Source organism: Vigna angularis, chromosome 7, assembly GCF_016808095.1.
Source record: "Vigna angularis cultivar LongXiaoDou No.4 chromosome 7, ASM1680809v1, whole genome shotgun sequence".
Taxonomy (NCBI): Eukaryota; Viridiplantae; Streptophyta; class Magnoliopsida; order Fabales; family Fabaceae; genus Vigna; species Vigna angularis.
Genome location: NC_068976.1, coordinates 25,609,959 through 25,680,983, shown reverse-complemented (window position 1 = coordinate 25,680,983; position 71,025 = coordinate 25,609,959). Strand labels below are relative to the sequence as shown.

Here is a 71,025-nt window from a genome sequence, read left to right as displayed (position 1 = left end):
ATATATATATATATATTAAAAAATAGTAATAATTTTTAATATAATAATTATATGAGTAAATTCAAATTCAAATTACATATATTATATCAAAGTTGTTAATATAAAAAATTATAAATTATTATCATTGTAAAAAATATTATAATTTTATAAATTAGATACTTCTATAACCTATAAAGTATTTAAAGTATCGAAAACTAATACGTATTAAATATAAATAAATAAATATACGAATTGGTAAAGATGGAAGGTTTGAGAGGAATGGGAGACAAGGAAAAATTAAGTTTAAGGTATTAAAGTGGTGAAAGATAGTGACATTAATTGACCGTTACAAGTTACTTGACATACATACATCCCACGTAACTAACACTATAGGCACCCCAATAAAATCTCTACAAAGTAATCAACAATAACTCCTCTTATTACTGAAAAAGCGTTCTTTCTACGCATGATACGTCGCCATTACATTTATATTTCTACTATATTTTGAGAGAAGATTATTGACAAAATACAATATGAATAATATCAGTCCAACTCATATAAATAATTATTATTACTTTTAACTCAAAATACTTAAATATTTGAGGTAATTCTTTCCAAATTTACGTCTGGAAGTTGAGTTATTTGTTTAAGAAATTTGTAAAATATTTTTCAATGTACAAAGTCAATAACAACTTTCTATAATAGAATAGAATAGAAACTATATAACAGTATTAAAAATAAGTGATTACTTTTTATATATGTGCTTATGCACTTTTTACTTTTTATAAAAGAGTAATAAGTTTGTTAACTAATTAATATTTGAATAATCTTTTAATGCGTAAAGTTTCCCAAACTTAAAATTCGAGTACTTGTTTTAGGTAAATTTACGATTAGTTCTACATTTTTTAGGATGAATAAGGTCAAGTTTTTGCAGCTTTTATATAAATTTTTCAAACTGAAGTACTTTTTAGCTTAATACACTTGTTTGACTTTGTGTATAAACTAATATTTTTGTTTGACTAGTTTAGGTTGCAATTTTGTATTTAATTTTGGTGAAACATTTTCATCCAACCATATAGTCAATGTATAATAATGAACTTTGATTACTTTATTTTTCACTCATTTACCCGCATCAAAATATTTATGGTTTGATGGTTCTTGCTTACCCATAAACGTATTGAATATCTTAGATTCATTTATTTAGTCATTTACTTAGAACGATTTATGTATACACAAAATAATTATAATGTAATGTTGTAGTTGTTTATTGTTGTATAAGCTGACAAAAAAAATAAAGATCACGAACAAGGATTTTCTGAAACGGTGTAAATCATTATTTTTAAAGATTTATCCGTGGTGTATTGTGTAAGCTCTCAAGATGCAACAAGAATTTCTCAGAATTTTTGAAAATTTCAGAACTAATAAAGAACTCTAAAAAAAGTAAAAGAATAAACCCAGAATAAAAAAAAATAAGAAAAGAAAAAAAGAAAAATTAAGGAAAAGGCTTGTAAAATAAAGTTTCTTTTGGAAGAAAAAAAAAAGTTTTGGTTTTGTGTTTAAAAGCTCACTAAATGCTCTATATATATAGAGCTAAAAACAAAAAGGGAATGACCCACTAGTGCCATGACTTGCAAGATACACCTCGCATTACGGTTTCATTCAAGCCAAACTTCCTTAGGCTTGCGGTGCAATATCGCAACGTTAAACAAATATAACGTTCATCTGCAAAAGGGAAAAGATTTTGCAGTACTTCATCCTACGTGTACAACATTTATTTTAAGCAACTTAATTATAACACATAATATATAACTTTTGTTATGAGGTTTTGTAATAATTTATTTTGAATAACTTTTATATATATATATATATATATATATATATATATATATATATATATATATATATATATATATATATATATATATTATTCTTTTGAATAATTTTAATATAATATTATAGTAGTTTGCTTGAACAACTTAATTATACATATCGAATAGCTATGAATTAATATTTTACTTGTTTACTTTGAACAATCTAAATAAATTAATCAAATGTCTTTTCATTCAAAATTAAGATACTTGATTTTGGGTGACAATTTAATTAGTGAAAATCACTAATTTAGAAAAGAAAAATTAAATAGGTTAAAAAAAGTACTTTATACAAATTCTTGAATCATATAAAAATAGAAAATAAAATAATATATTAAATTTTTTATACCAATATTAGAATCAATATAAAAAAATATAACTTTTTATCCTAGTTAAGATCATAACAAATATCAATATCATTTTTTTATTTAAAGTTACGAGTCTTTATTTTCTAGATCTCATTTCACTTACTTATGAATACATACAAACATATAATTGAAGATAAAAGCTAAAAAGCTTCTAGATATAATTAAATTATTATTTATATTAAAATATATTTAAATTACTAAATTAACTAAACATATGTCCTTAATAAAAATATTATAAATTATTATATATTTTTACATAAGCTTAATACAAAAAAAAAACTAGACTCATAAATTAAATAATTGAACTAATTATCTTTACTAAACTTATGCATTTTGAAGTTTTTTTTTTTCATGTATTGCATTTGATTCAATCTCATATGACTCATTAAAATTAAAATCATGAATACCAAAATTATGCTCCAACAATAAAGTATAATTACACTTTTTCCATAATTTGTCCATAAGATAAGTTTTCATAATTATCGACACTTCATCACTATAACCACTAAGTCCAGCTTCACATCGCCTTTGTCTTATCAACGTCCTTGCCAAGCTCAATAAACACTAGTCGAACTTAACAAAGCAATCTAAAAACATGGTGGTTGACTTCTCGTTATTTCTATTTTTTCTTCTTCCATTGTATTGACACTTGAATTTTAATATAACACTGTTACAAATTTACAACACACAAACATAATATTAAAACTAGTTACACGTCTAGCTTATCCAATACCAAGTATGTTGGAATTTATTTTAACAATTAATTTCAACTCCTTTACATTGATCATGAAATCGGTTTTAGCTTGTACGTGAATTGATTCCTTATTTTAGAATTTTCTTCCTGCTATAATCTCCGACCAGAACTAGATGTCATGGCTTAACCTCATCACGTATCATCAAATTGAGAATAGTTAACCATAAACCATGCACCACACATACCTAATACAATAACTCACCTCAAAATCTCTTTTCCTTATAATTTTAGGAATCTCACACTGTTGAAAGCAACTAAAAGAACCAAAAGATGCATTCATAAACCATCAACCATCATCATGAATAAAGTCTGATATATAATATATAATAAAAATATAATTATATTTTCCATCTCTATTACTCTGAAAATTCTTGCTTCTTACTAATTCTTTCTTTATCTCGCTCTGAAATCCGCTAATCCTCATTTGAAAAAAGATCTTAAAATCTATACATCCTACTAATCCTCTTATTCTCTTCCTCTCATCCTTCTTTATCTCATCCCAAACAAACTCACTCTAAAGTTTCCATGAATCTTCAGCTACTTCCCACATTTTCTTCCTGACGCGTCCAAAACCTCAACTGACCACAGGGATTCAAATTGAATATATTGTTGTACAACCGATAATTAATGTTGTAAACGTCACAGTGACGTACAGAAACACAGAATCATAGGCCTTGCAAACGTACGTGTCTGTCTTTGTTTTTTCTCATGGAAGGATGTATCCACGTGTTGTCCTTAGCTGTTAAACTTTGCATGGTACAGGTAGAAATAAACACAAAGATAACGAACAAAAAGTTATATATGTTTAAGTGTTTTCACCATCATATATAATAATATTTTTGAACTTTTACTCATTTTATTATCATTATCATGTTAATTTCAATTTTTCACTGGAACAGGTAGACCTGGGAGGCTAAAAAGGTAAGTATTTGGCATAGGTTTTGGAAGGTGAAGAGTATCGTAATTATAGTAACTCAAAAACAGTGGTAGCCACCTTATTTTGACACAGACACGGCGGCGTCACAGTCTGTGCCGTAACTTTCTTCATATTTTTGACTTGGACATGCTTTATTGTTTTATAAGATGATTTGGGAAGAGTGACTGGACTTGAAAAAATTTGATTGGTAAACTTTTTTTCTTATTTATTTGAGTAGATTTGAAAGTAGATGAGAGTGATTTTGAAAGTAAAATTTATAAAAATTAGTGTAGAATTTAATTAATGTGATAGATAAAAAATATTTATTTAATTGGTAAAAATTAAAAATTACTAAAATATCTTTTGTGATAAAATTAATATAAAATTATATTTATTAATAATATATTTATTGATAAAAATATTATAAAGAGGAAAAAGATCAAAATTATTTTCTAAAATAAAAATATTGTATTCAAGTAAAATTAAATAATTATATCTAAAATATATTTTTTTAAGAATAAAGTATTATTTTATTCAATACTCATATTTGAAATATTCAACCGAATAAAATAATTAAAAATAAACCATTTTAAATTAAAAAATTATTTCAATTTAATGTATTTTAATTCCTCAATAAAAATGGAATAAACTGATGATAAATTATAAAGCAAAAAAGAACGAAGAGAACACTCCTCCCCCAGGTTCTCCACATCACCATGTTCATTCCAGGTCTACCACCAATCAGTTTATCATGTACCTTGTAAATGGATGGGGTAAAATAGATTTTCAAAAGTAATCAATGCAAATCCCTTTCCATCCACAGAGATAAAAAATGCAATGTATCCTGCAAATCTTCGCTCTTCCTTCTTCTCAAATTCATGAAAGTGAACATGAATTATTACTCAAATTCGTCTCTTTAAATTTGTTTAAACAGTAAAATCCATTGAAGTGAATAGAGCCTAAAGGTTTAATTTTCTTAGTTCGGTCAAAGTGATCAAAGTAATTTTAACATTTTTCACATGTTCATTGTTGTTTTATTTTTTGTAAAAATGTTTTAAATGAGTCTTTTTTGCTTATGACGTTAAAAATATTAACGGTACAATTACTCTGGCCAAAATCGAATGAGTGTTTAGTTATTGATTGTGTGACACATTACATAACAATGTTAAAAGTTTTTATTTTACCTTTTATATTTTTTTATTTCATTTTATTTTATTCTTAATAGATTCTCATCTTTTTCTCCGTTTGAGCCATCACCATCAATGCAACATCCATTATCTCCCTTGGACAACCACCATCAGTCATCGTGAAAGGTTCATCATTCCTCTTTCTCGTGCAACCACGAATCTGAAACAGCAAACATACCCAAATCACAACCACTTGTAATCTCATTCCAGAACCACCATCGTTAATTCTCTTCTCCTCAGGATCCGCAAGAACAAGAGAAACCTTCGTTCAAAGTTCCATGACCACGATTCAACTTGCAAGAAACCACTACAAAACCCCAAATTGAGAACGTGAAACCCTAATCGCGATCACCCTCTTCTCACGAACAACAACCAATCCACAACAGCGCCACCTAAAATCCTAAATCAAAAAACCTTAAAATCCCAAATTAGAAAACCCTAAAATCCTAAATAAAAAAACTCTAAAATCCCAAATCAGAAAACTCATAATATATGTTGAGATTGTTGATAGGGGGAGCTCAGGTTTAGCTTAACCCACAATCTCAATGATATTTGAGTTTTTGATGATGACAACATATAATTAATAACACATGTGTATTCTGTGTTACATGTTCTATGTTTACATGTTATATGTTTTTCCTTAATGTGTTAAATCTGTTAAAGCATATTTAAGAATATGTTTGTGTTGTTCATTGCATATCACTGTGTTAAATATATGATTTTATATGTGTATGCATGACATATGTTTTTAGAAAAGGAAAATCACAAGCACTATGGTTGAACTTTAAATGTGTGGCAAAACAATAGTTTTAAGTCGATTACATTATGGGGTGAATCGATTAAAACTCGTGTGTTTGCACAATCTTTTTTGAAGTGTGCTGTGAGATTTTTTAAAGAGAAAAATTTTTAAAACTGTGCAAAAAGATTTCACTTAATAGAACCATGCTCTCTGTATTCGAATAAGTTAGTTGATGTTTTGAAAATCTGTTAAATGCTTGTAACAACTAACATAACGGTCATATTTTAAAAATGTTGACCAAGCATTAAATGATAGTCGATTGCATTAATTGTACATGCAATCATTTGTTTGACTGCTGCTAAATTTGTTATAACTGATTGTTATATTTGATTACGTTAGTATCTCAATTGATTAAAATGTGTCTGATATGTGTTATACTATAAATTGTCACAGATTTGAATTCTCTAAGAACTTTTGTGTTTCTAATAATTTCATATCCTTTACAGAAAGCTGTGATCTTACAGAAAGAGAGGAAAAGCTCCAAGAAACAAGATTGATCGTGGTGATCAAGAACTTGTGATTTCTTGAAGAGCATGACTACTGGGTTGCAAAGACTAATCAATCTGCACATTTAGGTGTTACTGCGTAATCAGATTCTGCAATCTCTTGAAGATTGGTTTGAGTTCTCTATTGTGACTACAAGAAGACGAACATGTGTGTTCTTGACATTGAGGGTGCCTCAAAGGAGTTAGACGGCAGGAGAGGGGATTCTTGTTGTTGGTCTTGTTGTGTATTGCCTATATTTTGATTAAAGGGTTAGAGAGGTGTTTTACATTTTTGACGTGAGGTCTTCTGTAGAAACCTTGTTGTAAAAACCTTGATCATTATAGTGCATTTGCTTCCTGTGGTTGGAAGGACACTAGATGTAGGCAGGTTGGCCGAACTAGTATAAAAACGCAGTGTTTGAATTTTCTGATCTCTACTCTTTTTTATTCAATCGATTACTTTCTGTACTTATTCGATTAAGTTTTCGCTGCATTGAAAATCTTTTACCTTGCGATTCAAGAAAAGTATAAAGGCATCATTTTTTGTGGAAAAGATTTTAAAAGCTTTTGTTTTTTACACTTCACCAATTCACCCCCCCCCCCCCCCCCCCCCCCCCCCCCCCCCCCCCCCCCCCCCCCCCCCCCTCTTGGTGTGAGAAATTGAGTCATTCTATTTTAACAATATGCAAAAACCCAAATCACACTATCACTCCACCATGTTCGTATTCTACACCTCGAGACAGCCTGGTTCTTCACCGTGAGAAGCATAGGAGACTCAAAACTCTAACTCTCCTCAGCTTAAATTTAACTTTAATTTCTAATCTTGCCACAACAATTGTACCGATTATTTCCAGTATTACAAAACTACACAAGTCACTCAACATTGGTCAGAGGCCGTAAGCATAAAGGACTAACTTAAACCGTTTTTAAAAAATATATGACAACTATAAATATCTGGAAAAAAAAAAGTATGAGCACTCTAAACAAACCTACCAAATCTAATAGGAACCTACCAAATCTAGAGATCAAAATAGGTATTAAACCTTTATTTAATTATTAGATCTCCCAATACAAGAAACAATGTCACATAGAGAGGAATCGTGATGTATACCTTATAAGGGGAATCGATCTTCTTCTACCTAGCTTCACATGCATCATCAAATATATTGGTTTATATGTAACATCATTGTATGCATCACCGATCAAAACACATAAAAACAGAGGGTTAATTTAAAGGTTTAATCATTTCGGACATCCCTATTTGTGTAGGATCGTCTCAAATAGGTCCTTGTATTGTAAATATTCTCAATTAGGTCCCTTATTGTAAAAAATTGAATCAATTTAGACCTAGCCGTTAATTAGGCTGGACGACGTTAAAAGTTGTGGTGCGTGACTTGGTGACATGAGCAAATTTTACTGACGTCGCAGAGTTGGTCGCCTTAGGTGAATTTTTTTTATTTACAGTTTTAAATAAGTTTAATTTAATCAAAATACAACTTATTATCATACCCTTATTCCCTAAATACCCTTCTTCACTACCTCCAATACTTGAACTGGTCTGAATCACCCGAATGAATGGTTCTTCACATGACTCCAGGGCTCCACCGAGTTCTTCCATCTCCTCCGAGGTGGGACCCACCTTTGTACCAAATGGGTCACTGGGTGGGTCACTTCTTCGGTCACGTTGAACCGGTGGGATGGTGGTGGAGGTGGTGACGAGAACTGAGCGATTCGAACGAGAGGGTGTTGAAGGAGGGAAGAGGAAAGAAAAGTTCATCTTTTGTCTTCACTCTGTTTGACATTTTCACTTTCTCAAAAAATCCAAAATCTTCAAAAAATGAAGGTTTGGTCAAATAGTCTAACTTTAAAAAAGATCCACTAAACACTGATTCTCTAAAAAAGGGGCCACCACATACAAAAATATCAGAAGACTCAAAATATAAAAGCAGCAAGCTACTCCGACCATCTCCCCCACCCCTCCTTCTCCCACTCCACCGACCCCTTCGCCGTCGATGACCCATCGACGAGGTCGACTTCGTAGACGATACCCTAGACCCTCCTTCCCTCTACCTCAACCCTTCTACTCGTTACTACTTCGACCCCCTTACTACCTCCATTCCCTAGTCCTTCCTTTCCCTTCCCTCCCTTCGCCAATCGCACACCGACAACGACTTACCCCTTTGATCCTTCCCCGACCACGACCCCTCCAAGGCCGCCTTCGCCTCCGATGACGTCCCTGTCGATGACGCTGTCAGGAACATGGCCACCCGCATCACCATAATTGAGGACGCGCTGCTACTCAAAAACTCTCCCCTAAGGGACGATTGGGGTGACTGGTTCGACAAGAAAAGTGTGTTTCTCAGAAAAGATAGAATGTTCAAATCCAACTTCGATTTGTTGAACCCCCTGAACAACCCCTTGCTTCAGGATCCCGACGCTGTCGCCACCATCGGGCTCACCAGGGGCGATCGTACTATCCAAAAGTGGTGGATCCACGAGTTCAAGAAAGTCTCCTTCCCTAGTAACAAGAAAATTGGCACAAGCTAAATTTGAAAATGCCAAATTCCCCGTATTTTCGGCACATTATGCAGTCAGGAAATCATATCCCTGTATTTTCTGATCTCAAATACTGTTACTACAAGAGTTTCTTCTTCACATGGCTCCACACTCAAGCTCGAAATCTCCTAATAACATTTTCATCATAAGCATTATAGTTCAACCGTGCCTTCCAATTTTTCCTTATTTTCAATTTCACAATAAAACAAATAAAAATGAACACAATTGTTCTTCCCACACTATGAAGAAGTAAAAGTTACAGTGTTGTCTGAACGAACCATGGTAATGAAAGAATTGATGAAGGAAAAAAGAATAAGAAAAGAGAATGAGGATGAATGCGAGAAAGAAAGAGGATAGTTTTTTAAAATTTAAAATAATTAAATTCCACGTAACTCTAAAACATGTCTCAAGTCAGCATCCTACCTCACTACAATTTAACGTCGTTATGACAAAATTAACCAATTGACTCAATTTTACAGAAACATGAACCTAATTGAGATGAAAAAAATACAAGGACCTATTTGAGACGACCCTACACAAATAAAGATGTTCGAAATGATTAAACCTAATTTAAAAGTATACATTGCAAATTTCATCAAATAAATAAGGTTTAAACCCTCGGATGGTCCTCATATTTGTATGTGAATCTCAGTTGGGTCTTCATATTTGAAATTGTCTCAATCGGGTCATAATATTTGTAAAATTGAGCCAATTTTACCCTATCCGTTAAGTTGTTAGAGAAGACATTAAACTTTGATGACGTGTTTATGTTGATGTGCATTGTTTAGTTAGGTAGAATTTTTATTTAAATTAAAAAATTATGACATAGAAAATTAGGGTTTTTTATTCTGTAGAGGGAAGGAAAAGGTTGTGGGGAGCGCAAAGGAGATTGATTTCATGGCAGAAGGGTTCCCCTGCAAGTTCGGGTTTCTTGTTATTGTCATGGAGGAGGCTCGTAGAGATTTGCGAATCGCAGCGGTCATGAAGGCATTGCACGAAGAAGACGAACTGATGAAATTGATCTAGGGTTCCTGCTATTTCTGGTTTTTCTGTACCGTCCGCACCGTCCCAAATTCTCCGTCATCAACCTCCGCATTCTCAAGATGAACCTCACTTCTTCGGCCGACTCTCCCTCGCAACTCATAACGCTCTTCAACCTCACTCTCATCGCCAAAACCCCCAACAACCACCTCATTTTCTTTCCCTTGTACCAAACAATTAAATATTCAAACTTTTCTTTTCTTTTCAATTTCTTTCAACTGTACCAACACACAGGTTTAAGGAACACTGAACAAAAAGTTAAAGCAATGATTTGGAACAATACTCCCTTAAATCCCCAGCTAACCACTGAGGCATGATATGATATACAACCCAACTAAGATTTCACAAGCTGGATGAATTAACCAAAAACCTAAAGTCAAATAATATTTCTAGGTCGATTCCCCCATAATCTAAAAAAGCGTTCCTTTTTTGTAATTATTTTCTCTATATAAAAAACCATCAACACCATAATATTAATAGCAAGTACCTGTAAGAACACGAAGAGCAGAAATTGATATTGACAGTGTTGTCGAGACCCGCATTTGCAATACTGCTCGTGGTTTTCTAAGGAAACAAGAAAAGAAGAGACCCATTAATGGGACATTAAAAAAATGATAAAGATGGGATTTTCATGAAAAAGACCCCAAAAAGAGAACCCTCCGACAAAAACAACCATATGAGCCTCCGCCCGATGCTGTCCGGTTTGCAAGATCTGGACACTGATTCGGTTACTAACCTGAGATCGGGTCTGAAGATGAAGAATGGTTTCCCCATTGAGATACAGATGGATACCAAGGTGATGATGAAGATGGATTGGCTCAAGAGCAAGAAGGTGGGAGTTCGAGTAACGTGTGACGGAATCAGAGGAACGATTCCCGTCGGCAAGTATCCGGCAGTGGCTTCCGTGGTGGACTCCAACTGTAAGGTGGATCTTCGAATCAAGATCTGGAAGCTTTCGTGGTGGACTCCGCCTTCCTGCCGCCGCGCATTATGTTCTCCATGTCGCACCCCAAAACATCGCTTCTACTACTCCGATTCGCCACCATCCCCATCTCGTCTTCAAGATCTTCCGAGAGGGGCAGATGTTCCCGATGGGGAGAACATTCATCGCCGGCGAAGTAAATGCTTGATTTAAATTTCTTTTAAATTTTCTTCCTTTTAAATTTCTTTTAAATTTTCTTCCTTTTAAATTTCTTTTGGCAAAGTTATCTGATCCTTTTCAGTGTTGATGCTTGATTTTATTGAAGTAGGGTTCTCTTTTATTCTTCTGCCCTTTCGTTTCTGGTGATCTGTTTTGCATCTTTGTTTGTGATTTTTGGTCCAATTGATTTATAAATTTAATTTATAAGATTAAAATCGCAACTGCAAACGCGGGTTTAGATACAAATTCCGGTCGATGGCGGAATTCGACGGAGCCACCGCCCTAGGCCGGAATCCCAATCTGGAATTGACAGTGAAGGGTCATGAAAACGATGGAGGGTGATGAAGACGATGGAGGAATCCCAATCCCTTACCATTTCTAATTAAATTTTGTGTCATGTCATACTGTTCAACAAAAAGATTCCATGTAATATAATATTAATACGTCAGCATTTTAAGTGCGTATCATCTCATCAAAGTTAGAATAGAGTAAAATTGACTTCATTTTATATATCTGATTGAGAACATTTTAGATATGACGAATTAATTGAGATTTCCATACGAGATTTCCATATAAACATGAGAATCATCCTATTATTTAAACTCATAAATAAATTGATTTTTTAAAATTAAATTAAGTTTAAAATTTATTTTTTAATATAATATTAAAAAGTAAATATTTATCTTAACCAAATTTTATGAATATTAAGTTTATAACTTTATTTATTATTAAATTAATATTAAATCATCTACTAATATACACATAAACATAAAAAAAAACAATTAAAAAACTTACATTAATTAAAAACAATAAATATATATATATATATATATATATATAAATATATATAAAATAAAAGTTTCACCTAACAAAATCAATTCATTTTGAATTAAATTAGGTTTAAAATTTATTTTTTTAATAAATTGGTTTTTATGTAATATCTCTGTATCCATCACTTTCAAAACAAAAGAAAGCGTCATTTGTGAATTAATTTATAAGTCATCATTAATATTAGTTATTAAAATTTTGATTTGTAAAAAAAATTAATCATCAAATCAATTTTTATTTTTGGTTAGAGACCAAAAGCATATTAAATTATTAACATTGAAAGTAACTTCCAAATTTTAACGTATTCACAACCCGAGTTTAAAATATTTTAAAAATTGGTTCCATCAAAAAGTAAATTAATTAAATTTAGAAAAGAAATGATAATATTGTAATGGATTTTGGATGGTTTTGGGTAAAAAAGAGTGTAAATTGCAGTATTTATGTGGATTCAGAGCAGTTGTTCAGAGTGTAGGGAAGAACTGACAAATCCAGAGACCTAGCACGTCTGTGTCTGTATTAGGAGTCTTACAGTGAAAAAAAACTAAACAGACCTATCAATATAGCACTTTTATTAAATTATTTTTTACTTTATTCTTCTCTTTTTCTTTGGCTGCGTTCCTTTTATTCAATTTTCAAAAAAATAATTAGAGTTTAACAAAATTAAAAATATAATATTTTTATTAAATAATTTTTTTTACCTTTCTTTTTTCTCTCTCACTGCATCTCTTTATTTTTTTAATTAACATTCAAAAATCAATTAAAAGTTTAACAATTTTCAAAAATCGATTAAAATTTAAAATACATGTAAGAGATAAACAGTATTTTAAAGAAACATATTTTGAAATACATTTATTTTAAAAATACGTTTAAAAAAACATATTAAATTTAAAATAACAAAAAAATAAAATAAAATAACTTAAAAAATCAAAATAAAATAAACAAAACAGAAAAAAAAACATTAACAAAATTTAATAAAATATCAAATAAAAAATAACAACCAAATACTATTGTAATATTTTAAAAATAACTAATTAAATAAGATAAAATTAAATAAATAACAAAAATAAATATAATTTGAAACAAAAAAAATATTTTAATAACAATTATTAAATATTACAAATTTATTAAAACAAAAAAAAACATAAAATTAAATAACAAAAAACATGCAATTTAAAATAACAATAAAAAAATTTTATCGATTTTTTTATTTTGTTTATAATTTTTAATTTAATTTTACTTCACTTTTTAAATATTCAAATTTTATTTTATTGTTATTTTTTATTCAAAATTTTGTTACTTTTTGTTTTGTTTTTTGTTTTATTTTGATTTTTAAAAACTTATTATTTGTTATTTTAAATTTAATACGTTTTTTTTCTTAATTTGAAATATATTTAAAAATAAATGTATTATATATATAAAAAACAAAGTTAATTATAAAATGTAAGAAATAAGTTCAAAATAAAATAATTTTTTAAACAATATTATTGTTCAAATGTTGTTGGTGTATAAAATGGGATTAAAGATTCTTTAGTTTAAGTGATATAACCTCTGGTAAGAACTTAGGATAGAGTTAATAATAAACTCTATGAGAAAATATGCAGTGAAACCTGTAATAGATATGTGGTGGAACATATATAGTAGGAATGATAAATGGGTTGCGTTGGTTATAGGTAGTGTCTACTCGCAACTCAATTTGTTGGATGAAATTGCATTCGTTATTTGTCCTGTTATTTGCAGAATATTTACATAAAAGAACTTGTAAATTTTTTTCAATTCGTGATATCCGTTGGATACTCATTTTTAACCCACAAATATTTTAAAAATATATTTTATAAAATTTTGAGTAAGATTTAAATTAAACTATAAAAAATAAAAAATATTTAAAACATACATCAAAGTAAAATTTAATGATAAGTAAATAAACAAAATTTTAAATATAAATTCAAATTAATAGTATCTAAACTATATATCCAAGTACAAATAATTTTAAAAAAAATTGTTACAAAAGTAACACTCTAATATCTACGTTTCCTTTTCAGTATCTTCGTTTTGACCACTTTAATTTTTGAAACAAATAAAACACAAATAAAATGTTAGACATCCTAATAATAAAAAAGAAAAAATTCAAGTTGAAGTTGAAAAAATTCTCACCCATCAATTTAAACCCCTCCCACATGTGCATAAACCATATACAAGTTCGTGAACCATCTTGGAATCAAAGAAAGTTAATTGAGACCATGTGAGGCAGTGCTAATAGGTTATGAAATCAAAGAAAATTAATAGAGAATGATATGTAGTAAAATAATTATTGCATATAATTATTGCCTAAATTTTTTTTTCTTCTCTTTAGTTAGTTTTTTTTTTATCAAACATTTATAAGAGAATGATCTGTGATAAAATAAAACTACTGCAGCAAGAACTTATGTTTTAAAAGATAGAATATTCCCTAATTTTGATATAAAATGTATAGCAAAAGCAAAACATTCATGTTTTTTGTCTTATTGGTTTTAACAAATATGTATAATATATTTTATGTAAGGAACTAGTAATTAATGAACACAGGTAGGCAAAAACAAAAGAATTTCTTGCTGTAAGAGACATGTAAATGTTTTGTGGTTAAATGAAAGGTTACCTCACCTATCCTTCCTAATTATTTCCAAATAATCCTTTACAAGGTGTTCTTTAATTATTGCCTTGGGTTCTTCAATTCCTGTTTTCGGATGCCATTTAGTATAATATAGAAGATGAAGAAAATAGAGAAAAAGGTTTAATCACTTCTTGGATTCAAACACTACTCGTGAAAAAATTACATCTACCCACTCAAACACCAGGAAACTAGAGAACAAGAAGAAATTAGAGAATAAGAAAAGAGATAGTTAGAAGAAAAGTTAGATTACCATGTGCATATAGGATTTTGTAAATATGTCTTTCTCTGGTTCATCCAGTCGCATAAGAAGATAAAATACAAAGTTCACAAACTTAAACTTAATAAACCTAAAAATAATAAAGTAATTTCAATTTATTTACAGATAATAGATTTCTGCGAGTACGGATACTATGATACTTGAACTCGTTAATAAATGAGTATTAAATTACCTGTTATCCTGCTAGAGATATCTATTACCATATATATTAACTTTCCACGACACCTGCTCGCACGAATTTTTTTTGCCAATCTTAATAGAGAGAATGTAATTTATTACTCACTCACCGTTTGAGTGAGATAGAATAATCATAATAATATTTATCTTTTAAACAAGTATTATCTTATAAGAATCTACGTGATAATACGTAAGTAAAATATGATTTTTTATTAATATTTTTTTTCTATAAAATGTAATTTGTATCGTGAAAAGTTTACTAGATTTATAATAATTAGATCTATTTCATGATAATTCATCATAGTTTATATTTATCTGAAATTTAAGAAAACATTTTTTTAGATGAATTGAAAATAACATTTAAATTGGCCAATATACTTGAAGATATAAGATTCTAAACACTGAAAAAAAAAAGTAATAAGTTCGTTCAAATTAAAAACAAAACTTCATAGGAATAAAAAAAAAGGTAAAATTCTAAACTATATAAAACAAAAATCTCTAAAAATTAGAAGTTTTTTTTTGAAATATGAGATTTTTAAAGACATTTTCTGAAATGTAGGATAACAATTTTTTTAATATGATGAAAATTTTGTTTTTTTTTCTAATATATAAAATTCAAAGTATAAAAGATTTTCTTATCGTAATTTTTTTTTCAAAATAGATATTTAATTTTAGCTTTAATGTCTCTGCAGATCCCTATTTTCGTCCAGAATCTCAAATAGATTCTTTTCTTTTTCGGCGTCTCAATTGGGTCCTTATTTTTGTAAAATTGAATCAAATAGGGATTTTCCGTTAAATTGGACAAACGCCGTTTAAGTTTGGAGTACGTGGCATAGTCAATGTATTATTTTAAATGATGTGGCAGTTTATATATGATTAACGTGTATTTTATAATTTCTAAATTAAAAAATTAAGGGTAAATTGGGAAAACAAAATTAAAGGCAGTGACTCTTTCTGCAATTGAGGAATGAAATTAGGGTTCGTGAGAGAAAGTTGAAGGAGGCGGAGCCGACGGAGGAGTTGAAGTTCGCCTTGGAGGATCTTCCAGCAAGCTGGTTCTCGAGGTCAGCGAGTGTTATGAGATGTTGTTGCGGAAGAGCAGGATGAAGGAGGCGTGCTTGGAGGCGAGGAGGTTGAGGTAGAAGGTCTTGAGGAGTGTGTGGCAGGGGTCGGTGGTGCCCTGGAAGACGCAGACGTGGTAGCCGCTGGCGAAGGAGGTGGAAGGCATGAAACAACAATGTTACGCGGGTCGGGCATTGCAGCAAACACAACCCAACCACAGGAACGAATTGTCTCCCCTCTCAAGAGTAACGAAGCTCATCTCTAATCTCTCTTCCCACCGCCGCAAGCTCATATGATCTCCTCTGTCGAGTTCACGACGGCGAGGAAAAGGCAAGGCGTCTCACGCTGACGACGTTGACAATCCTATCCTTCCCCTTTGTTAGGTTTTCAGGTTTTCTTCCTTTAAGGTATGAGTTTTTTTCTTCTCTCAAGGGTTTTTAGATGATGAAATATTTATGGATCTGGTTCTGTGTTGTGCTAAAATTTTGTTATGGACGCCGCATCTCGTCCTCATCGCATTCATGCTCTGTTTGTCTGATAAAATGTTTTTCTTTCGAAAGAAGTAAAAAGTTGGGGTTTTGAATTTTTGTTGTGGTAGGTATAAGAGTTTAATTTTTGAGAAGTTGGTTGTTCTTCGTTTCAGATTCTGGAAAAGTTTTTGGAGATGGAAGGTTTTCATGCCTAGACAGTAGACAGTGAGTATTTAAAATATATATTTGTTGATCATCAAATCTTGAAGATAATAGAGAACTTTTATACTCCTTTTTTATTAGTTGAATGATTCTAAAAGCTGTTTTTTTTTTCTGCCATGGATGCTTGATTTGGTTATCGGAGAAGATGAAGGATACCATTCCAGAAATAATTTGGTTACCGGAGAAGATGAAGGATACTATTTCAGGAATAATGTTTGGTGTTGACAGTGTTTTTTTACCTTTCCATGTATTCTATGAAATAAGATGACCATTTTGTCCTCATTTAAATTTTATTTTCCCTCTTTCCACTATATTTTTTAATTAAAAAATTAAAAAAATACATTTCACATACATTTTTAATGCCACATCATTTAAAAAGACACAGTCAGCATGTCACGTAACGTCCTAATTAACGCCATCTTCTCAATTTAACGGAAAGTCCCTATTTCATTCAATTTTACAAAAATAAGGACCCAATTGAGACGCCGAAAAAGAAAAGGATCTATTTGAGATTCTGAACGAAAATAGGGATCTGCGGAGACATTAAACCTTAATTTTACTATATAAATTCATATTTTCTTTCCTTTTGTATTTTTAATAAAAAATTTATATAACACCAACATGAACTTATTTAAAAGTAATTTTTCTCAAAATCTTCACTCAATTAATGCTACTCAATCAATCTGTTCAGTAATAAGTTTAGTTGAAATGGGTTTAACATATAAAAAGAAAAGACAAAAATCCAACCTAATTCATCCTCATATTGTTTTAGTAGGTTAGATAATGAGTTTGCTTATTCTACTCAATCCAATTCAACTCGCGAAATATTATATATTTATAAGAAATCAATTATACATTTTTCTCAAACAAGGTAATTTAGGTGCTTAATCAACCAATAATAATAATAATAATGTAAGTATTAAAATTGATCTACTTATTTACATTATATTCACTTTAAATGGAAAAAGATTATATTTGTCACAGGTACAGAAATGATGAGTTAAAGAAAAAAATTCATAGCTAGCTACTTACTTTAAACGTAAATTTTATAATTAATTGTAAAAGAACCCTAATTGAAATGCTCATGATATAACCTCTCGCACGTAGGTTTTGATAGAATATGTTCAAGAACCGAGACTGAAGTTCAACTTGTTTTTTTCTGGGCCATGGGCTTACATGTGGGCCATTAAGTCATATTTTCCATATTTCTTACTATTAAAATCAAACAATAAAAGAAAATAATTAACGAAAAAAGAGTATATAATGCGTGTAAGTTATAGCCTTCTCGTGGCACATATTAAGCTTCGTTGGAAATTGCAGAGGCAAGTGACACATAATGTTTTAGTTTGGCCGTAAACGACACCAAAATTATAACCTTTTGGCTTTCGTGGCAAACATTCAGCTTCGTAGGAAATTGAAGACTCAAGTGTCCCACCCGCAATGTTTTTATTTTCCCCATTAATCACACCACACTAAACTTAATACCAAAACCAGACTCTATAATAAAACATTTTTGTCAACTTCTATTTTAAAAATAAATATATCATTAAAATTTTAGGTAACAATAAATTTTAATTTTACTTCAAATTTAAAATTACAAATACATTTAATACAAAAATAACATAGACAAAAAAAATCACATGCAAGAACCATACCATAGATGTTGTTTTGCATATTAGTTTTAAAATTTATCTTTTATTCATATTTTAATACAAGTATAGTCTTCGTAAATTAAAAAGTAATTTATTATTTTTGTAACTCAATCTTATTTAAGATATTTTTGTGTATCGTATGTTTGAATCATTATATCTTCCAACAGATTGCTAATTATCATGTAGCTTTTTAAAAGAACATTTGAAAGTGCAGAATATGCCAAAGAATGGTCTTACATAGCATATATTTAGGTTTAGGGTTGTATTATTGCATATATTATATTTTATTTTTGAGGTTGGTGGTGAAGGGTATGCCACTTCATGGCCTGCTTCAGTGTTTGGCACACTTATGAGTCATCATGTGATAAAACTATGTTCATTAATAAGCAGCAACAATAAAATATGTGGACTTTGATGGTTTCACTTATAAAAATCAACGAGTTCAAAGACATTTTATATATTCATCTTCTTTATAATGTCATAGACTTGTTGTTTGTTGAAGAGCGTGAATGAATGTTGAATAACAGCTGTATAGATATTCCTCCACGTTGATTGGACCACAAAATGACATGTGTTACAGGTGTCAGACATCCAACGACCGTGTTCAAAAAATAGTTAGTGTTCTTTCCGTAATTTGCATATAGACGGCGAAAACTAACATTAATTTGAAAGTTCTTGGGTGCTGTTAACAAAAGGGCAAAAGTATAATAGAAACTTACCTTGTAAATTAATAAATATATTAAAAAATTTAGAGAAGTATAAGTGCAGCAAAGGAAAATTGTTATTTTTGTCTATTCGTACTACTTGTTTCCAGACCGACATAAGCATTCGATTTAACCAAGACAAAAAGGTGTAGAGTTTTATCATTTGAACAATCCAAGTAATAGAGGATAATCTTTGTTTTTTTTTTTGCCAGAGTTTCCGCCTTAGTTGCTGATAACTGAGATAGTAGATCGGGGTCTTCTGCTCGATTGTGGTTGAACCGAGGAAATAGAAATGTTTTTCTTTTCTTTTTTTTTGTTTTTTTTTCAGTCTTTTTGTCTCGATTGTGACAATACATGATGTCATAGAAGGCTTTATGCTTCGGTTGTGGTTACAACCGAGGTGTATTCTACTGTTTTTTTTAAAATAGGTCTATTTCTGCAATAATCCCAAATACAGAAACATACTTACATATTTTAAAATTGTCCAGATCAATCCAGAAGCATATGTTTCAATGAAAATTATAATAAATCATAAATCAATTCAATGTACATAGAATTATAATCGTAAATTAACTTAAAAGCATTAATCAAACCAATGTACAAAGTTAACCTAATCATAAATATGCTAATGTAGAACTTACTATATACTAATATTTACATACTTTTATAGAGTTGAATTACATATTTTGTAAATTCTTTTCTTATGGATTTAAGGGACTTGTCTGGAATTGAAGTAGTAAAATTGAATCTTTGCATAAGGCACAATGATTTCAATTAATGTATATGAATTCTAAACTATACAGAAGAAAAAAATCAATAAAACCAAATATTACCATTTCTAATCAACTTATAACATGGGCACGAATAGTGATTATCATCCAATACATGACGTAGTAACCATACTCATATAACCAACTTTGTCTATTACACTACAATATATCATCATAATTATAAAATGTTAAGGAACATCATTGGAATGATACAAAATATAACAAAGTATGGACTGAAAGACCAAACCTTAAGAGTCAACCATGCAAGTTTTTTAGCTTTAGCAGTTGATCTCCCGGACAATATCATGTGCTGGAAGGAAACTATTAAAAAAATGGCATTAGAGTACATTTATATAAGGAAGGAAGTCGAAACTTTGAGGTTCTTACACATTTATTACTTGTTTGAGAGGGTTCAGAGGAGACTTCTGCAATTAACAAAACCATACAGTAGTGGTCTCTGTTAGGAAAACCACAAGTAGTTGTCAATGATGCCTGAAATTGGTAATAACTTAATTGTTATATACTAAAATCACAAACAAAATTTTAAAATTAAAAAACTTCACTTACCCAACTATATAAGGGATAAAATATAGCTCATTCCCCATTGCAAAACAATCGGTGATGTATGTTTGGATGTCATCAAATCTTCATGGGTCATTTGGGGGTCAATGAACCCATATACATCATTGAACCCCATCTTGTTAGTTACACCAAACATATAACTAAAATGAAGAAATGATCTTATATAAGTAACTTGATAAATCAATTTTATATAAAAAATTTCTTAAAGACTTACATCATCCACAACTGAATGAGGGTAATATTAAGCTCTTTTCTTCCCGACGTAAGCTCCTGAACATCTTGCTTATGCAAGTATAATAAGATCTCTGAGTCGCTTCCAAATATAGTAGGATCCCATGGAACAATCATTAGCGCATCTGTAATGATGTTAGAAAGCTCGTCTAACATGCAAAGAGGGTCGTCCTCAGAAAAGCGAATCTTCTTCGGTGTAGGACTTTCCTCTCAACCCGTCTGTTGTGAAAAAATAGTTATGTTATGACGTTAATAAGAAGTAAAGTTTAACATTGAGAAGTATATAGTATGAGTCCATACCGAAGGGTTAGAAATAGAACCAACCAAAGATTTAGGCTAAGCGACGAAAGACTGAAATGCATGTGTTACAATGACAATCTCCTTTGTTGGCACAAGAACAAATGAAGGTGACGAAAGTGGCACCCACAAAATGAAGGAATCACGACAGAGTAGCGACGCAACAGCGACGGTGTTGGAGGCAGCGCTTGGGGATAACAAAGCAACGCAACAATTCTCGCGAGAAATGGAGGCACCCAACTTGGAGAGGAAGTCGCCGGATGGAGAGGAAGTCACCGCGAGAAATGGAGGAATGACTTCATTGCAAAGAGGAGAGAAAATGAAGGTTGCGCGAGGAAGAAACACAGTAGGGTAACTTCTTTCGCGAGGGAAAATATAAAAGGATACTGCCTCGGTTATTTACTTACCTATGGTAATAAAAACCCTACTACCTCGGTTTCCCATAAAAACGATGCCTAAATGTTTCAAATAATGGCAATTTTGAAAATAACTCCAACCTATAGCCCTCGGTTCTTTGGTAAACCGAGGCATAAACAGCCTATGGCATCGATTCACCTAGCACAGATGCAGTATCTGTTTATATTAATTATTTTGGAAAGTTCGGTTTCAGAAACTTTAGTTGTTCGAAAAAATATACTGCCTCGATTCTGCACAGAACTGAAGCAGTATGTCCTATACATGGTCAGTCAGAGGATATCAGTGGTAGCAGAGGCATTTGGAAGGCTTTTTTGCTTTGGTAATCGAGGCAGTATCAGTTGACAAAGGGAATTTGGAATGTTCAAATTCAAAGGTTGCAAGTCTAAGAATATATACTGCCTCGGTTCTTTAAATAACTGAGACAATAGGCCTTTTTTGAAAAAAGGTAAAAGTCTGACTTGTAGAAGAGGCATGTGCTTTGGGCAAAGTTATAGGCATCGATTGCTAATCGAATCGAGGCAATATCCCCCTTACGCTTCGATTCCCATTGAACTGAGGTATATAACTTTTCCTTAACTAGGAAAATGCCACTATGTTTTTATACGCTTCGATTTTTACGAAACTGAAATATATGTATTGCGTTAAAAAAATATTTTTTTACTAGTACTACCATTTAAGAAAAAAAAGTTACAAAATATTGTAAAAGAATATCCAAATAAAAAAAATTATGTGCCAAATTGTATCGACAAAACCGGACATTGTTGTAGCTATGTAAATGTTGATTTTAAAGATAACAAAATAGGTCAATTCAATTTATTTAAGTACAAAATGAATTGGGTTGAATTAGTTTGTCAATTAAAAATAAATTGAATTTTTATGCCATCAAAAGTTTTAATATCATATGAAAATGAATTGAAATTTTTTATTTTATACATGAAAACGGGTTGATGATAGACTATCTAACTAATAACATATTAAAAAATTATCGTTTGAATTGTTTTAGATCTTAAATATCATATTTTAACTAAGTTAAATTTAATTTTGACAAGACTGTCAAGTTCTAATTTTTTTAATAAAATTCTTGACAAACTACTCGATTGATTCACAAAATTAACTTACCAAACTTGGGAGACCAGGTTGGTTAGAACCTAACTTGCCGAACATGATTTTTTTATCATCTTAATAGAAATAGAGAGTTAAACATAATCTTAAAAATATGTTAATTATTTTTAATAATATTGTTGGAAAATACATTTACAAAGTATTTGTAAATGAATCGTACACTACTACCGTATGTAATGTTTTTTTATATATATAAATTTGTTTGTCGGTTTGTATGAGTTTCTTTTCACGTCGTCCACATTCGTGAATTATTTTTTTAAGTAAAATATCTTTAATTACTTAATAACAAGAACTGTTTTCTGTAGTCTTTAATGTAAAAAACAAATGCTGATATTTATTTTCCTAATGTTTTATATGTTGGTTTATAAAAATATTAATTACTATTTTTAGTTTTTAATCAAGTATAAAGGTGAATGTGTGAAAGGAGAAGTAGAAGAAGAAAGATGGTCGTTTGAAACGCACCTAAGTATTGGACACGCGTCCTCTTAATAATTTGAGGAAGCTAAGGTATTGGTGCAAGGGTCAATCATGTTTCACATGCAATCCTACACGTGTTTTCATTTTCATTCTCACTTACAACCTTTTCAATCGACGATTGGAACCAACGCCCAACCCACGCAACATACACACATTCACTACCCCTAACTTCTCCGCTTTTTACATTTATTTCAACAAACTTATATTATATCAATTTTTCATCATTCTTAATTATTTTCAATCAAAATCCATTCATCATTAAGAGGAAATAATGTGGGAAGAAAGATGAAAATACCAGAAAAAAAAGGGATTAAAATTTGTTTGAGTTATATCTTTATTCTTTATTCCACGTATTTTTTTTTCTTTTCTTCCATTTGATAATAAGAACATTTTGATGTGTTGAAAATGGAAGAAATATTAAAATTTTGTTTCAATTGATAACTTACTTAGCAATGTTCTGTTAAAAAAAATATAAAGAATTGTGAAAAATCTATTTTTCATGGTAATAGATATTAGTGACTGATTAGAAAAGTAGACAGATATTTTGCATTTATAATATGATGAAAGGAAATTCAATTAAAATAGAAAAGATTTGAAAAGAAAAACCATGAATCAAGACAGGGGGCTTTGGCGTGAGGCGTCAACGATGGGAGATGAGAGAATCAGACAAGAATCTCATATTCTACGATGTCGCCACGTGGTAGCATCGGCAGGGGTGACACCTAAAAGAGAGAAAAAATGCAAAGGAGAAAATTTGAGCGGGTGTGTGAGAGAGAGGGGAAAGGACCATATGCGTGTCAGAAAAGGAACAAGTTTGGTCCTAGCGTGGGGAGTTGTGATTGGTCCACGTGTAGAAGCACAAAGGACAGGACCACGTGTAGGAATCAGAGGTAGGAGACGATACGATGAAGGGTTGGGATTGCATGTGGGTATTAAATGGTTCGACGTCATTCCAACTGTACGTGTCGGGTGATGCCCGTGACGGTGACGGGCAGCTGTGTGGCCCCCACGTGCCTGCCCGGTTGCTCTCCCCTCTCTACAAAACCTTCTACCCCAAACCAATCTCAATTGAACGTGCGTTTCGTGTATCGTATCATATCTTACCACAGCAATAATAGCGTTCTCTACTGTCTTTTAATTTTCCCTCTTTTCTTCTCGAGAATCGAAGAAGAATTCGCTGGTGAAAGCAATTACACGGTTTCAATCAGTGTGTTTCGTTTTGGATGGCTGGGATTTGTTGCGGCGTTGTTGGAGAGGCCGGAGAGACTTCTTCTCCGACCAAGCCTACCTCGCGCCCTTTCTCTCGCCGGAGTTTGGACCAACTGCCTTTAAAATACATCGCCGGAGTGGCAATCCCGGCGCCGGAGAATCCTCGGAAGCGCCAGAAGCTGGATCAGCGCGCTTCTCCGGCGCGGAAGTGTGAAAACGCGATTCAGAGTTCTGAATCGAAGGAAGTCGAGGATGTCTCGCATACGAATTGTTCGAAGGTTCCTACTTTGGACTTGACAACGGGTGTGGTCGAAGAGGTGTGTCCGAAGTATGGGGTAACCTCGGTTTGTGGCAGGAGGAGGGACATGGAAGACGCAGTTTCAGTGCATCCTTCGTTTTGCCTGGAAAGTCGTGATGAAGATCAGAAAGGGTTTCATTTCTTCGCTGTTTTTGACGGCCACGGATGCTCACACGTAAATAAACTATAAACTATAAACTGTAGCTGTACAAATTGAAATTAGGACACGTTTGATTTTTCTCGGATCTTGCTTGTTAACAAGTTAATTACTGTGTTGTTTTGAACAGGTGGCGACTATGTGCAAGGAGAGGTTACACGAGATAGTGAAGGAGGAGATTCAAAAAGCGAAAGATAATTTGGAATGGGAATCGACGATGAAGAAGAGTTTCGCTCGAATGGACGACGAGGTGCAAAGGTGGAGCAGAAACAATGAGACACGCCCATGCAGGTGCGAGCTTCAGACCCCGCGCTGCGACGCCGTTGGCTCCACCGCGGTCGTCGCCGTCGTCACGTCGGAAAAGATCATCGTGGCCAACTGCGGCGACTCACGCGCCGTGCTCTGCCGGAACAGTGCACCCGTTCCGCTCTCCGACGACCACAAGGTAATAATAATTTAGAGTTTATGGGTTTGGGATCTGAATTGATATGGCGGGCGCGTTCCTGACACGCGTGAATCGTTTAGGTTTATTGTGGTGGATCCACTGAGGGTTAGTGGAGGGAAAAACTTTGGTGTTTGTCGAACACTTGCACTAACAATCAAACCTTTTTTTGTTTTGGTATCCGTTTTTAACAGCCGGATCGACCCGACGAGTTGCTTCGGATCCAAGATGCGGGCGGGCGCGTGATATATTGGGACGGGCCTAGAGTGCTTGGGGTCTTGGCCATGTCAAGAGCTATAGGTATTATTACAAACTTTTCTTTCTTTACAAATTACAGATACAAATACATTCGCTGCGCATTATAGCACAGTGGAGAGGGTTGTTCGGAAGGATTAATGAACCTCGTCTTGTGTTGTGTTGTGCAGGAGACAACTATCTGAAGCCGTATGTAATTTCGGAACCGGAGGTAACGGTAACGGAACGGAGTGAAGAGGATGAGTGTTTGATAATAGGGAGTGACGGGCTTTGGGACACGGTGCAAAACGACACGGCGTGTAAGGTGGCGCGGATGTGTCTAAACGCGCAGAAGGCGGCGGCGTCTCCGGGGAGGGAGTCGGCGGTGGAGTGCTCCGACAAGGCGTGCTCCGACGCCTCCATTCTGCTGACGAAGTTGGCGTTGGTGAGGCACAGTTCCGACAATGTGAGCGTGGTGGTGGTTGATTTGAGGAGAGATGATCGTGAACAATAAAAGGAATTATTATAATTAATTGAATGTTCTAATCAACCGCCCCAAACCTTCATTCTTTGGATTTTTGTTATAGACGACAAAAAGTGTAGAAAATGAAGGTGTTACGTGGCGCACATTCCATGAGTCCATGTGATTGTAATTAAATACTAGTAAGTATTTTAAATCAAGAGGAGGGTGAAAATTGTAATTTCGATAAACCTTCACCAAATTATGGAAATTTTCAAAGTAATGAAAAAAACCATTACAACCAAGGGAACCCTTGTTTTGCTTGTAGCTCTATTATTGAAACTGAAATTGCTGCATCTATTCATTTGTTTTCATAACATTTTTGTATCTGTTAATTTTAAAGTAGTGAAAAATGACCGACCAAGGGAAATCAACTCATTCCAGAACGAAACAAATTAACCCAATCGAAATCTAGATCCATGAAGCCATGAAACAATAAACTATTTAAACTCATTCCAGAAGAACATGCAAGAATTTAACAGATCCAGAAAATAAAATCAAAGAAAATATCTGAAATGTTTACCAGATTTTTAAAAAAAGAAAGAATATGTCGTTGTTTTCTTTTTCACGAACTCTGATACCTTCACCAGCACATGCCACGTTGTTAGCTTCATCCACGTGATAGACCTTCAAACCGAAGCAGTAGCTGTGAATATTTTGTTGGAAAGGAGGCAAAAGAAGGATTAAGGCACGATGAGAGGTTCGCAGAAAAGAAAATCAGACATGATTTGATAAGTAGATTATGTTCTCAATTCTCATCACATATATTTCAGTAGTCAATCCCCACTTTCATGCTTCAGTAATATTCCACCACTCCAGTTTTTCGACCTGCAATTTCTCATTTTTCTCATTCTTTCTCCCCACTTTCTAGACATCACATGGAACAATTTAGAGAACGTCGCTGGGATCTTCCTAAATATGCAAACATACACAATTATTTTTTAAACATAATCAAATACTTTTCTAGGAATATACATGGAAAACTTCTATCAAGGTTAGTTACAACATAAGAAAATTGAAAATTGAGTAACATATAAAATAAGAATATTTATAAATTTATTATTTTAAAATATTGATCGTCCGATTAGAGTTCGATTAATTTATAAATTTAAAAGAATCGATTGAGTAATCGAGTAACCGAACTAAAACTGAAGTTAACACTAGGGATTATTATGTTAAGTTTAAATCAGATCATTACTAATTGGACTGTAATTAGACTAATATTAACCTGAAATCATCTCAAAATCTATAAATTCAAGTTTGTGGTATTGTGATAGATTACTTACATTCATTACATATTTATTTGTTAATATTGACATATTCTTACTAACTTTAGTATGAATATCTTCTACATGTAACTCTCCCAATTAAACCAAACGATAAAGCGAGCAATGGAGGAAAAGTTTTGGCGTGTGCTTGGAATTGGAAGATTTTATTAAAGAGAAGACTTGATCTCGACCCATAAACTGAAACAAAATGTATTGTATTAAGATTTTAGATTGAAAGTGGTTAATTTCTTTATGTGTATATTAGACTTATCTTTTATTGATTGATGTTGTCGATAGTTGATGATCTCCACTAAATTGATAATTCACATTTATCTCTTGGTTTTTGTTTGTTGAAGAGTTTAATTCTAGTTTCAATATCCTAAAATAACGCTTGGTGTGAGGATAAGGTTGAAACATGAAGCAGAAGGTAAGCTAAGGGCATGAATGAACCACATTTCCATTCCTGGTTTGGCATATATAGAATTGGATAAGATATCAGATGCAATAATATTATCCTATCCAAACCCTTCACACAGAAGAGTGTCCCAACCAAGTGGCCAAAATGGAGAAAAAAGGGGTTCCAATATTTAATTTTCTGAAAGAAATTTACAAGAGTTAGGCACCCTTTCAGAAGAGGAAAACAAAAACCACAAAAGAAGAAATAGCATCCTTATGTTCTAATTCAATGGAAAGTGCACACGTTTATCCAACATTGATCTAAAGAATCAATGGAATAAAAAAAAAGAGATAAATCATTAGGACCCGGTTCAATTTTTAGATTAATTTTTAACTTGAATGGTATTTTTTAATCGTAAAACTATTGTTAAAACTGTTTCAAGCAAAATATTAAGTTTTATTAGGTTAAACGAAAAATTGTTAAAAGAAAAAATGAAGGTGCACAACTCAATTTTAGTTTATAAAAGAAATATAATTCATTTGTTTGATTTTGTAAAAAGGTTATTGAAATGTGTTTTTATTCCACAAGTATGTTGCAACAACATATATCTAAAGTTTCCACGGCTCTTATGATGAGATTGACCGTGAATGTTCCACTTTTGATGATTGCCTAAATATACTATCCATAAGGAATAATGTGGTAAGAAATAATGCACAAGTGGAGGGAATAATAGTTGAAAAACCCTTCATTCTAATTTATTAAACAATGTTACAACACAAAAATATTATAAAGAACAAAGCATTCCACCAAAACTTTACTTTTACTTTCCACTTGTTATGTCTTGGCAAAAATTATAACCATTTTTAGAAGAAAATTATAATAAAAAACTCTCAACTCTGTTCTCCATGTCCAACATGTTGGTTTTGTTTTGATACTTCTTCTACTTAATATTTTTGCTTGTCAATTTGTTCTATTTTTTGTTTTTTTCTTTATTATATTACAAAGAAGACATCATTACAAATTATTTGCATTATATGATTCAATCATAAACCATAAAATATCCAAGATAGGGTCCATCCTGTTTCTAAAAATCAAGGATAATATAATGACTTGAAATTGCAAAAAGGGGTGGACCAACATAAAAAGAGACTCTGTTTTACCTGGTTAAAATGGAATTACTTCATGCTTTAGTAAGACTTTTTTTTATAAAATTATAAGGAAACTTTCCCTTGACATAAGGTATAAACAAATTGCATTCAATTTGCAATTATTCATTCAACTTAATTACATTTTCATGGGTTTAGTTGAGTGATTCATGCAACAGCCATATAGAATCAGCCTTATTTGCATTTTCCTTGGTTAAAACCACAACAAAACTAAATTAATATATCAGTCATAGAGGACCTTATCGTTAATAATTTTTCAGATATTTTATACGAAGTTGTGATGCACAATTTATTGACGGTGAAAGTGTCGTGTGTGTGTATTATGTATATACTTGTGTCAAAGTCTATAAATTAATTATGTATACCATATCATAGCGACATTGCAATAAACCCCATGTGAGTTTCAACTTATTCTTCATGATTTAAATTAAATTCATTTAATATAAACAAGTATCGAAAGTGATTAAGTATATAGATCAAACTATATAGCCAAAATCTACATGAAATATTTTTGTATACACAATTCTTGAAAGGAAAAATTTACTTTTTGACAATTTTTGTGATGATCTCTACCAAACATGAGAATGTATATGTTTTCATTTCAAAATCTTGAAAATGTAAAGGAAAATTGTGAAGAGTGGGAAAGTATTAGATATGATTATATTCCAAAAGTAAGTTAACACGCGTTCAAAACTTGTGTGGCTTTTGTTGATGAGATTGACCATGAGTGTTCCACTTTTGGTGATTATCTAAATATTCTATCCACAAGGAACAATAATGTTTGTAAGGAATGAGGAAGTGGGAGAATAATAATAATAATATTAGTTGAAAAACCATTCGTCCCACAACAAAACATTTGATGAACTTTGCTTGGACTTTCTTTTACTTGGGAGCATCAGATTCTGGTAGCTTGTCAAACACAAAGTGGAGGTTCCATCTCAACCTCTGCCTGTTGTTGATTAATCATTGGTAAGTTTTCCTTTTTTTCTGGTCCAATTACAACTCACACCATTGGAATCTGCTACCATACTGTTCAGTAGAATGGAAGGTTGTGGGCCAGAAATGTAATGGGGACTTTTGAAGCCCAGATCATGGCCCAAAGAGAAAAGGTCAAATTTTGATAGATTATCCAAACAGGCCCATCCAATTCAAAATCCAGCACTAATCAATCAACACCTTTACCATTCATGGACCAAGTTAACAGCTAAGCAATTTGATCACTTGGCTACATCAGAATTTAAGAGGAAAAAAATGTATACAATACTTATCAAGTTATGATTGTCCATATCCTCCCCTCACCATAGGAAGTGATTCTTTTTTAGCTCAGACCCACAAAATCTTTCTCCGTTTTTAGATCAAAGTCCCTTACCTCTATAATTCACAAAGAAAGCTGAAGCAACCCTTCCTCCTTCTTTAGATTAAGCCAGGATCATAATAACAATAATAATGATAATAAATAAATAAAGATCGTTCCAAGTGAAGAAAAGCAAAATAATAATAATAAAATAAACAGATAGAACATTGTTCCAAATTCAATGGGATGGCAGTAAACAACAACTAAACTAAGCAGTGGCAGTATAGAGGAGCAATACACAGAAACACCAGTATAAATAAATAGAAGTAGTTTCTGAAGAAGTCCAAAACTGATATTGTATACTGTAAGACGTATACTTCATCCTTTTCAGCAACTAGATAAGCATAAAGAAAACTCACTAAAAATTTCTGTCTATTCTATTCCCTCAACTTGAACAACATGATGGAAATTGAATAATGTTGAACCATCTAAAGACCAGTCAACATCACTCCTACACAAGTACACAACATATGGCCTTCAGGTAAAAGGCAAATGTCTTAACCTTGTGCACCAATTTCACCATCCAAGATTGCATGCCTAGTTAAAACAATCTCTTTTACAAGATTTCTGTAAGTGAAAGGTCTAACAACCGCTCGCAAAAATAGCTCTGGAGGAATTCTGCTTCTCTTAATCCTTTTTCTCCATCTTCCAATCCCAATATACTTCCACTCTTCTGGACTCACCTTTGCTCGCTTGCCTCTCAAGGCAGTTTCATCTCCATCTACTGAGGGTGCTGTCTCTTCCTCTACTTTGTGCATTACTGGTTGCTTCTTATTCAGCTTTCTATTGGTTTCAAGAGCCTTCCTTGCCAGATTTTCCATTGCATCTCCGCTACTTAATGCTTTTTCAAACTCCTCATTCCAATTAAAGTCAGTCTCATCCTCTTCCATGGCCTCATATTTGCCGTCTTCACCTTCTTCCATGTCCATCACTAGATCTTGGTTTTTATAGGGATCAACATCATCATCATCATTCAGCTCCTCTTCCTCCTCCTCCTCCTCCTCCTCCTCCTCCTCATCAGCATCGTCACCACTACCTTCCTCCTCAATCCAATCTAGAATCTCAGTATCATCAGGATCATCAACAGCATCATCTTCTTCATCAGGAGCATCACAACCCAGCTCCATCTCTTCCAACTTAGCCTTCCACTCCTTTGTATATGGATGTAACAATTCCACTGGATGGTTTTTCAACAGAAACTCCAAACATTTTGACTTTTTCTCATCACTCAATTTATCATACGCATTTACCACATCATCGACAAATGCCTTTTGATTCACCTTCACAATCTTACACAATCCGGCATAGTAAGTACACAACTCAACACTACCATCATCGTTTTCCAACTCAAAAAGAAAATCCTGTTCTGTTTCAGGGTTAAGTTGTTGAATTAATGGCTTGAAAAAGCCATCCTGTGGCTCAAACCTACACTGGAACACAGGCTTCTTCACATATACAATATCAGGTCTCATCCATGCAGCACATTGCCCTATCGCCGACCTAGCCTTGTTCCCAAGTCTACCCATCAAATTCCACTTATCTAATCTCTGTTTACCAGCCTCAAGTACTACTTCACAAACTAGCGTCCATTGCTCCCACGGAAGCTCTGAAAGTCTCCACCTTGGGTGCCTTACAAATACCCAAAAATACCTTAATTTACTTTGATCCAGATGCTTCACTTTTTCCCCATAATCTTCAGCCATTTCAGCTTGTTCAATCTTCTCCCACTCCTCATGGTCCTTCACTTCACTGATCAGCGTCACACACTCATCCGTGATCCCTCCCCGAACCGGATCGCCCACAACAACTCCACGCCAAGAGTAGGGTCCATATTGGCCATACTTATACCAATCATAAGGATGACGCAAATTCGGGTCATCCTTCTCCATGAACCGGACCATTCGATCATACCCGAGACCAATCTGTTGGAGCTCATCCTCAGTGAAGTTATCAGGATAATTCCCACCACCATGAGGGTTTTTCAGTCTGTAGAACAGAGACTCCGCATACTTCTTGGTTCTTGCACTATTAATGCGCCTCCACCGACTCCGTAACTCTGCAGCGCCTTCAATTCGACCACCAGAGGAGCCATCACCACCAGACTTCTTGCTACGACCAGCGTAACACCTCAGGTCCCTTCTTACTGGTTTAGGGGTTTGGGAGAATGAGAGAACTGCAAAGTGTCTTTGTGATTGGAATTTTAGGTTTGGGGTTTTGTGAAAACGCCTAAGAGGAGAAAGTTGAAGGTAAGTTGAAGATGGGCTGAGTGTTGTGGGCAAGAATTCACTTCTAAAATGCCTGAGATCCATCTCAAACCACCACCTCCACCAACTAAACAAATAAACAATTGCAAAACAAATTACTTTTCCAAACTAGAATCATCAACAACAACACCAATTCACTGTTTCAAAGTTCAAAAACGTCAATCATTACTCAACCAACACAAGTTTCAATTTTTTTGCAAAATTAACCAACAATCTTAAAAGAATGGAAGAATGCAATCACAAAAAACAATAGGGGCGTATCCCTCGAAAAACAAATTCTAAAAGCAAAATGAAAAGAGAGTGCAGAAAAAATGAAGTAAAATAAAAGAGAGTGTACCATAATATATAAGATTGTTACTCGCTTCGTTGCCTAAGAAGAAGAAGAAGAAGGAGCAGTGAGTGTTGCTGCTATAAACTGTGAATAGATAGATATTTTGAAACTCGGGGGCAAGTGAAGAAGAGATTTTATCAATAAAAATATATAACTATTTGAAAAATATTTGTATTCAGCATATTATCTTGCATATATTTATAATAACCTTGAGATGTAAAGTTCAAATACATTGTTAATTGAAATATTAAAATTAATTGATTATTTCTATATTCTTAAGAAAAATAACTACATAAAGTAAAATTAATTTTGTATAGATGAATTGACAAATTATAGTCCTTTCTATTTGGGTTTAATTGCTTGCATTGTCCCTAGTTTGGCTGCAACGTGTCAAAGTAGTCAATCCTTTTAAAAAAATTTCAATTACGTACAAACTTGGTTTAAAAGTGTCAATTTCGTCCAAACGTATGTAAAATTTGCTTCAATCAAGTCCCTTCCGTTAAATTCACCAAAACGGACGTTAATTTTTTAGTTCTCTCTCCTCTGCTCCTCTGCTTCTCTGTTCTGCTCCTCTGCTTCTCTGCTCTGCTCCTCTAGACATTATAAAATAATATAATGATAATATAAAATATAAAATAATACATTAAGCAATTATTAGAAAATTTGAAGATGAATATTATTTTGTTGAAGATGTACTGACACGTTGATATGTTATTTTGTTAACAAATTGCGGCAGTAAAATAGATTTGATTAAATTGTTTTGATTCTTTATACATAATTACTTTAATATTTTTTTAAACTTCATCAAATACAATTCAATTTAAAATGAATATTACTTTTATTTTAAAATAAAATATTAAATTCGTGATAAAAATTATATTTCGCACAGTATTTACAAACTATATTTATCATAAAAAAAAATAAATACATGACAGTAAAATATTGCCACTTATATTATTATCTATGAATAAAAAACTAAATTAGTTAACTCATGGCTACAGTTATATCTTTCACGCAAAATATAAAAACTTTAAATTATACATATTTACAAAAACATAGGTATTGATATCATCTTTCTCATTTATGAAAAAATCACACAAGATACAAAAATAATAATTACTCTCCAACCACAACATTTAAAAACTCTAAAACTAAACATACTCTAATGCATATATGATTTAATAAATTTAACATAATTAGAAGTTTGTATTTTAAAAATCTAAAAAACTATCCATATAATTCATCTTGACTTCCTCTAATCATACAATCAGATGAATAAAATCATTCTACTTTTCCTATTTTGAATATTAAAAAATTATTCATATACTTATTAAATTTATTTCAATTAATATAAAGTTATTCACTTTAATAATTTTATATGTAATCATGTGTTTAAATAGTAAATAAAATATTTTTAATTAAATGCATTTTTTTCAAATATCGTTAAAATTAATTTATACACTTAATAATTTTACTTATATATCTTTATTCAAACAGTATAAAATACTACTTTCAATCACACATATTTTCTATAAACCAACGTGTCAGTACATCTTCAACAAAATAATATTCATCTTCAAATTTTCTAATAATTGCTTAATGTATTATTTTATATTTTATATTATTATTATATTATTTTATAATATCCAGAGGAGCAGAGCAAAGAAGCAGAGGAGCAGAGGAGAGAGAACTAAAAAATTAACGTCCGTTTTGGTGAATTTAACGGAAGGGACTTGATTGAAGCAAATTTTACATACGTTTGGACGAAATTGAGACTTTTAAACCAAGTTTGTACGTAATTGAAATTTTTTTAAAAGATGGACTACTTTGACACGTTGCAGCCAAACTAGAGACAATGCAAGCAATTAAACCTTCTATTTGCTTAGAAAGTTGCATATAATTTAGTGTTTCTGTTTTCATTTTCAGCTCCATTTATATTATGTCCTTGAATATAATTTAAGTCTAGCTTACTCTTCTCTTTTTTTTTAATGCAGAAAAGGGTTAAAAAAATAAACTAAAATCCGAGAAAGAAATGAAATGAAGAGAAAATGATTAAGAAGTGCTGAATCATTTAGTAAAATAAAGTCAAGTCGCAGTCAGAAATTTATAACTTGTGTCATTTCTTAATTTATTTTTTAGATTTCATTATCTCATAATCACTTTTAATATCTTTTTACAATTTTTCCTCTAATATGAAAATCATAAAAAGCTTACATCTTAATTAATCTTTTATTTAATTATTTAGTAAAACTGTAGATATTTAAAAAAATAATACATACTTAAAATATCTCAAAATTCTGATACTAAACAAATTACGATAATAAACTTGTGATATTTTTCTTTACCTTTAGTCAAAATAGGCAAAAATGTGTTATTTAGAAAATATTTAAAAATTTTTGCAATATTTTGTTGATGATGTGTTCACTTTTACCGTAAATCATTCCTCCCGTCCCGCTAATCCCCTGTTTCTCAAATCCACGACTCTTACCCGCAAATCATTCTTCTCCTTTCGCTCACCACAATAAATCACTTGCAATCTTGCAAACGAACACAAAATAAAGGATCAAGTTTGGACCACTTAAACAATTTTGACTTCCTATTTAAAGAAATAATATTTTTCTGTAATTATTATTATTATTATTATCAGAAGAGTAACTTTAGTTAGATTACAAAATGAACAATAGCTTCTATAAATTTACTTTCAAAATAACTCTATCTCTATTATTATTATTATTTTATTGACATGTTTTCGATATATAAAACACTTAGAAGTTAGAGTTTAGCCAACGCAAGTAGATTTTTCTCTGTTTGGAAGTAGTGCTAACATTAACAAGATCAATCATGTACTATGAAACAAATTACCATTGGTTACAGCAAACTGAATAACTAGTCATGGCTTGTGACTATCCATGCTTGTTTTCATAGAAAGTTTACACTCAACGGATCTAGGAGTGGAATGGTGAGAAACAGAAAAAAGCCATTTAAGTTAAAATTTGTCTGGTGTTCGTCCTAAAACTGTGATATACAAATAAATTGAATTATATAAACAAGTTACATGGCGTGCACACTATACGAATCTAGCTGCTCTGGCGATTGGGGGTCAAGAACCAACTGACAAAAACAAGTGACATTTGCTCGTGCCTCATCCTCCTATTCGTAGAAAATCAGTGTGACTATATTCTCTTAATTTCCCCATTGCAGTTGCAGAGATGTAAAAGAGTGAGAGTTTGCATTAACCGCGAAGGCGCTTATCACAAACCAAGACCCTATAACTTGCATGAGGACCCTCAGATGTGTCGCGCAATGTCACATGCCAGCCCATGGCATTACCAATCTCAATAAGCTCATCCATGATGGCAAGAGTATCACGGATGTATGCCCGTCCACCAGGTCTTAGTATGCGATCCATCTCAAGCATAATTGATGACACATTGCATCTGATAAAAGACAAATGAAACAATAGTAAAGAATCCCCGAAATGCACTCAGACGTAACAACTTAACAGCGTAAACTTGTACAAGTTTATTTCATGCAATACGCATTGATGAAGTCGTAATACATTATCTACAGGAAGAATAAAAATACAAATATAACTTATTTCTAGATGGACAAATGTTTAGATGCAGGTTACTAAGGAAAAAGCAGCAGATTTACTATGGCAATAAAGGATGAGTTACACATCCGATATTCAAACCATTTTACTTTGCTCGAGAGAAATAGTATCTTGAGTAGTGAAGGGTACTTACTAATCCTACAAACGGCAGATTAAAACAAAAAACAGAAAAAGAGGTAAAAGTCCGTGAGCCATCCTGAGTCTACCTGACATACTTTTAGTACTCTAACTTTTTTTTTTCATGTTATCAACACAATCGCAAAAGTAACCCAGAAAATGATAGACAGTTGAGAAGTAGAGAAAAAGGTACCTTTTCTTCTCAACAGAAAGCAGGTTCGCAGCATGCAGTAAATCATAAGTTCTCGGATATGTGTCAAACGGCTCGCACCTAAATTACAAAAAGATAAATAGAGAAATATTACAACTTTCTGCCAGGTTCACAAAATATTGGTACAATATTTTTAGAATGTATTAGGATATCGGGTTTGAGGATAAGGCCAACAGCTGGCCTGAACAACACGGCAGGGGAGAAGGTATATTAGGTATCTTTTCATTTGGAACCTTTAGAGGTTGGGTAGTAAGAGTGTCAGTCCTCTCCCTGAGGAGTATTAACTCTGAGATTACAGTGGTCATCTAATATGATAGTTGTGTTTTTCCAATCAATAATATTGTTTTTGGTTTCTATTGAATTTGATTCCTAATAGTATGCGTTTAAGAAAATGACTAATAATTTTAAGAAAAATACCAGTCATGCATAGCTCCAATCAGCCCACGGTCATATATAACAGGTAAGGTGTTTGAACCACTAACAGGAACAACATTCATAACCCAGCTGTCAAGATTCTGATCAACCAATGCTGCTGCAAATCTGCGAAGTACACAAATATACTAATAGAAAATCCTAAATTTATAATATAACAAGAAAAGAAATTTTGGATAAAGACAATACCCTCCAAAACCAGCTTTCATGTCCATAACATTTCTTAATTTCATCTTCTTCCAATGTAAGACACGTACATAACTTCCTATAATCTCACCCCAGTATTTTGATTCAGCCTTAAAAAGCTCATTTCTGGATATGAAAGCATCAAATTTTATGCTTTGAAGCCTATCAGGTGGAGTATGCAATCGTGCAGGCCATCTGGCAACATTTGCTCCATATCCATTCTCAGGCAGTCGGGAGATGCAAGCATTTAGGTTAGCATACCTAAATTAATGAAGCAAATAATGAAATTTTCAATATTGGGCTTTTGACAAAACACTGATGCTTGATAAAGTCATCACAAAGCAGACCCAAATTGTTCATTTTTAAGAACTATACAACTTGTCATTAGGTTTCTTCCTAACTGTTGGCATTGGGTTAAAAGGGTGTTTATATAGACTGCAAAAGATTGCAAATACCACAAACAAACAAACAAGTATAGTAAATTTAGATAACATATTCCGCATCGATGAATACCCATACATAATAGTTTCTGTTTCCTTTTCTTTTTTTTTTCTGCTTTATCCACAAATATTATTGGCTCTACTAGGTAATTCACGTAAATTTAAAAATATAATATGAAGGATTCAGTGAATTGTTGGTCATGGAAATAACTAAACTTTTTATTTTATTTCCATACAACCCAAAAAAAAATAGTAGTTCTTAGTTGGGAAGCTCTATCACAGAAGATGATAGTAAATTTGGCATCGATCACATAATTGGAAAAGACAAAAAAATGTCATAATAATCTGTGGATTAGGAAGGCAAGAACACAATACCAAACATTGTCGGGGTCATCACTTTGGTCACACAGTAGAGGTTGAGTCCCTGCCTCACGATTTAGATAGCAGCTATTGTCAGAAGGTTTCTGCCATATTGCAACATACCCATCTTTTTTCAAAAACTTCCAGCATAGACGAGTAGTAAGATTAAGCATCTCTGAGATAGCAAATAATTTGGTGGGTACATCATGTCAGAAAATGAACATACTAATACCGAGGTACAAAACTAAGCAATATATAAATACAAGAACCAGCTGAAAAGTTTCAAGAAATTCAACTTATAAATAGTTATCAAATTGAATGGTACCTTTCCATTGTTCTTCTAACACCTCCTCGTGTTTATAAACAGGTTGGGCAGCCCAGACAAAGTACCCTCCTGCCCTTAGCATCCTATTAACTTCAAGCAGTAAAATACCATCTTCACCAAAGTAAAAATATAGATGTTAGAGAAGAAATTCAAAGTGAGCAACAGACATAGAGATTGGAGTAGCACATTGAAAAAGCTCTCATTTTATATTCACCAACAGTATTTTTTATAAGATTTAAAGCAATCAGAAAAGAGTCCTGCCCTCCCCCCCTTTTCATTCAATCCCTTTTCAACTAACAAGGAAACACTATATCAGGTAAAAATTAATATCAAATAACACATGGTAACTAGTTATTAATTTTCTTAGTAAGAAAAATCTATCGGGGAAGAAATCAGGACCCAACAAAAGAGATGGTAATAGAAGATTCAGGATCTTTGATTTGATTGTTTATTTAAGGACGAAAAATATGAAGATTTACTAGTAAAAACACAACATATAAATACAGTCATTCATGTCATAAGAAATAGAAACTCAAAAGACAACTGAGAAAATGAAAAGAAGTGGGAAGCTTTAAGAACCACTGACTAAATACATGACTCCCACTAATCAATTAGCCGTTAGAGATCATACCATCCCGAGTCCAATTAATTCTACAGCGTGAACAATGTATCATGTCAAAAGCTTGACTTGGATATAACAATCGTCTAGTTGCAAATGCAGCAACCATTGCTGGCACACCACGCTCAAGAGCAAACTGGATCTGATTCTCATGAACATCCTTGGGAGCAACAGACATGGTTATGACATTTCGTGACAGTAAGTATGCACCAAAACTAGCAACACCGCAGCCAACATCAAGGGCAACTCTTATATTCTGCCCAAACTTAATATCAGGAACCGTCTACAAAACCATGACATATAAACATCAGAATCATAAAAAAAGACGCACCTACACTGTCCATAAAAGCAAAACCAAGGCATACAATATTTATTTAATAACCTCGGAAATATGATCCAAGTATTGATCCGCTCCATGTATAAATTGTGTACCACCCCCAGGAAACCTAAACTTATCCTTGACTTTGGAAATCCAGTTTTGACCCCCTTTATCTTCAACAAGACGAGTGTGAGGAACATTGCTGTACCAAACCTACAAGAAGAAACACATAACATTACATTAAGAAACCATTGTAAAAACACCCCACCCAAAAAGAAGGACAAGTAAATTCTAAAATTTAGACACAAATATGTTTACACCAGTGCATCACTGGGAGCAACTTCTCTTTTACAAAATAATAATCCGTTTCTTTTTTTCAAAAAAGTGTAAAAACAAGATGATATTATATAAATTCAATAAGAAACATCTCTGTACAAACAACCAAAATTTAAACATCATATTAATGAACAAGATGGCATTATAAAGTAGCCAAGTGATATTAAATGTAAGTATAACTTCATGTATAAATTAAGAATTTAATTACAAGCACTGACGTGTAGAAAGCTTTTACATTGTCATCCACTTAGAAAACACTGGTCATTTTTATAATAGTTATTATGTTCATAGATTGACGTGGAAAACCTTTTACATTGACAGAGATGCATGGAAACTAAAATGTATCCATAATGTAATTTTTTTTACTACTTATTAGAATCGCTTTAGCAATGGTAATTTATAATTGATTGACAGTTTACAGAGGTTTAGAATGCCAGTGCATAACAACTAAACAATCAAATTAAACTGAAAAAAGTAAACCATTAGTATTAGTAGTAGTTAATATAAAGGGATCCAAGGAAAGACTTACTAAAAAATTTCCCAAATGACGAAAATCAATGGTTTTACGTAAATTTTCACCTATTTAGTTTCCTGTTGAAAGATTAATTTTGAATACAGAATTGATTATAGGTTCAAGCAACTTTAGATAGTTTTTACATTACATAAAGAATTTTATACTATTGAGTTCTACAAGTCACTTCAAAATCAATTTTAATCAAAAACAATTTTGCCAGTAATAAATTAATAATCCAAAAGCATGGGAAGGAAGCTGTTACCTCGTCGCGGCTTCTGGGCCAAGGAATCGGGGGACGGTACCCTTTAGGCGGCGGAATCAAGCAATTGAATCGTTTCCCCTCTTCGGGACAGTGCCTCTCGAATCTTTCTCCTCTCTCCGTGGACTGGAGTTTCCGAATCGCATCCTCGTTGTCCAAACACGGTATAAGCTCGCTCATGCTGCGCGGGCACATTCCAAACTTGCTCACAGACACTCTGGGAGCTGAGTCGGAATCCTCGGCGACGAGGCTCACATTCCCCGCCTCATCCGGCGCGCCGTCCTCGAAGTCACCAACCTCGAACTCGTCGGACATGGTGCCATTCTCGTTGAGGATCCCGAAGCGCTTGAACACGTCCTGAGGCTCAGAAGCGGGGGGAGGAACGGGGAGAGGTACGGGGGGCTTTGGAGGCGTGTGGGCGTCGATTATGGCGGAGACATTGAAGAATTGGTTGAAGTTGGGGGATACGGTGACCTCGGAGGTGGCGGCAGCAGTGGTGGCGGAGAAGAAAATGAGCTGTGGAGAGGAACCGTCGGAGAAGTGCTTGCCAACGAAGAAGAATGTGAGGGCGACGAAGATGAAGAAGAAGACGATCTTGAGGGTGGTTCTGGGGTAATCCGCAATGGTGGCGGTGTAGGGTTTCATGATGGTTCGATTCGCCAATCGAAACGAATCGTTTCAGTGAGAGTTAATTGGATGCAGTGTGCATGTGACGCTGCTAATAACTGCGCCACTGAAATGGAGGAACTGAAGCAAAGCACCGACCCAGAGGTAAAATGGCAATGTCCATTTCTCTGTTTCACCACTAAGCTTTAATTAAATAAAAAAATAATACTAGGAAAAATTGTTCTTAATAAAAAATCATACAAATTATATATGAAAAAAAATATATTGCTAGAAATATTATAAAATTGTTTGAAATCAAATGGAAATATGTTGTATAAAAATATTATTCCTGCATCTTCTTAATTCACAATTAAGAAGTTTTGAATTATTTTTCTTTCATTTTCGTGTATTAAAATTTTCTTTCTTGTAAAATATATTTATATTCATTTTACGAGTTTTCAGTTTTTCAATTTCCTTGTACTTTTCATTTAAAAAAAATAAGAAATTAAACTGTGTGGTGGTATTGTATTGGTAACAGTGGCACATATATGAATAATAAAAAGGAGTACCGTCATAATTTGTGTCGCGTATGAATTCCGACACCTTTGCTTTCGTGTGAAGATTATTAATTTGTTCATATTATTCTATTTTTATCTTTGAAAATAATTCATCTTCAATTTTACCTATATATTTAATAAGTATAAAAAAATTATTCTATTTTCATTCTCATAGCATATCGAATATAAAATTTGGTCTGTCATGAAGGCAATGAATAGTTTCTCATGTTTATATAATTTTCAGAAAAAAAAATCAGGAAATTAGAGTTTTTAGAATTTTCTTAGTTAAATTTTTCTTTTAAAATTGATTTTATAAGATGGGGAATCTAATTCTTTCAAGTTAATTTTTTTACCTTGAAAAACATTTTATCATTTCATAAAATCATTTGACATAGTAAATGATTAAATTATTTTAAAAGAAAATCACGTTACGTTGAATTAAATGAAATTTATATAAATATTTTCAGAAATATTTATTACAAATTAAATAGATTTTATTCATTCTTAAAAATATGATTCTTGTAACCTATGGTATTTTTATTAAATTATTTAATATGGCAAATAACTATTTTTTCTAATTAAATATGATGTTATTATTTAATTTACAAAAAAAACTTATATATATATATATATATTCTAATCATTCTTAAGTATACGATTTCCAATAATATATTATTGTCAGTAATCATGATCTTGGGAATGATAATCACTCTTTAAAATATTTTTTATTATTATTAAAAACCATCACATTCAGTGTTATAAAGGTTTTTTTTTTCACCTTAGAGCTATTGGATTACGGTCTTCTTATGCTCATTGAGACCATGACAAAAAATTGAAGCTTATTATTAAATGTGCAATAATTAGAATATGCAGTTAGTTTTTTAAATTACTCAAAGCCCAATAAGATTTTTCTTAAAAGATATGAATTATATGTAAAAAAAACTATACAAAGTTTAAAATTGAAAATAGAAATGAATTAATATGTTGAAAGCTGAATTAATGAATATATATTTACACAAGTCTGTCATATAACATAATTAATATATATTATATTACATTCATAAGTGTCATTATTCTAAAAAAAGAAATTAAGGTAAAATAACATTAAAAAGTTGAAAAAAAAGCATATATTTTAAGCATTTGGGAGAAAATTTGTAGAGTATTTCACTTGTGATAAGTTTTAGTTATTACATTGTTATGCAGTAAGAGTGAGTTAGGCCAAAGAAAAGCACCCATGGCAAAGTCCCTTTTGTAAGCTAAATCACCATTTGTTGGTAAGCCATATTCCTTGAGAAGGCTATCAAGCTTCCACTCAGGCATATCCTGGTAATCTTTCTGAGTGTATCTTGGATAGTGCAGAGGCATCTGAAAGAATCCAACACTGCTCTTTTCTGGACTTTCCATGTATAACTCTTTCTTTTCTCAGTGTTAACAACAACTCTTTTGTATATTCAATGTATTCAGGAACATTATATATATAAATATTTGGAGAGATAATAAGATGATTTGAGGTTGTTTTGGCATGAAGGGTGTCACATGAATGGGTTGGTGCACCTTCTCTCATGCATCATGTTAATGCCTTCAGTGCTTCATCACATGTTTGCCCGTGCGCATCAAACTGTTTCAGATACTAAGTGATAGAAGTTATATATGTATCATTCTAAGCAAATAATTATATATATATAACACTTCACTCACTCTTACAATACCAATACCTAATTCAAATATATATATATATAAATTAAATATTTAGTTTCTAAACTTGGAAGCAAACTTATAATTAATTTTGTTTAAAATTTTGATATATTTTTTTAACTTTAAAAATAAATGGATATAATCTTGCTTAACACTGTTTTTTTTCTTCTTTTTCCTTAATAAAATTTTCTTTTTAGTTTTAATTAGTTTGCAAATTTCTATAATTAAGTTATATTTTAGTTTTTATACAAAAAATTGAGTTTTTTGAAAAAAATCATTTGAAAGGTGGTTTTTAGTAGTGTTTTAATGTAAATAATAATCTTTGTTCCTTTTAAAAAAATAAAAGTACAGTTTTGTCTATATAGCCTTTTTATTGTTTCCTTTACTCATTAACCCCCTCTTTAATTTTTGAAAATTGCAGAATAGTCCTTGGTCAATAGAATTGACTTGGTCAAAATCAGCTTATGACCCTTGTTCTTGAATCAAAATCAGCTAATTGGTGATGCTTTTGTATGTGATTAAGCTTGATAGTGCCTTTCTCCACATTTTTTCATGGATGAAATGAAGATCAATGCCCAGGTGCTTACTACACTCACGATGGGAAGGATTAGTCGCAATTTGAATGGTGGCTTTGTTGTCACAATAGATTACTGCATGAAGAATAGAAATACGAAAGTCTGTCAAAAGATTTCTTAACCAAACTATTTTAGCAGAAATAGCAGTTAAGGCATGTTACCTACTTCTACAGAAGATTTACTGACTGACTTTAGTCTCTTGACTTTCCAGAAAACTAAAAAATTGCCTAGGAAAATGTAGAATCCAGTGGTTGATCCACGGATATCCGTACATGAGCCCCAATCAATATCAACATAAACATGAATATTACAATCAGATGTAGATTTAAACAAAATATCCTATCCAGCTTTGTGTTTGAGATATCTTAGCAAAATATTAACAACCTCCATATGTTCAGAATATGGGTTAGAAATAAATTGGCTTAATTTATGGACAGTATAAGAAATATCAGGACCAGAAATAGTCAGATATAACAATCTACCAATGAGACGTATATAAATAGGAACAACATATGGTTTACAAGCAAGCATACCATAATCTTCAAGCAAGGATAAAATATAATGACGTTGACACATAAAAATATCAGTTTTAGATTTGGAAAGTTCAATGCCAAGAAATAATTTTAAATCACCATGATCTTTTAATTTGAACATGTTTTTCAGTTGATGATTAACAGAATGAATACAATCCATGTTTGGGCCAATATTGATGGTATCATCAACATAAACAAGAAGAGCAACAAAATTATTGCCATTGCCTTTGGTAAAAAGAGAGTAGTCATGTTTAGATTGACAAAAACCAAAAGAAACAATAGTATCATGAAATTTATGAAACCAGCTGTGAGGCTTGTTTTAAACCATATATTGATTTATGAAGACGACAAACCAAAGGAGTATTAGATGTGGGGGTAAAATTAGGAGTATAACCGGGAGGAATATTCATGAAAATCTCTTCATTATGATTGTCATTTAGAAAAGCATTATTAATGTCAAGTTGAGTTAAATGCCAATTATGAGATACAACAATAGATAAAAGAATACATCGAGTGGTAATTTTGGCAACATGAGAAAAGTTTCATTAAAATCAATATCATATTGTTGTGTAAACCCACGAGCAACCAACCTAGCTTTGTGTTTAGCTATAGTGCCATCATCAGAGTGAAGTTTGAGTTTAAACAACCATTTGCTGCTTATAAATTTCTTACCAATAGGAAGATGGGTGATAGACCAGGTGTTATTCAAATCCATAGCAGCAAGTTCATCTTTAATGGCTTTCTACCAATGAGGAAATCAAATTGCTTGCTTATAACTTTGAGGCTGATAACTTTCAGAGGTTCGACAGATGTAGTGTGTGTAAGGAGTGGACATCTTGGAATAGTTAACATAATTTTGAATAAGGTAGGGAGTATTGAAATCATGAATGACATTGTAACAGTGATAATATGAAAGGTAGGTAGGAGGAGCAGAAAATCTAGTTGACCTGCGAATAGGACAGTAGAGTCAGAAGAGAAGGCTGGTATAAGACTGGGAGAGGTAAGGTTATTGTCACTGGAAGGGTCAGAGGTAGGAACAGAAATGTTGTGATCCAGAGAAAAAGTATGATCATTAAGATCATGGGGATTTAAAATAGGAGTAACAAGATTAAAAATATCAGGAGCAATAGAAACAGTATTTTCTTGAAAAGGAAAAACATGCTCATGAAATTTTACATCCCTGGAAATAAAAGGTTTTCTAATTTTGACATCCAGTTGTTTAAAGATAACCTTTGTAACCATGGAATACCCTATAAAGATAGCAACGATGGCTCTAGGATTAAACTAATGTCTAGAAGACAAAAGAGTTGAAGCATAACAGAGAGAACGGAAAACTTTAAAGTCAGAATAGAAAGGGAGTTTATCAAAACGGATTTCATAAGGTGACTTATTTCCTAAAACAGGGCTAGGAGTTCTATTCAAGAGAAACACAGCAGTACGTATGCAATCACCCCAAATATTTATAGGAACATTAGACTGAAAAGGCAAAGATCAAGCAATGTTCAGAGTATGTAAATGTTTACATTCAACCACATTGTTTTGCTCGGGTCTTTCAACACATGAAAATTGATGGATAACACCCTTATTAGTAAAAAAATCATGGAGAGACAACTCTAGCATTATCAGAACGAAAAGTTTTAATGGTAACATGATAGGATCTAAGGTAAGAGGATAGAAGGAAGAGGAAATGAGAGAGCAGTTAAGAAAGACGGGAAAATGAGAGAGCGGTTAGGAAAAGCGGGATGTGAGATCTTATATAAATAGAGTTCTATTCATTGTTAGAAGGTAGCTAGCCATATACTTTTGTGTAAACAGGTCTTGGACCTTGTTGAGGGGGATTAGGCTCTCGTTATTGTATTTTGTTATACGTTACAGTAAATACATATAATCACAGTGAAATTCATACAATTCCTTTGTTCTTTATTGTTTGATTGCCTTTGGGTGAGTGGGTGTTATGAGAAAGTTAGGCTTCTACATCGGAAACCTAACAAATTGGTCCGACCTGCCAGATCTATATCGGAGGAGCAAACGGAGCAGGTGTGAAAAAGAAGAATGGAGGGACGATTGATAGCGATTGAGTCGACGGTGGAGGAATCGAAGGCGGAGGTGCGAGTGATGACTCTCGCATTCCAACGAGCTTCAGGACGTCGCACCAGGAACCAGCCTAGGAGATCCGAAGGAAGTGGTGATTCTATCAATGCGGGACGCGAACGACGACCATCGGAAAACTCGGAGGAGGAATCAGAAGAAGACAGAGGAGAAGTTCGACACAATTGGAGGAAGCACGTTGAACTACCTACATTTGACGGTGCGGATCCCACTGGCTGGATCGCACAGGCAGAGGAATTTTTCGAGCTTCAAGGAGTAGCGGAGAAGGAGAAAGTGCGGCTCGCGTACCTAAGCATGGAGGGAGCGCGGGCTACTGGTTCAGAGCTTGGAAGGAGAAAGTCAAGAATCGTTCATGGGATGGTTTGAAGGAAGCACTAGTGATAAGGTTTGGAACCATTGTTGAGCGTTTGGCGGCATTGAAACAGACAGGGACGGTGGACGAGTATGTACAATACTTCAAGATATTGGCGGGTCGAACGAGGAGGGCGCCGGACGAGCAGCTGTTAGGATATTTTCTTGCAGGATTGCAAGAAGACATTCGGAATCAAGTCCGACCACATAACCCATAGGAATTAATGGTGGCGATGCGGATCGCAAGGGATGTTGAGGAGTTCCAAGGAGGCGCAAAGGTGGGGAACGAGAGCAGGATTGAAGACCAGTCGTCTTGGGGACGAACGAGCAGAGAGGTGACACTGTCCGAGGCCAATCGTTATAACCCAGGCCGATCGAGTGTTGTCGAGCGGTCCGAGGCAATGCGCTATAGCCTAGGCCGATCGGGAGCCGCCAAGAGTGTGGGGTTAGTACTAAACACCCGGAAACTACCTTACTCAGAATTCCTGAAACGAAGTTAGGAGAGAAGGTGTTTCAGGGACCGTTTGGTCCAGGCAACTATTGCCTAGAAAGGAGTCTACGTATGGTTAGGTTGGCGGAGGATGAAGAGGAGGAGACTGAAGGAGTTGAGACAAAATTAGACTTGAAGCAGACGGAGTTGTCCACAATTGAAGATCTTGCAGCAACTCTGCCAAGGGTTGTTAACGCGAGCCGAACGGTGTAAGGCAAGGGGGAGGAGCCGAACGGTATAAAGATAGGGGAAAGAGAGCCGAACGGTATAAAAATAGGGGGAAGAGAGCCGAACGGTATAAAGATAGTGGGAAGAGAGCCGAACGGTATAAAGACAGTGGGAAGAGAGCCGAACGGTATAAAGACAGTGGGAAGAGAGCCGAACGATATAAAGATAGGGGAAAAAGGCCGAATGGTATAAAGATAGTGGGAAGAGAACCGAACGGTAGAAGAAGTTATCTTACAGGGAAGAATAAGAAGCTCCTCGCCTTCAAGGAAATAATGCAGACACGAAAATGGTCCCATAAGTTCTGTCTCTCATTTTGACCACCACCCAAGCCTCCAGACAGGAAATTGCAGGGAGTAGCCAGAGGGTTCCCTTCCTATGATAAGACCATATCACAATGCAATGGGCTCAAACTTCATTATTCCAACCTTGAGGACAAGGTTGTTTTGCAGCAAGGTGTAATGATAGAATCTAAGGTAAGAGGATAAAAAGAAGAGGAAATGAGAGAGCAGTTAAGAAAGACGAGAAAATGAGAGAGCGGTTAGGAAAGGCGGGATGAGAGATCTTATATAAATAGAGTTCCATTCATTGTTAAAAGATAGCTAGCCATATACTTTTGTGTAAACAAGTCTTGGACCTTGTTGAGGGGGATTAGGCTCCCGTTATTGTATTTCGCTATATGTTATAGTAAATACATACAATTCCTTTGTTCTTTATTGTTTGATTGCCTTTGGGTGAGTGGGTATTGTGAGAAAGTTAGGCTTCTACATCGGAAACCTAACATAACATGAAAATGATTTTCAACATATTTAAAATTTTTTGGAATAAGTTAATGCAATCAAATTTGTCTTTAAGGAAATACACCCATATACATCAGCTTTTGTCATCATATATTATGCCTAACTAAACCTCCATTGTGCAATATCAAATATAAATAGGGAGTACCAAAATTTTCAAATACTCTTGTATGTTCTTGCTGATATAATATATAGAAGATTTACTGTTGCTTCCCTAAAAGAAAGATCAGTTGTTGGATCCCACTGACCCCAAATGCTTGCCTGATCGATGCAGAGTCTTGTTCTTCAGAAGAAAAATCTGTTTTCTTATTTCCTCAAATAAAAAAAGTGAAAAATTTCTCAAGAGTGTCAAAACTTGGAGCAGAGATGCCGATGGATACTACAAAAGGCAACAGCAGTGCAGCACATGTTTTCATGAGAATCTCCTTTTCATTTCTGTACGGCATTCAAGCTGATACAAATGCCCAAATGTCATCCTCTTTAAATGATCTATGTGGAGTTTCGTCTACAAAAGAATACAACACAGCAGAACAACAAATAAGGTTCACTGTAAATTAACTGAACTGCCTTGTCTGATCTCTTATCTGATGAGCCCAATCCAATAATCATGAATATCTAAAATTGAGCTGACTACCACTTGACCCAATTTTCCTAGCTCTGGTAACTTCCAGTAAAACAAAACTTAGCTCTGCACGACTCAAAAAGCTATTCAACAACTTTTGGGAGATACCCTTCCCTTTTGAGTTCTTCATAGAGCAAATAAATTATGTTACTTATATCTATAGAGTCAAGGCATAAACCATCACCTGCATGAAATTCATACAACTGATTCTCAATTTCAATCCAGCTACAACCAGGAGTTTTAGTAATACCTTTCTGTCTCATCAACAATCTCATCCTTGCAGAATCTTCCCACATGTTCAGATTTGCATAAATTTTTGATGAGATAATATAGTTCCCAGAATTTGAAGGATCCACCTCCAGAATCATCCGCATAACCCGTTCCCCTATATCTACATTTTTATTCCTTCGACAGGCACCAAGCAAAGCACCTAGTGTAACTTTGTCTGGCTTTTCAGGCATTTCCTCAATTAGATCCCATGCCTCGTATAAACGACCCGCACGTGCCAAAAGATCAACCATACAAGAATAGTGCTCAATTTTTGGTACCAATCTGAACAATGTGCTCATCATATCAAACAATCTATGGCCCTCAGCTACCAGGCCAGCATGCACACAAGCAGAAAGCAACCCCACAAATGTTATGTCATCAGGGCGGGCACCTCCACCCTCATCTGACATGCGCTGAAATAGTGATAGTGCCTCCTTGGCTTTTCCATGAGAAGCAAGTGCGGAGATCATTGCATTCCAAGAAACTTCATTCTTTTGGGGCATTTCTTTGAAAACTCTTTGCGCACTTTCCAAACTCCCACACTTAGCATACATATCAATCAACGCAGTAGCAACAAAAATATCATGTTGAAATCCTCTTTGTGATGCATATTCATCAATCTGTTTCCCCAAATCGAGAGCGCCAATGGTTGCACATGCAGAAAGTACTGCAGTCAGGGTAATTTTATTTGCCTTAACACTGTCGTCCTTCATGGCATGGAATAAAGAGATCGCTTCATCCGCCATTCCATTCTGAGCATATCTGTCATGTTTGTGAAAATCACAGGACGAGTTAAAATGAATTTTTAGGAAAACACAAGGCAGAATCATAACTGCAAAAGTGATCGGAACATGAACCTAGAAAGTATGGACAGAATTTATCTAATTATTGTGTTATTCACATCAATTATGTTATTAAACATTAAAAATAGAAGTAAAAAACATGTAAAATGAAACCAGAAGCATTCAAATTGTCCGTGTCTCCACAAAGTATTTGAGATTATACAGGTATTATTTTGAAGGGTTTGTGCTTGTTTGACAAGAACAAAGCATCCTCGACTAAACCCATTACTAACCTAACACTACCATACGTCCATACACATAATGATGCTCATACAAGCCAAAAGATAGAACCACATAACTTAGGGTCTATTTGAAAATGATTATCTATAAACATTCATAAGAAGAGAAAATAAAAAAACAAAATTTAAATAGTTTCTCTAAAAGTCAAAATTAACTTAAATAAAAGCTAATTTGTAAAAAGTTTCTCACATTAACTTCTCCAAAAAAATACTTTTCTCTTATACCTAAATCAATTTTACCTTGTAAAGAAATTTATTTCGTTTTCCTTATTATTTTCTTCTTTTGTAGGTACACATATCCAAACAGACCCTTAATCTCTAGAAAGAATCTGAACAACAAACTAACCCACCCTGATATAACAGCATTCCACGTGATAACATCTCTGGTGGCCATGCTATCAAAGATCCTTCTCGCAGACCCCAAATCCCCACACTTAGCATACATACTAATCAAAGCAGAACCTAAAAACGAGTTAAGAGCCATGCTACGTTCCACAACAAACCCCTCCACCCACCTCCCCAACTCCAAATCCCCCAGCTCCCCACAAGCCCCAAGCACACTCACCAGACTCATCTCATCCGGCTCAAACCCGTCCCGCCTCCCCATCTCCCCAAACACCTCCACAGCCTCCCTGGCACAGCCCGCCTTGGCATACCCAGCAATCATGGAGTTCCAGGACACCAAGTCCCTCTGGGGAATTTCATCAAACACCTTCCGCGAACATGCGGGGCGGCCACACCGCGCGTAGGCGGTTATGAGGGAGTGAGCGGAGTGGGGGTCTGAGTGAAGGCCGAGCTTGAAGAGGAGGGAATGGGCAACACGGGCGTGGGAAATTTCAGCGAGGTTGGCGCAGGAGAGGAAGAAGAAGGGGAAGGTGAAGTTGTTGGGGGTGACGGATAGGGACTTCATGCGGTAGAAGAGGGTGAGAGCGAGAGGGTAGTCGTGCCAGGTTGTGGTGAGAGCGCGGATCATGATGTTGAAGGCGTATTCGTCGGGGTGGGGAGCCATGTGGGAGAAGATAAGAGAAGCGTAGGTGAAGTTTTTCACTTGTATGGCTTTGGAGAGAAGGTGGTTGTGGTGGTTGTGAATGGAGTTCACCACCATTTGGGTATGAACCTGTTGGACCGTCTTCGTCGACCGACATTGCTTCGCCAGCAACACCAGAGATCCCGCTGTCTTGTAACACTTCCCAACGTTGCCGCCAACTCCTGCATTTTCAAACGCTGCAAGCATCCTCGGTTACCTCAGCTTCAAGCTTTCTCTGTTATGTTTGTTTTCATATTTATGGAATGGAGAAGAAAAGTATGGGGATGTGAAATGAACTAGTCATTATAATGTTGTCCATGTGTGTACTTGAGTTGGGGCTTCTATTTTATTGGCTGGTCCTTCAAACGGTCCTTCAAACGGATGTGCGCGAGTGTTTTTTTTTTTTTTCTTTTAGTTTTTAGTATTTTAACTTATTGTATTTTAAATTAATATATAAATATTATTTAATTTTTTTAAAATTATTAAATAATTATTTATAAATTAATTTAGTTTAATAAAATAATAATTATTAATTATAATTAAAATATTTTAAAAAAATTTATTAAAACCGATGTGTTACGTTTCAATTTTTTTTTCTAATTTATTATATTTTAAATTAATATATAAATATTATTTAATTTTTTTAAAATTATTATTTAATTATTTATAAATTAATTTTATTTTATTTAATAAAATAATTATTATTAATTTAATTTATATATTATTATTTAAATAATAATTAAAATATTTTTAAAAAATTTATTAAAACGAACGTGACACGTTTGTTAACGAATGTATCACATAATTTTTTTTTTATTTTTTAATTTGTTATATTTTAAATTAATATATAAATATTATTTAATTTTTTTAAAATTATCACTTAATATTTATAAATTAATTTTATTTTATTTAATAAAATAATTATTATTAATTTAATTTATGTATTATTTTTTAAATAATAATTAAAATATTTTAAAAAAATTTATTAAAACAGATATACTATTAAAGATTTTTTTTTAAATAAAAATAATAAACTAAAATTTAAAATATCTAAACGTATATGTTGAAGGTAAAATAGATGTTAGACGTCCATTTTAAAAAAAAGTAAAATATGTAAAATATGTATAGGATAGTGCAGGGAGTAACTATCTTCAAAGACTTTTATAGAAACTTTTAGAAGATGTGAACTTTGAGTTTAAGTAAAAAGATTAAAACACTGCAAGTACTATCTCTTAATTTTAAATTTTGTTAATTAAAAAAAATCAAACTTATTATTCTTTTGGATCTTCTTGTCGGAGTTAGTTCCGTTCAGCAACAATTATTTTTCTTATAAAAACTTACTCCGGTTAGTTTTTATTTTAAGACACATTTTAGATTTTTTTTTAAAAGTATACCTGTTTTTTTTATTTCTATTAAATATTATGATTTATTCATATTTTGTATACATATAATGTTCTTAAAATTTAATTGAATTAGTTAATTTGTGTATTAACTGCAGGGAGTATAGTATGTTTAACGTTCATGTTTCATCTTTCTCTTAATTATCTATCTTCCCCGGATTTGCCCTAGAATATGAAGCAGAACTTCAGAAGTTTACATCAACGAATTACTAAGTTGCAGCAATTTCAATTCAAGCATAATCCGAAACCTAGTGACTCTGTAAGTAGAGGTGTTAGAGACAGCAAACTTTTGATTCAGTGCAACAAACAGATCGCAGAGAATGGAAGAAATGGCAACGTTAATGAGGCAGAATTGGTATTCCACAGGATGCCCGTGAAGAACACTGCTTCTTGGACTGCCATGCTCACTGTCTACGCCCAAAATGGCCAAATAGAAAACGCCCGCAAAGTGTTCGATCAAACGCCTCAACGAACTACGGTCTCATATAACGCAATGATCTCGGCTTACATTCGCAATGGTTGCAACGTGACCAAAGCTTATGAGCTGTTTTCAGTGTTGTCTGAACGCAACTTGGTCTCATATGCTGCCATGATCACGGGTTTTGTGAAGGCAGGGAAGTTCCACATGGCTGAGGAACTGTACCTTCAGGCTCCTCATGAGTTCCGGGACCCTGCTTGTTCAAATGCGTTGATAAATGGATATTTGAAGGCAGGTGAAGTGAATGAGGCGTTGCAGGTTTTTGAGAACATGGTTGAGAGGGATGTTGTTTCTTGGAGTGCCATGGTTGATGGTTTGTGCAGGGATGGGAGGGTTGCAGCTTCCAGGGAGCTGTTTGACAGGATGCCTGAAAGGAACGTGGTTTCTTGGAGTGCAATGATAGATGGGTACATGGGGAAAAGTTTCTTTCAAGAGGGTTTTTCCTTGTTTACTGATATGAGGAGGGAAGGTCTGGTTGATGTTAATTCCACCACAGTGACTATCATGTTTAAAGCGTGCGGGAATTATTGTAGAATGCCAGAGGGCATGCAGATACATGGGTTGGTTTCACGCTTGGGATTTGAATTGGAAAGTGTTTTGAGTAACTCCATGATTACTATGTATTGCATGTTTGGTTGCACAGACATGGCAGACAAAGTATTTTGTATATTGAGCGACAAAGATTTAGTTACTTGGAATTCTTTAATTTCTGGATACGTTCATAACAATGAAGTGGAAGCTGCGTATAGGGTTTTCGAGAGTATGCCAGAGAAAAACTTGATCTCTTGGACGGCCATGATCACAGGATTTACTAAAAGTGGAAGAATTGGAAATGCCATACAACTTTTTAATATGTTGCTAGTGAAGGATGATTTTGTTTGGACGACTATTATATCTGGGTTTGTAAATAATAAGGAGTATGAGGAAGCTTTGCATTGGTATACTCGGATGATTTGGGAATGCAAGCCAAATCCTTTAACTATTAGTAGTGTCCTCGCAGCTTCAGCTGCTTTAGTGGCACTATATGAAGGGCTACAGATTCATACTTGTATTCTGAAAATGAACCTAGAGTATCATTTGTCTGTACAAAACTCTCTTATATCATTTTACTCCAAGTGTGGGAATGTGATTGATGCCCACAGGATTTTCTTAGATGTCATTGAACCAAATGTCATCTCTTATAACTCAATCATCAATGGGTTTGGACAAAATGGTTTTGGCAAAGAGGCTCTCAGTATGTATAGAAAAATGCAGAGTGAAGGTCATGAAGCCAACCATGTTACTTTCCTTGCTGTCCTTTCAGCCTGTACTCATGCAGGATTAGTTGAAGAGGGATGGGACTTATTTAACTCCATGAAATCACGTTATGGAATTGAGCCAGAAGCTGATCATTATGCTTGCATTGTAGATCTCCTTGGCCGTGCAGGTTTGCTTGATGAAGCTGTTGATCTAATCCGTTCAATGCCATTTAAGCCCCATTCTGGTGTTTGGGGGGCTATTCTTGGTGCAAGCAATACTTACCTCCGTCTCGACCTTGCTCAGCTTGCAGCTGAACACATTACTGAGCTGGAGCCTAAAAATGCAACTCCTTATGTGGTATTATCTAACATGTATTGTGCTTCTGGGGAAAAGATTGACAGTGACTTAGTAAGAAAGACGAAAAACTTTAAAGGAATAAAAAAAAATCCAGGTTGTAGTTGGATTACAATGAAAGATAAGGTTCATCTATTTCTTGCAGGGGATCAATCACATGATAATATTGAAGAAATGAAAGCCACAATACTGACCATGGATAGGGAAATGCGGTGGTTGTGTCATTGTCGGTGCTGATTGACAGTCTTCTTTTCTTTCTTTTACGAACATTACTTCTCTGTTGGTGCAGCGTCATCACTGTGTAACCGAGCTGGCTTCATTTTCAACCCAAGATTCTTGGATGCACCTGTTGTAATGACGTCTAAGAAAAAGATCATTAGCGCACTCGACACACTACTTAATGTGTGCGTTTCAGCATTCTTGATCATCACTGCCTCAAACCTAAACTATCCGCCCAATCTGTGTGGATTCCCAAATTGTTGGCTGAGTTTCATGTGACCAACACAGGAGGCCATTCAGGGGTCTATAGAACTTACAGGAAGGTGGCCCAATCTTTGTATTGGATGGGAATGAAGAAGTCCGTTACTGAATTTGTTGCTGGATGCTTGGTGTGCCAATAGCACAAGTACTTGGCAGCTTCTCCTCAAGGGTTGTTACAACCCTTACCTATACCTCACGCGATTTGGGAAGAGGTGAGTATGGATTTTATTGTGAAGTTGCCAAAATCACAAGGTTATGATGCAATATTGGTGGTGGTTGATCGCTTGAGTAAGTATGCTCATTTTTTTGTCACTCAAACACCCTTATTCAGCGCGGACAGTGGCAGAGGTGTTCGTTAAAGGGATAGTGAGGTTGCATGGGATTCCAGTTTCGATTGTCAGTGATAGGGACCCCTTATTCCTCAGCTTGTTTTGGAAGGAGCTGTTTAAGATGCAGGGCACCCAACTCATGATGAGTATAGCTTATCACCCTGAAACAGATGGTCAAACAAAAGTTTTAAATCGGATTGTGGAGGGTTATTTACGTTGTTTCTGCTCTGAACAACCAAGAAGCTGGAATGCAATGCTGCCCTGGGCCGAGTACTGGTATAACACCAGTTACCAAGGAGCAACCAGATGCACCCCTTTTGAAACCGTTTATGGCAGGGCTCCCCCATCTTTGAGTAGATTTGTACCAAGAGAAACACCCGTGGAGGCGGTGGCTCAGGAGCTAAGAACAAGGGATGAAGCACTTAAGCAATTAAAGTTTCATTTAACTCGAGCCCAAGAGTTGATGACACAGCAGGCGAATAAAAAGAGGAGGCCAGCGGATATTAAGGTGGATGATTGGGTCTATCTTAAGATCAGACCTCATAGGTAGTCTTCCATGCTAGTGAGACTGCATCCAAAGCTGTCAGCCCGTTATTTTGGGTCGTTTCAAGTGGTGCAACAAGTGGGAGCAGTGGCTTTTAGACTCAGATTGCCAGAATCTGCTAGGATCCACTCAGTGTTTCATGTATCCCAACTGAAAAAGGCAATAGGCGACAAGACGGTGGAGAAGGACTTACCTTCTGAACTGCAGGGAGAAGGCCCAACATACTGCCCTGTGAGGATTCTGGACAGCAGGCAAGTGCAACAAGGAGATGAGCTGTTAAAGCAAGTTCTGGTGGAGTGGCACGAAGGAGGAAAAGAGGGTGCAACCTGGGAAGACAGGATCACCATCCAGGATCAATATCCTGACTTCAACCTTGAGGACAAGGTTGCTGAAAAAGAGGAAGGCAATGTTAGGAGGTTGAAAGTATACGAGAGACGTAAGAAACGTGAATAGCCTAGGCTGTCTTGGCCGGGCTGCATTGTCGGTGTTAGACCGTTATTAGTCTATGAGAGAAGAAAGAAACATAGTTAGTTGATCTAACTGTTTGGGCAGTTAGGGGGAGCGGGGAAAAGCTTTTGAACTTGTATAAATAGTTGTGATTAGTTTGGGGGAGGAATCCTTTTGGCCTTATTGAATTGTTGATCAGGACTCATTGTCCTGAGGGGGAGAGGTTAAGCTCTCTGTATTCTTTCTGTTGATTGAAAGCGAATAAAAGAAGCATTTCTTTGTCGGAGTGTGTGTTTGAAGAGTAAGGAGTGAGTTTTTCCTAGGTTCTTAGATAAAGAACCTAACATTTGGTCCGACCTGCCGGATCCAAAAGGAAGAGAGAATCAGTGATGGACGGACAGTCATCGGAGGATAGGTTGGATAACCTGGAGATAACGGTGGAAGGAATTAAAGAGGAAACGGCGGCGATAAGGAGAGACATTCAACAGATGATGAGGATGATGAGCGGAGGCCCGAATAATCACGGAGGAGGGTCGGAAAAGGGAAGTACGTCCGTGAATGACAATCACGAGCATCGCGACAGTGGGGGAGTGCATCAGAATTGGAGGAAGAGGGTGGAATTACCTGGGTTTGATGGGCAAGAGCTGCACAGTTGGATCAATCGCCCACAACGACAATGATTCGCGGAGAAATGGAGTGACCCACCGTTAATAGGTCGGGAGGAGTGGACGGGAGTGCGGTGAATCGAAGAGAAGGGCCGTTGCCGGCGACGGGCCATAGAGGCGGAAATGCTGGGGGTGGCGATAATCGAGGGAGAATGGTTCAAAATTTGCCCTATCCGGAATTCTTGAAAAGACGAGAGGAGGGACGATGCTTCCGGTGCGGCGGCCCCTTCGCTCCAGGACACCGCTACTTGGAGAAAGGTTTGAGAGTACTCTTGTTGGCAGAAGACGAGGAGGATGTGGTTATCGAAGGTGGATCCCCGGAGGGGGATTGCATGGAAGTGTCGGCGTGCTCGGCGGAAGGGATGACGTCGCCGACAACTATGAAGCTCGCAGGGAGAATCGGAGAGAAGCCAGTGCTAATTCTCATTGATAGCGGGGCTAGCCATAATTTCGTGAGCCGACGTGTGGTAGAGGAGATGAGACTTCCGGTGACCGACACGACGCCATACGCGGTGAGTCTCAGGGACGGACGACGGAGGATGTCAAGAGGGCGTTGTGAGGGGGTACCGATCAACATGGGGGAAACTACGGTGGTGGCAGACCTTTACGTCTTCGAGCTGGGTGGAGTAGATGTTATACTGGGAATTGCATGGTTGGCAACGTTGGGAGAGGTGATTATCAATTGGAGGGAGATGTCTATGATATATACCATGGGAGGCAAGAGGATTAGAGTGCAGGGGACCCAGCTCTGGCCCGACAGCTAGTGGAACCCCAGGAACTGAAGAAGGTAGTGGATGCTGACTCATGGTTCCTTGTGTGGGAAGTGGGGCAGCTGGAAAAGCAGAGAGACGACACGTGTCCAGGAGAGCTCACGAGGGAACAACAGACCGAATTGAAGGCTGTGTTACAGACCCACTGCGAGGTATTTCAGGAGCGAGAAGGCTTGCCTCCGATACGTGATTTGGAGCATCGGATTGTCCTTAAGAAGGGTGAGTATCCCGTCAACGTGAGGCCATACAGATATTCTTATTTTATGAAGGAGGAGATAGAGAAGCAAGTTGCGGATATGTTGAAGGTGGGGATTATTCGTCCCAGCAGAAGCCCATACTCCAGTCCAGTTATCCTAGTGAAAAAGAAGAATGGTAGCTGGCGATTCTGCGTCGATTACCGAGCACTTAACAAGGAAACTATCCCCGATCAGTGCCCCATTCCTGTGATAGAGGAGTTGTTGGACGAGCTGCGTGGCGCCAAATACTTTTCTAAGATAGATTTGAAGGCCGGGTATCATCAAATCTGAATGGGAGAGGAAGATATCCCGAAAACGGCGTTCCGCACCCATCAGGGTCACTTCGAATTTTTGGTGATGCCCTTTGGGCTCACCAACGCCCCAGCAACTTTCCAGAACGCCATGAACAACCTGCTGCAGCCCTTCCTCAGGCGATTTGTACTAGTTTTTTTCGATGATATCCTCGTGTATAGTCGGACATGGGGAGATCACCTTGAACAGCTGGGCTCAGTGTTGCAGTTACTGGGACAGTAGGAATGGGTAGCCAACCAAAGTAAATGCGAGTTTGGGAAGCAACAAATTGGCTACTTAGGACACGTAATATCTGAAAGATGAGTGGAGATGGACACGGAGAAGGTGCAGGCGGTGTTAGGATGGGGAGAACCAAGGAATTTAAAGGCTTTGAGGGGGTTTCTAGGCCTCACGGGTTATATCGCCGATTTGTGAAGGGATATGGGAGAATGGCCAAACCTCTGACAGACTTGCTAAAAAAGGGGAGTTTTGAGTGGTCATCAGCAGCACAAACGACCATGGAGAATTTGAAAACAGCCATAACCACGGCACCAGTTTTGACTCTTCCAAATTTTAACCAAGAGTTTCAGCTGGAATGTGATGCCTCAAGAATAGGTGTGGGAGCAGTACTCATGCAGAATAAGAAACCTATTGCTTTCTTCAGTAAAGCGTTATCGGTGGGATCTCTGAGTAAGTCAGTATATGAAAATGAACTTATTGCTTTGGTAATGGCCATTCAACACTGGAGGCCCTACTTATTGGGACGGCGGTTTGTGGTATATACCGATCAACGCAGTTTGAAATACTTGCTGGAACAACGAATCACAACCCACAGCCAGCAGAATTGGATTGCTAAGCTCATGGGTTATGATTTTGACATCGTATACAAGGTGGGGAGCTCAAACAAAGTGGCTGATGCCCTCTCGAGGAAAGGGGAAGGAGTTACGGAAGATATGGAGCTGCAAGCCATCTCACGGCCTTATTGGTATGATTTCCGCAAGGTGTTGAAAGAAGTTGAGGAAGATGAAGCACTAAAAAAGGTGGTTCAGGAGCTTAAGGAGGACCCAAATGTCACACACCATATACTCTGGAGAATGGACGACTCCATTATAGAGGAAGGTTGGTGCTATCTGCTACATCTAGTTGGATTCCCAAATTATTGGCCGAATTCCATGTGACCAGCACAGGCGGACATTCAGGAGTGTTCAGGACGTATAGGAGGCTGGCACAGTCCTTATACTAGGGGGAATGAAGAAAACTGTGACAGACTTCGTTGCTGGATGCGTAATATGCCAGCAACATAAATATATGGCAGCATCACCATAGGGTCTACTCCAACCTCTGCCTATTCCTCAGGCAGTGTGGGAAGAGGTGAGCATCGATTTCATTGTCAAATTACCAAAATCTCACAGTTACGATGCAATTTTAGTGGTGGTGAACAGATTGAGTAAATATGGACATTTTATAGCATTAAAACATCCCTATTCAGCAAGAACAGTGGCGGAGGTTTTTGTTCAAGAGGTGGTTAGGTTGCATGGGATTCCGGTGTCTATTGTGAGTGACAGGGACCCCCTGTTCCTCAGTATATTCTGGAAAGAATTGTTTAAAATGCAAGGAACACAATTGAAGATGAGTACGGCATATCATCCCGAGACTGACGGACAAACGGAGGTCTTGAACCGCATTGTAGAAGGATATTTGAGGTGTTTCTGCTCTGAGCAGCCCAAAAACTGGAGAATGATGTTATCGTGGCTGAATACTGGTACAACACCAGCTACCAGGGCGCTGCGAAGTGCTCTCCATTCGAGATTGTTTATGGTAGGGCACCCCCATCATTGAGCAGGTTTATTCCAGGGGAGACAGCGGTGGAAACGGTGGCTCAAGACTTAATAACCCGGGATGAGGCTCTGCGACAATTGAAATTCCATTTACGTAGGGCACATGATATGATGGTGGGCCAGGCAAATAAAAAAAAATGAGAGAGGTAGACATTCAAGTGGGGGATTGGGTCTACTTAAAAATCAGACCCCACATGCAATCTTCTATGCCTGTAAGGTTACATCCAAAACTTGCAGCTCGGTATTATGGACCATTCCAAGTGATTCAGCAAATTGGGAAGGTCGCCTATCGTTTACAGTTACTTGAAACAGCCAGGATACACCCTGTTTTTCACGTTTCCCAGTTAAAAAAAGCGGTGGGGGAGAAAAGGATAGAAAGGGAGCTGCCTGCAGAGTTACAGGCTGATGGACCCAGTTATTGGCCAGTGAAAGTTCTAGAAAGGAGAACCAGACAGCAGGGTGGTGAGACTATGCACCAAGTATTAGTGGAGTGGCATGAAGGAGGAAGAGATGGAGCAACTTGGGAAGACGTGGAAACGATGCAGGATCAATATCCAGAATTCAACCTTGGGGACAAGGTTGCTGAAGGAGGGGGAGTAATGTTAGACCGTTATTAGTCTATGAGAGAAGAAAGAAACATAGTTAGTTGGTCTAACTGTTTGGGCAGTTAGGGGGAGCGGGGAAAAGCTTTTGAACTTGTATAAATAGTTGTGATTAGTTTGGGGGAGGGATCTTTTTGGCCTTATTGAATTGTTGATCAGGACTCATAGTCTTGAGGGGGAGAGGTTAAGCTGATGGACGAACGCTCGAGGAGAGGTCGATTGAAGCTGCGCGAACACGAACCGGACCTCCTCGAAGCTTCTCCGACGAAGAATACGCAGCGGAATGTTGAAAATGATGATGAGAACACGAGATCGAATATTGACTCGAAGGAAAACTAAACTCGTGCTCTATTCGGACCAAAAAACCCTAGACTGATCGATGGAACCCTAGAAAAGGGGAAAACACAAAATGAACCGATTAATCGGTTCAAAATGAAGATTGAACGGTGGAAAATGGTTTGAATCGGGAAACAAGGTTTTTAATCGGTGGAAAAGGTTTTGATCGGAGCAAAGAAGGGTTTAATTGGTGGAAATCGAAAACAAATGGTGAGAATGGCAGGAAAAGACAAAATGATGAAGAAACCCTAGGTTTAGATGTGGTCAGGAGATGCGGAAAGAGAAAATGCAAATCTGAGAAGAAAATGTGAGTGTAGAAGCTTACTGTGATGAAAGCAGAAGGCTCGCGAGGATGAGCTCTCGAGAGATAAATGGACGCGAGACGTGGTGGCAGTGAAATGAAGAAGGTGTGGCGAGGCTTTGCGCGAGAGAAAGGAAGACGCGTGGCTAAGGAGCGCTGACGCCACTGAAGCGGATTGAAGTAACGGTGATGATGTGTGATGAGAGAGAAGCACGGTGGAAATGGAAAATGAAAGTGAGAGAGGTGCTTGGAAGGTGGCTAGAGGGAGTCTTTGGACTCTCTAGCCTGACTTTCAAGAGAGAATTGTTTCTATTTCAGAAAACTTAATTCTCATTAATCTCAAAAGTAACAATACAATAGAGGAGCTGGGTATTTATAGTAACCCATGCTCCTTAAGAGCTAAACTATAAAAGGTAAAAATACCAAAGGAGGACTACGTCAAGTACGATTCCATCATAAGCTCTCTGTATTCTTTATGTTGATTGAAAGTGAATAAAAGAAGCATTTCTTTGTCGGAGTGTGTGTTTGAAGAGTAAGGAGTGAGTTTTTCCTAGGTTCTTGGATAAAGAACCTAACAGTTGGGTTGCTGTGCTTAGGATGTCTTGGCCAGGCTGCATTGCCGAGTTGTCGAGCTTAGGATGTCTTGGTCGGACTGCATTGCCGGGTTGCCGAGTTTAGGATGTCTTGGCTGGGCTGCATTACTAGGTTGTTGAGCTTAGGATGTCTTGACCGAGCTGCATGGTTGGATGGTCGAGCTTAGATCGGGAAATACCTTCATATAAATAGTTTTAGAATAAACGTTTTGGGGAGTTTTTGATTAATTGTGAATTCTAACAGGAATTGTTATCCTGTGGGGGAGGTTAGGCTCTCTTTGTCTCTGTTATACTACATTCTGGGTTATTGTTAAAAAAAGGAGGAGGTTATTAATCAGTTGATAGTGTGTGTTTGGTGTATTCTGTGACTGGTTATGAAGGTTTCTTGAGAAGAAACCTATCATATCCACATCTATGATAGAGATGATTGTTGAAGATAATTATATTCACGGCCCACCAAATAACATTACTTTCACAAAATTGGAGCATTTAAAATTGGAATACTTACCAAGGCTCACAAAGTTTTGCCAAGAAAGTTACAACTTCAAATTTCCATCATTGCAAACAGTAGAGGTGATTGGATGTCCCAATTTGAAGTCTTCTGGTCATGTAAACTTCACAACCATAGCACAACTTGAATGGAGAGGTAAAAATGGTCGAAAGGATGATGAGCTTAATAATCTGTTCAACGAAAAGGTATATTGTAAGGACCTCATTTTTTTAAGTGGTGGGGACACCCACTTCTTGCATTATTAGAGTGCAATTATTGGGGGAGGGAGAAAAGGAGAGGGTCGCATTTTTGGCACCAGGGAGAGCAGCCCACAAGTAAGGAACCCATTCTTTCTCGCTCTAAAACTTCATCTCCAAAATTCTCTCGCTTCTCTCTAGAATTCCAGCACCTTGAACCATAGGAATTCAATTCTGATGCTACCTTGGCCTCCGCGGAGTAGATGGCTTCATTTCAACCGAACGTTTTCGTCAAGGTTGTCAAACTCGAGAGTTTACGTAAACTCGTGAGAGTCCAGTAAACTCGACTCGTAAACTCGACTCGTAAACTCGACTCGTAAACTCGACTCGTAAACTCGTAAGAGTTTACTTTGTATGAAAAAAATATAAATAACATTCTAATTCAAATAAGATAACAAAATTATATAAATTGAAATACATAAGTTCATAGAAATATTATTCATAAAGATATAATGTAAAATATAAATTGAAATGTCAAAGTCTCTATGCCTAATCCTCTAATCCTCTAATAATGGCATCATCATCTCCATCATCATCATCATCATCTAACTCTTCCTCTAATGAATGTTGTGCTTGTGCATCCTCATTATTCTCAAATGTTATGTTATCAAGATCAAGAGCATCTAAAACAGGATCTGTTGTTGCTCCATCTAAGTGAACATTTTCACTATCATTTTCACCTTCAACTTGATCAATCTCAACAACATCATCTGTCTCTTCAGCTATACATTCATCATCTGATTCTATGTCATCAAATGGAAGAGTTATAGTTTTTCGAATCTGTCTACTTTTCAGCTTGGAGTTATACATCACATAAACTAAATCATTCATCTTTTTTTGATGTAAACGATTCCTTCTCTTTGTATGAACCTAAAATGAAAGATAATATTTTTAGTGAAGATATAAACATAATAAAGGAATTTATAAATTAAAAATAATTTAAATTACCATTTCAAATGAACTCCAATTACGCTCACATCCAGAAGAACTACAAGTCAAGCTTATAATTCGAATAGCAAATCTCTTCAACTTTGGAGTTCCATCACCAAACATGTCCCACCATTCCCCAGGATTTAACTCTTTCCTACACTCTTTTGCATCTTCCATTCCAAACAGGCCTCTAGCATTATGAAATTCAACAATTTGTAAATTAATTTTTCTTCTTTCTGCCATATCTGGTATCAATCTTCTCATGCAAAAATACAATCCTTCTTTCACCTCTCCACCATCATCAGATCTAAAGTTAGGTTCATAGTGGAAATGAGGGTTTAGAAAATAGGCAGCTGCATGCAAAGGCCTATGAAGCTGATTATCCCATCGAGCATTAATTATTCTCCAAACCTCTTCATAACTACATCAATCATGCTATATCAGAAATAATCTAACACATAAGTAATTAAACATTGAATGAGTAAAAGTTTGAAAATTTACCTCTTTTTGATATTGTTAAAGTTAGACCTAATCTTCTCTTTTGCACAGTCCATCTCTTCATAAATGAAACCCATTGCAGGTTTTACATCTGAGTCCACTAATCTTAAGACAACCATGAGAGGGGCAGCAGCTTTCAAGCATATGGAGACATTCTTCCAAAATCGGCTATCTAATACTACATGTGCTACTTTTCTCCCCTCTTGTGAAGTTCCAAACTTGCTTGTCTTCCATTCCTCAGAGCTGAACATGGTCAACAACGATGCCTTCAATTCATGAAGACAAGCAAGAGTTAAATAAGCCGTGGCAAATCTAGTCACACCCGGTTTTATAAGGTCTCTACCTTTAGTAAACTTTTTCAATAAGGAAATCAACATTGATCTCCCATAAATGTAAGTTGTAATTTTTCTTCCCTTCTTAATGGTCAATTCATGGACCTTCAAATTTTTTTCAAAATCTTCGAATATCAAATCAATGCAATGTGCTGCACATGGAGTCCAATACAATTTTTCCCTCTTTTGCATCAACAACTCTTCGGCTGCCTTGAAATTTGCAGCATTATCAGTGACAACTTGAACAACATTTTCTTCTCCAACAAACTCGACAACATCATCCAACATTTTGAAAACTTTATCAGCTGTTTTTGAAATGTCTGAAGTGTCAAGTGAATAAAGGAAAACCGTCCCTCTAGGACTATTCACCAAGAAGTTGCAAATAGAGTCTTTTTCTATCCGTCCAACCATCAGACATAATTGTACATCCAGTTTTCTTCCACTCCTCCTTATATTCCTCAAGATTTGCATCTGTTTTCTTCACAGCTTGTTTCAAGAGCTTCTCTCTAATATCATGATAAGATGGTGGTTTGTATCCAACTCCATACTTACCAATCATTTCACACATCTTTGCAAATGCTGGATTTCTAATTACATTGAAAGGAATGGCACTGGTGTAAAAGAATTCAGCAACTTGAGCATCAACTTCTTCTTTGTATCCTTTTTTCATCATTTGATTTATAGTTGCTTGAACTCCCCCTTACTAGTAGTAGCAACTTTTTCTTTTCCTTTAAAACCGAATACCTTGTGTCCTCCTTCAAAATTTTCACTTTCTTCCTCGTCTTCACCGATATTTATCTTTCTTTTCTTTAATGAAGCATTCTTAGCTTCTGCAACTACTTTTATCATCAAATTTTTTATTTCATCCGGAACAGAAGCACAAGGCTCAGAATCTTCTCTAGTTCCAGCAAGATGATGCTTAAATCTAAATATGCCTCCACTTACAATCTTTGAGCAATAGTTGCATTTCACTTTTCTTCCATTACCATTAACATCAAATCCATGTTTCCATCCAATATCAGATCGGTTTCCTGGAGCATTTTTACTTCTACTTCTACTAACTGATGAAGATACACTTGGATTAACTTCTCCTGAATTTGATGCGTTTCCCGACATAGTGAGGTAAGCTTTTTCACTACAAATATAAAAAATAAAATGTTCAAAAGTTTAAAAATATTGTGGCAGCATGGTTTTTTAACAATGCAGTATGCAACACTTTATTTTTGAAAAAAATAGGTTTAATAGGTTCGGAGGTCCCTATATTTGTGGGATCGTTTCAATTGGGTCCTCCAATTTTGAAAGTGATCAATTTGGTCCCTAATTTAACAAAATTGAGTCAATAATACCCTTTCCGTTAAATGCAATGGACGTCATTAACTTTTTAAACATGTGGTATGTTGAAGCATCCTTCAAATAAAACTGTGCCACCTGCAAATAAAAGGATGCCTCAACATGCCACATGTTTAAAAAGTTAACGCCGTCCATTATATTTAACGGAAAGGGTATTATTGACTCAATTTTGTTAAATTAGGGACCAAATTGATCACTTTCAAAATTGGAGGACCCAATTGAAACGAACCCACAAATATAGGGACCTCCGAACCTATTAAACCAAACAAATAAAAGGAATGATGTTGTAAAGTGGTGCAGTGCCCGTAACATACTATTATGTTGCAGCTGGAAAACAAAACAATATTTAAAATACGTGTTGTTGTTGCATACCAATGAACCCCACATAAAATTATTAAAAAAATATTTGCTGTAGTACAGTGCCTGTAACATCAACTTTACTTAAAATCAATAAAATATTATAAGTTGCAGTGCCCGTGAACTCAACTTTACTTAAAATCAATAAAATATTACAAGTTGCAGTGCCCGTGACGTGAACCCAAAGTATTGCAGTGCCATAAAAATGTTTAAAAAATATGTTGTTGGCCCGTGACATCAACTCAACTTAAAATCAATAAAAAAAATCATGTTGCAATGCCTGTGAGTGCCAGAAAGTGTTTAAAATATATGTGAGGGAGGCAAGGTCGAACGTGATAGAGGGTTTGCACTTACAGAACGATGAGAACGAAGGTGCGACAGAGGCAAGGTCGAACGTTGAGATCGACAGCGCGACGGAGGCTGAGTTCGAAAGTCGAGATCGACGACGTGGCGGACTGCGAACCTAATGGACGAGAAAGCGACGAAAGGCGAGATCGAACGAGATAGAATGCGAGAGTGCGAGAAAGAAGATGAACAGTGAGTGAATCTTTTATAAATCCTAATCTGATGCGTCCTAAAAACGTAGCCGTTTTGCGTTTTCAAATTTTTTTTCCAAACTCGCAAAATCGGAACCAAAATCGCGATTTTAGACGAGTTTAGCGAGTCAACAACCGAGTCTACCGATCCTACTCTAAAAACGAGTTTGCTTACGAGTTTGGATTTATTTCCTTGATTGTTGAGATAATGTGTGTTTGCTGCAAATCTGGACCGAAGGGGATGAAAATGGGGTTTCTGGGTTTTTCTGGAATCTGGTGCGATTCTGCAAAATTCTGCTGAACGCGCGTACGTCCAATTTTGGTGAGTCAAAATTGGACGTTCGTCCAATTTTCTCGACCAATTAGTGGTTGGCCAAAATAATATGAGCGTTCGGTTTTGTATTCTCATGTAACGAGCGTTAGCGTTCGTCCTTGAGTTAGTAAAATATTAGACGTTCGTCAAAATATTATCCAGTGAATTAGAGATGTTAGGCGTTCGTACTTAGTTTAGTATTCTCATTGTACAGATTGTGAGCGTTCGTTTTCAATTTGGTATTTTAGGTTACAACCTTGAGCGTTCGTCCCTAAATTGGTATCTACAAGAAGTAATCTTGAGCGTTCGGTATTGGGTATTAGTGATTGCAGTCGTTCGTCCTTAATATGGATTCTTAGGTTTGAATCTTGAACGTTCGGTTTTGGTGGATTAATGAGCGTTCGGTCTTAAGTTGCTTATTCTTAAGTTTTGGATCTCGAACGATCGGTTTTGGGGTATTAGCGATTAAATGAGCGTTCGGTAGTTAGTTTCTGCTGATCGGTTAAGTATTGATTTTAGTACCGTTCGAATAGGTGTTGATCCAGTACCAATTGATGATGTTATTCTGCAGTGATCCTTCGTAGGGAGCGTTCGGTTTTAAATTGATATTCGTAAGTGTAATCTTGAACGTTCGGCCTTAAGTTGATACTATTAAGTTTGGATCTTTAGCGTTCGGTTTTGGTGTAAAATTGGGGTTTCTGAGTTTTCTGGAATCTGGTGGATTCTGCAGAATTCTGCAGAACGCGCGTACGTCCAATTTTGGTGAGTCAAAATTGGACGTTCGTCCAATTTGCTCGACCAATTAGTGGTCGGCCAAAATAGTACGAGCGTTAGGTTTTGGTGTTCTAAGGTAACGAGCGTTCGCGTTCGTCCTTAAGTAAAGTTAGTAATATATTAGACGTTCGTCCAAACCGTATACAGTGAATTAGTGATTTTAGGCGTCCGTCCTTAATTAAGTATTTTCATGAAGCAATCTGTAGCGTTCGGTTTGATGAATCAGTGATTATAGCGTTCGTCCTTATAGTGTTAGGATAAATGGGTTTCAAGCTTAGCGTTCGTACTTATAGTGTTAGGATAAATGGGTTTCAAGCTTAGCGTTCGTCCTTATAGTGTTAGGATAAATGGGTTTCAAGCTTAGTGTTCGTCCTTATAGTGTTAAGTTAAATGGTTTTCAAGCTTAGCGTTCGTCCTTATAGTGTTCGGTTAAATGGGCTTCGACCTTAGCGTTCAGTCTTATAGTATTCTGTCTCATAACGATCGTTTATAGGGAATGATCTTTATTGATGATGTTGTTATGAGGTAACGATCGTTTATGGGGAGTGATCGATCTTGACATTTGTTCTGAGGTAGTGATCGATTAATAAGTGATGATCAGTCGTGATGATGCATGATTCAGGTAATGATCATTCATAGGTAGCGCTCGGTTTGGATGATGCTTGTCTCAGGTAAGGATCGTTAATAGTTAGTGGTCGTTCGTAGGGAACGTCCGGTCTCCATGATGTTGCCCTCAGATAGTGCTCGTTAGAGGTAGTGTTCGGTGAGATTTGATCTTTGAACGTTCGTTCCAATAGTGTTCAAAATAATAGTATTTGTTCTAGTAGAGTTCTTTGTCTTAGCGTGAAGCCTAAGTGCTTGATCTTAGCGTTCGATCTTTTGGTGTTCGACCTAGTGGTATCCGGTCTAATAGCGTTAGGTGTTTAGCGTCGAGGCTAAGTGATCAATCTTAACGTTCTTGTAAACAATATTCGATATAATATGGAGTTCTTTGTTTTAGCGTTCGACCCAATAACATTTAATCAAATAGCGTTCGGCCTAATGGTGTTCGATCTGGTGTTCGGTTTTGAGCATTCGGCCTAGTGTTCGATCTCAGTGTTCATTCTAAGAGTGTTCGGTCAATATGGTGTTGTGAGTTTTAGCGTTCGGCTCAATAGTACATGTTCCCCTAGCGTTCGTTCGAATAGGATTCAATCAAAGTGTTCAGTAGATAGCGTTCTGAGTTTGAATTGAATTATGTGTACAAATGTTTGGAATATATGCTGTAATGTGATATATGTGAATGCATGAGATATGATAAAATTATTGTGATGAATGTATTTTATGATGTTGATATGGGATTATGCATTTGCTCATGATATCAGTATTATGGGGAGATTTTGTAATGGTATATTATGAGTTAAGGAATATGAGTATGGTATGAGTCTCGTGAATAGATTCAGTAATGTTATGGTATTTGTATATATATTAATGTTGAGGGTCCTGTAGTCGGATGTCTTGGTCTATGTGCCGGTTTTGGACATAGTGAGGGGACTAACCTTGTGAATGATATGGAGGGTCGGATGTCCTGGTCTATGTGCCGGTTTTGGACATAGTGAGGGGACTAACCTTGTGAATGATATGGAGGGTCGGATGTCCTGGTCTATGTGCCGGTTTTGGACATAGTGAGGGGACTAACCTTGTGAATGATATGGAGGGTCGGATGTCCTGGTCTATGTGCCGGTTTCGAACATAGTGAGGGGACTAAGACAGGCATCACAAGTGGTAAATCTTCCGTTGAATTGCTCATCAACGTATCATCCGGATGAGTGTCTATTGGGTATTGTGGTGTTTATTGGGGATTGTGGGACGAGTGTCTAGTAAGAATTGTGATATGATGGTATATGAGGATGTCTGACATAAATTTTATATTATGTTTATATCAAAGCAATTATGCATGTTTTATAATTGTTGTGTTGCATGTTAGCTCACCCTTACTTGTTTGTTTGTGCCGGAAAATCTTATCTGTGCGATGATCGTATAATTCGTTATACGGGAGCAGATGAAGGATTGTCACGTGATCCCGTGCAAATGAAGAAAGAGATGGAAGAACAAATTAGAAGGATTCAATGTTATATTTACCGTTAAATCTAAACTTAAAACATATGTATAGATTTAAGTGTGAGATTATGGGGTGTTCCGTGATTGTATTATTACAATATTTAAATTTTGAATTATTAAAGTGTGAATTTTTGGGATGTTACATATATGACTGCTTCACTATTTAAAATCTTTTATGCAACTTAAATGTTGAAATCCATATTCAAGAGTTTTCTAAAAAGGGAAAAGGTGGTGTTTAATCTGCAATGTGGAATGTGAACCTAATCTATTTCATTTACTTAAGTTCGAATGTCTTCATAGATTTCATTTTCTAACTCACTCTCTAGCTCACTATAGCTATGAAAACAATGTGATTTATCTTAATAATGTTTTTTACCCTATCAATAAACATGTAGAATAACATTTTGATGACTTTGAGTGCTAATAGGTTGCAATGCCCAACCTTGAAAACTTGAGGTTGTCTAACATCGGTTCATATAGGAAGATGTGGGATGAAAAATGGCGAGTCCCCTTTTTCAGTGAAAACTTGAAGTATTTGATAGAGGACGAATATCATAATCACACAGAAAGTTTGTTCTCATCCTCGACTGCTAGAGAACTAACAAAATTGAAACTTCTTGACATTCAATCTTGCCCTGCTTTGGTGCAGATATTTGTCCAACAAGAGAAGGTGAGGATGTTATACTTCCCCATTGAATCTAACAATACAAACTTGTGCATTTACTTAGAATATATGTTATGTTGCTGATGGTAGGTTACATTCCCAAACTTGGGGACACTGCTTATCAATGACATGAGTGGTTTGCGAACAATATGGAACAACCTGCCAGGTCCAAGTTCTTTTCAC

The 71,025-nt window shown here is 35.2% G+C and overlaps 7 protein-coding genes and 1 long non-coding RNA gene across 11 annotated transcripts; 4 read left to right on the top strand and 4 right to left on the bottom strand.

Annotated features, from left to right (window-relative positions):
* The first annotated feature begins 8,615 nt into the window (after positions 1 to 8,615).
* On the top strand, positions 8,616 to 11,217 carry LOC108336589 (uncharacterized). The gene is made up of 3 exons (XM_017573061.2): positions 8,616 to 8,864; positions 9,872 to 10,264; positions 10,564 to 11,217. The coding sequence occupies exons 1-3, from the start codon at positions 8,616 to 8,618 to the stop codon at positions 11,086 to 11,088; spliced, it is 1,167 nt and encodes a 388-aa protein (XP_017428550.1). The 3' UTR covers positions 11,089 to 11,217.
* A 4,818-nt stretch (positions 11,218 to 16,035) lies between these two features.
* LOC128197672 (uncharacterized) lies at positions 16,036 to 17,052 on the top strand. Its single transcript, XR_008250294.1, has 3 exons — positions 16,036 to 16,492; positions 16,729 to 16,780; positions 16,923 to 17,052. It is a non-coding gene; the product is annotated as an uncharacterized LOC128197672 (long non-coding RNA).
* Positions 17,053 to 24,086: 7,034 nt separating this feature from the next.
* LOC108337082 (protein phosphatase 2C 37) lies at positions 24,087 to 26,134 on the top strand. Its single transcript, XM_017573527.2, has 4 exons — positions 24,087 to 24,711; positions 24,824 to 25,138; positions 25,330 to 25,435; positions 25,561 to 26,134. The coding sequence occupies exons 1-4, from the start codon at positions 24,253 to 24,255 to the stop codon at positions 25,881 to 25,883; spliced, it is 1,203 nt and encodes a 400-aa protein (XP_017429016.1). The 5' UTR covers positions 24,087 to 24,252; the 3' UTR covers positions 25,884 to 26,134.
* A 4,175-nt stretch (positions 26,135 to 30,309) lies between these two features.
* On the bottom strand, positions 30,310 to 32,812 carry LOC108337057 (uncharacterized). Of its 2 annotated transcripts, none has more exons than XM_017573494.2 (2): positions 32,676 to 32,812; positions 30,310 to 32,405 (listed from the first exon to the last, which is right to left on the bottom strand). In XM_017573494.2, the coding sequence occupies exon 2, from the start codon at positions 32,381 to 32,383 to the stop codon at positions 30,572 to 30,574; it is 1,812 nt and encodes a 603-aa protein (XP_017428983.1). In that variant the 5' UTR covers positions 32,384 to 32,405; positions 32,676 to 32,812; the 3' UTR covers positions 30,310 to 30,571. The 2 variants fall into 2 exon arrangements, with proteins under 2 accessions (XP_017428983.1, XP_052735834.1); XM_052879874.1 differs by having other exon boundaries at positions 30,310 to 32,475; positions 32,676 to 32,795.
* A 2,654-nt stretch (positions 32,813 to 35,466) lies between these two features.
* Positions 35,467 to 41,192, bottom strand: LOC108338509 (probable methyltransferase PMT11). The gene is made up of 9 exons (XM_017575427.2): positions 40,404 to 41,192; positions 39,355 to 39,504; positions 38,985 to 39,255; positions 38,354 to 38,464; positions 38,044 to 38,203; positions 37,232 to 37,489; positions 37,028 to 37,150; positions 36,593 to 36,670; positions 35,467 to 36,106 (listed from the first exon to the last, which is right to left on the bottom strand). Exons 1-9 carry the CDS (start codon positions 41,043 to 41,045, stop codon positions 35,902 to 35,904), a joined length of 1,998 nt encoding a protein of 665 aa, XP_017430916.1. The 5' UTR covers positions 41,046 to 41,192; the 3' UTR covers positions 35,467 to 35,901.
* Positions 41,193 to 43,415: 2,223 nt separating this feature from the next.
* Positions 43,416 to 51,683, bottom strand: LOC108337460 (pentatricopeptide repeat-containing protein At2g34400). Of its 3 annotated transcripts, none has more exons than XM_052879871.1 (3): positions 50,662 to 51,683; positions 49,211 to 49,992; positions 43,416 to 43,908 (listed from the first exon to the last, which is right to left on the bottom strand). In XM_052879871.1, exons 1-3 carry the CDS (start codon positions 51,543 to 51,545, stop codon positions 43,751 to 43,753), a joined length of 1,824 nt encoding a protein of 607 aa, XP_052735831.1. In that variant the 5' UTR covers positions 51,546 to 51,683; the 3' UTR covers positions 43,416 to 43,750. The 3 variants fall into 3 exon arrangements, with proteins under 3 accessions (XP_052735831.1, XP_052735832.1, XP_017429480.1); XM_052879872.1 differs by lacking the exon at positions 43,416 to 43,908 and adding an exon at positions 48,420 to 48,843 and having other exon boundaries at positions 50,662 to 51,681; XM_017573991.2 differs by lacking the exon at positions 43,416 to 43,908 and having other exon boundaries at positions 48,420 to 49,992; positions 50,662 to 51,682.
* A 1,156-nt stretch (positions 51,684 to 52,839) lies between these two features.
* On the top strand, positions 52,840 to 55,048 carry LOC108337602 (pentatricopeptide repeat-containing protein At1g53600, mitochondrial). Its single transcript, XM_017574159.2, has one exon. The coding sequence runs from the start codon at positions 52,911 to 52,913 to the stop codon at positions 55,044 to 55,046; it is 2,136 nt and encodes a 711-aa protein (XP_017429648.2). The 5' UTR covers positions 52,840 to 52,910; the 3' UTR covers positions 55,047 to 55,048.
* An 8,429-nt stretch (positions 55,049 to 63,477) lies between these two features.
* Positions 63,478 to 65,418, bottom strand: LOC108336588 (uncharacterized). Its single transcript, XM_052880706.1, has 4 exons — positions 65,157 to 65,418; positions 64,420 to 65,053; positions 63,937 to 64,339; positions 63,478 to 63,858 (listed from the first exon to the last, which is right to left on the bottom strand). Exons 1-4 carry the CDS (start codon positions 65,416 to 65,418, stop codon positions 63,478 to 63,480), a joined length of 1,680 nt encoding a protein of 559 aa, XP_052736666.1.
* Positions 65,419 to 71,025: the final 5,607 nt, after the last annotated feature.

Coding starts and splice junctions, on each gene's coding strand:
- LOC108336589 (XM_017573061.2), top strand. CDS start 8,616: ATGGCCACCCGCATCACCATAATTGAGGACGCGCTGCTACTCAAAAAC. Junction 8,865..9,871: donor GGATCCACGAGTTCAAGAAA/GTCTCCTTCCCT, acceptor GGAGGCTCGTAG/AGATTTGCGAATCGCAGCGG. Junction 10,265..10,563: donor ATCCCCAGCTAACCACTGAG/GCATGATATGAT, acceptor GGACATTAAAAA/AATGATAAAGATGGGATTTT.
- LOC108337082 (XM_017573527.2), top strand. CDS start 24,253: ATGGCTGGGATTTGTTGCGGCGTTGTTGGAGAGGCCGGAGAGACTTCT. Junction 24,712..24,823: donor ACGGCCACGGATGCTCACAC/GTAAATAAACTA, acceptor TGTTTTGAACAG/GTGGCGACTATGTGCAAGGA. Junction 25,139..25,329: donor CGCTCTCCGACGACCACAAG/GTAATAATAATT, acceptor CGTTTTTAACAG/CCGGATCGACCCGACGAGTT.
- LOC108337057 (XM_017573494.2), bottom strand. CDS start 32,383: ATGGATCTCAGGCATTTTAGAAGTGAATTCTTGCCCACAACACTCAGC.
- LOC108338509 (XM_017575427.2), bottom strand. CDS start 41,045: ATGAAACCCTACACCGCCACCATTGCGGATTACCCCAGAACCACCCTC. Junction 37,151..37,231: donor ATGAAAGCTGGTTTTGGAGG/GTATTGTCTTTA, acceptor TGTACTTCGCAG/ATTTGCAGCAGCATTGGTTG. Junction 36,107..36,592: donor CTTTCTGTTGAGAAGAAAAG/GTACCTTTTTCT, acceptor GTCTTTTATCAG/ATGCAATGTGTCATCAATTA.
- LOC108337460 (XM_017573991.2), bottom strand. CDS start 51,545: ATGCTTGCAGCGTTTGAAAATGCAGGAGTTGGCGGCAACGTTGGGAAG. Junction 49,993..50,661: donor TGGAATGCTGTTATATCAGG/GTGGGTTAGTTT, acceptor CAAACATGACAG/ATATGCTCAGAATGGAATGG.
- LOC108337602 (XM_017574159.2), top strand. CDS start 52,911: ATGAAGCAGAACTTCAGAAGTTTACATCAACGAATTACTAAGTTGCAG.
- LOC108336588 (XM_052880706.1), bottom strand. CDS start 65,418: ATGAAAAAAGGATACAAAGAAGAAGTTGATGCTCAAGTTGCTGAATTC. Junction 64,340..64,419: donor TTTAACAATATCAAAAAGAG/GTAAATTTTCAA, acceptor TGATTGATGTAG/TTATGAAGAGGTTTGGAGAA. Junction 63,859..63,936: donor ATTGGAGTTCATTTGAAATG/GTAATTTAAATT, acceptor CTTTCATTTTAG/GTTCATACAAAGAGAAGGAA.